The sequence below is a fragment of the Misgurnus anguillicaudatus genome, chromosome 1 (genome assembly GCF_027580225.2).
Source record: "Misgurnus anguillicaudatus chromosome 1, ASM2758022v2, whole genome shotgun sequence".
Classification (NCBI taxonomy): Eukaryota; Metazoa; Chordata; class Actinopteri; order Cypriniformes; family Cobitidae; genus Misgurnus; species Misgurnus anguillicaudatus.
The window spans coordinates 20763533-20835621 of record NC_073337.2 but is presented as its reverse complement, the minus strand read 5'-3'; the positions used below and the strand labels follow the sequence as shown (position 1 = coordinate 20835621).

The window sequence follows — 72089 nt, the reverse complement described above, 5'->3', positions numbered from 1 at the left end:
TTGATGTTCAGATTTGACATGATTTTAAATCTGATACTAAGTAAAGTTTTCTTAAATCAAAGCTTGAAAGAGTTTCAGCCCACGGAAAAGAGGCGTTAATTTAATAGATATCCCAGGAATTAACTATGCGTTAAGGTATGTGTTTGAAAGCGAGAAATGTAATGTATACATCACGAATAAAAGCAGAATCTGTTTCCGTCCGAATGGATTTTAAAACAAACTGCTTCTTTGAAAGCAATGTACTGGAACAACTTTTTAGAAAGGCTTTCTATTAAGGTAACACAGATCACTTAAAACCACTAATGCAGCTAAGTGGCTGGGTCAGAAACAGATAGATGAGGATAGTGGTGGGGTTAGATAAAAGCTGACTCAGATCTTTTTTTTTTTTTGGCAGGGCAACACCTCAAATCCTTTAGTGTGTGCACGCTGGATAAACTTTAAACAGGAACATGAAAGTCTGTCATTTAGCCTGCTTTGATCTTCAGAGAAAAAGACAGGATTTGCATGCATTATAATCAAAGCTAAACATGAAATGCACAGCTATTGTTTTGAATCGCGACATCTTATTGGCATTTATTATATACTTGCTGTGACATCTGCTCGCTGCGGCCGCAATCATTAACAGTGTTGTGGTGTCTCGTTTTACGCGCCTCTCTCTGCGAGTGGGCAAAACAGGAAATGAACTTTGTGAAATGGGTCAGATCGAAGTTCCTGTTTCACCTCACTTAGCTTTGTCTGGTTTGTGTTTGCTGCTGTACGGTCAATGAAATGCTCGAGTGAAGCTTTAATGTTCTGAAAGAGAATGATATTTTATCTGCTGTACCTTTATGTACATATCAGCTTCACAAGCTCCGTTGAAGGCACGTAGTTAGTTTTGCCGTTGAAATTGGGAAGTGGTTTGAGAATTACACACTGACATACCCTGTAATTTGTTGCCCCGTGTTTTTGTGGTTTCGCTTCTTTTTGTCCACTGTTTGAATAGCAAACTTGCCACGTGTCTACATAATATTCTGGTTTTAAATTAGATTTATTATTTTAAAAAATGTATTATTTTGAATCGCCCTCTGTTTATTTATTACAGAGACTATAATGCAGGATTACAATGATCCTCCTAAATGTGTCTTTTATCATTTATTGTTAGTTCCTCTCTATCTCTCTGTCTGTCTGTCTGTCTGATCTATCTAATCTATCTCTTTATCTCTATCTATTTATTTCTCCTTTTATCTCATTGTAAAAAAAGTTGGTTTAAGTTTAAAAAAGTAAGTTACCTTAAAATGTTGAGTTAATTCAACTTAAAATTATTAGTTGACAAGTTTAAAGGAGAACACCACGGTTTTTCAATATTTTACTATGTTCTTACCTCAACTTAGACGAATTAATACATACCTATCTTATTTTAATGTGTGCACTTAATCTTTGTACAGCACGCTGTGAATATGTTAGCATTTAGCCTAGCCCCATTCATTCCTTGGGATCCAGGCGGGGATGGATTTGGAAGCCACCGAACACTTTCATGTTTTCCCTGTTTAAAGACTGTTACATGAGTAGTTACACAAGTAAGTATGGCGGCACAAAAAAAAACGTGATTATATTATAATAACTATATTGTATAGCGAAAGAGCACTTAGGGGCTGGACACACCAAAGCTTTTACGCCCGTGGCCGGCGCATGTTTTCAATTGATTCCAATGGAAACTTGCCGTTTTTCAAATAGAGAGTTGAAAACATTTTCAACCCTGGATGAAAAGCTCCACTCGTCAATGTCAGTTCTCACGCGGCCTTCCAATCACAGTGGAGGAGGGGCGGGACAAGTATCACAGCAACCAACCGTCTCACAGCTGACATATCAGAGCTACCAAAGCGCTTAGCTAAAGAAAGCTGGCACTCAGCTGAAAAACAGCTGGCATTTGGCATTGTCCAGGTGTTTTCAGCCTCGTTTAAAAGTTTTGGTGTGCACAACCCCTTAGTTTGCAGCACTTTAACCTTGGCACGCAGTAACATACTCACTCCTGACTATTCTCCCTCCCTCTCAAACTTCTATCAATATTAATGCACCCAAGGTTGAAGTGCTGCAAACTAAATGCTCTTCCGCCTAACAATATAGTTCTCATTTTTATCCGCTTAAAAAAACGCCACGTTTTATTTTGGGCCACCATACTTACTCGTGTAACTATGTAACAGCCTTTAAATGGGTGATTCTCACGAAAACTTGGTTTTAAAAATGTCAAGCATGAAAATGTAAAAAATTGCTTAAATTTACTTTTTTTCCCACCAGACATTGAAAAACAAAGTCTGGAGTAAATGGGAACATTAATTTAAAAACTTTTACTTATCATTTAACACTTTTTGTAACATAATTAAAAAAATTTGTCCTAAAAAATCTCATTACCGCAACAGTCAGAAAACATCAACACTGACATATTTTCAAAATGACATGACAAACCTGAAAGAACATAATTTGGAGATTCTGCACATGCATTTAAAATCAAAGTATTATGCTTCTATTAATTAAATTAACATTTAATAAGCATCTGTTTCGGTAATGATAATCAAAATGTCGTGTAAGCATTCTGACAAGACAATATTTCAAATTAATTGTAAAAAAATGATCTTACCTGGTAGCCATCTTGAAGTAACTGGTCCATGTGCTTGGTCACTCAAAATCAAACTTTATTAAAATTCTGTATGTGTGCTTAAACAGTTCTCAAAAAGTGTTCCGGAGGATGAGAACATCAGGCATGGACACATAATTTTCTTAATTTTTCTTCATTATTATTATACATCTATATTCAGTAAAAAATTTTCTGTCATCTAAAGTAGTCTAGCAAAACATCCATTTATTTTTTTTCTTATTATTTTTGTGTTAATTTGATTAAATTACAACATAACACATGTTCAAACACAGTCGGACACATTGTGGTAATGAGAATTTCAGCAGAAAATGAGATAAAATTTACAATTATAAATTCTTATGTTGAAATCACACATTGTGCAAGGTAGAACACAGTATTGTGTTAATTCTGATGCTTTTTAATGTTACTATATTACACATTTTAAAGCTAAAATCATTAGTGCCGTGGTGTTTCAATGGTTTCGTGAGAATCACCCAAATAGGGAAAACATGGAAGTGTTTGGTAAGCCTAGAAAATCGCAACTAATTTTCTGTCGGTCTTAATACACGATGTAACTACAGAAAGTTTTAATAGGAAAAATATCCAAACTCTTTGGTTCCTTTTTGCGTGCTAATGGTCTAATCAGATTCAATGGATTATGCTAAAAGTGCTAAAAGTGTTACCGCCAGACCCGGAGATCAGCTAGGGGAGCTGGAAAATTTTCAAAAAGTGGAGTGTCCCTTTAACTAAAAAAAATTAAAGGCAAGTAGGTAACTTAATTTTTTAAGTTAAACCAACTTTTAATTTTTTACAGTATCTCTCTCTCTCTCTCTCTCTCTCTCTCTCTCTCTCTCTCTCTCTCTCTCTTTCTCTCTCTATCTCTTTTCCTCCTTTGACTTGTAAGCTTATACTGAACACCCTGGACATGTGTTTACTGTGGTTAGTGTAAGAACGTGACTGACAGCTCATATAGAAAGCGTGCTATGACCTTGTAACTCCTCCAAAAGACGACTACTTAGTACACATGTCAATCTTCCTTAAAGACGTGCTTGGCTCTGCACGATGACAGCGGCAAAATCTGTAACACGACACTTCAAACAAGTTGCCTAATCCGACAGCTTTGCTCACAAGGGCGCGTTGTTTGTGTGTGTGCGTGTATGATCTCACGAAAGAGTGTAAATACAACATTACGCACATCATCCTCGCTACACACGCACACAACAGACACGTGTACCACCAGAAGTAAACATACCGGCTTGGAGCGAGACCCACCCATGCACACACTTTTGGTCTAACGTGCAGACACAAAGTACGTGAACGGTAAGCTTTGTGTTTTGTAGAAAAGGGGCGTATCGTGAGCTATCGTGTTTGTTTGGGGAAGTGTGTTCGATGCAGTATTGTTGACCTAGATATAGTTTTAGGCGTGAAATCGTGTCTGTTCCTCCCCCAGCTGAGCTCTGCAGGTGCTGATAGTCGAAAAGTCTTTGCCTGGAAGTTTTCCAGCTATGTACCGTGACTAAGAAAGAGCCCTTATGCCAAGTACATAAGATCTTAGCAGGTCCTGGTGTAAAACAGGCTTTGGATGTTTGAACACGGTGCTAACAGCCCTGCAAACAGCTTGCTCGAGTATCTGGACGTACTCTGTGGTTATTCAAGTGTTTCCATGGTTACTTCTTACCCAATCAGATCCACTCTGACCTTCTGAGATGTGGGCTGAAGGTTCCTTTTTGCAGGGCAGGTTTGATTCTTACCCCCTGGGGTTAAAGTTCGGGCTGTGGTGGCTGGCTGGCTTCACTACAGCTTTAACCTCAAACTCCTACTACAGCCATTTTAATTAAAACATTTGTCAACACGACAATAAAAGTTGTTCTCTATTCTTTGTTAGGCAGCTAATGATCCGGCATGAGGACATTATGAGGTCAGTTTAAGTTAAACTATACTTTATTTTGAGTACAGCAAACATTATATCAGTAGTAGTCACAAGAACGATTGAATCACACAGGATAATCTGACTTCACACAGTACATCTGTTGTGTCTGATTAAAACGCAGCTCCTTTTGATCAGTTGTTTACGACGAACTTAAAAGAGACTGCAGAGCAAGTGAAAAAGATTCGTTCTGAAACTGATTCAAAGTAGATCAGAGGAGGAGAAAGCAGTACAGCAGCTCCCAATTTAATAAACACTGTTCGGTCTGAATTGAGGCTTCTCTGACAAATATTGTCTTTGGAATAGATCCAGCTTTTTTCCCTCATGCCAATTGAAAACTCCTCCAGCCCGGAGTATTCCCAAGAGCCCCGAGTGTTGTTATGGAAAGTGGTGGGGGAAAAATGCCCTCACCGTACCCTGACGAGGTGGATACTATAATTAATTTTTCTGCAAAACCAGCATTAAAAGATAGAAAAAAGATGTTTTGTTTGACGGGGATTTAAAACTTCTCGAGCCAAGTTGTAAACAGAAACAGAGCTTGCTGCCTCTGTCATGGAAACTCAACCTGCCTGTCAGCCCTCGGGTGTCACTAAATAGTTATTGGAATAAATGTGCGTGTCATTGCGGCGATAATATCACCTACGGTTTACATTTCTAAAGCATTTTGTCCTTGGATCTGGCCAAGTAATTTTTTCTGATATCAGGAGTGATTTGCAAAATCTGGTTTTGATCAGAAAGGCATGTAATGACTGGGTCGTTCGAGTTAGATCGTGGAAAATTTTTCCTGTAATCCCCTGTTTGTTGTCCTCACTTTGGCCTGTGCCATTTGGTAAGGTTATGCTTTTTATTAAGTCAAAACTAGGATGTGCAGTGCTTGGGTTTCTGTCATGGCATCGTGAAACACAAAACAAACTTTAGTTAAAGGAATAGTTCATCTAAAAACATTGCATTTTTTACTCTATCTTAAAATTCTTAAATCGATATATTTACTTGATAAGCACAATGATCTAATGGTGCTTTTCCATTGCATAGTACCCCACAGTTCGGGTCGGGTCAGCTTACTTTTGGGGGCTTTTCCACTGGGTGCAGTACCAAATACTTTTTTTAGTATCACCTTGGTTGGGGTTCTAAGTGACCCGAGCTGATACAAAAACATGACGCGAAAACACTGTAGATCACTGATTTGTCTGGAGAGAATCGTCTCTATCAGCGTCATCGCTGTAATGTAGAGATTAGCTTTACCTTCGTGCTAGCTTGCGCTGTCTTGAGTAAACATGTTGTCATCTGCTTCGACTCTCCTGAAAAGTCCGCTCCCCTTCTCCCTCTCATAATGGGAGAGGGAGGGTGTTACTGCGCCGAGTCGAAGTACTCCCAAAAGTGCTATTACACCATAAAATATTGTTCCTCTTTTAAATCCGCTTAGAAAAGCGCTACGTTTTATTTTGTCCCACCAAACTTGCTTGTATAACTACTCGTCTTAAATAGGAAAAACGTTGATGTGTTTGGTCACTTCTATCTTTATCTCTAAATGGTACCATTGAATGAATGGGGCTAAGCTAAATGCTATCGAAGCATCGCAGCGCGCTCCAGCGCTTACGTGTCGTGCACGCACACAGATGATAGAGGGATGTATCAACAATTCTTAGTTAAGGTAATAACATATTTTAATATTGAAAATGAGTAGACTATTCCTTTAACTGATGTTTATGTTGTCATGTTGTGTATTGGCCACCAGTTGCAGTACCAGTTTTAGCCACAAGTTTTGTGATTGCAGTACCAGTGTTGGCCACAATCCTACATACTGTTCCTTTAAGCTTATTTTTCTTACCCCATTGGCATTTTTTTCTTGGTTTAGTCATAAACAAACTTAATTTTGATGATTTTATTCAGAAAACAAGACTTAATATCTTAGGTCACTTTGCTTCTCAGGTAAATGATTTGATTTAAAGAGATGGCCCACCCAGATATTAATATTATGTCATTATTTATTCACCCTCATGTTTCTTTCTTCTGTTGAACACAAAAGAAGATATTTTGATAAATGATGGTACAGTCGGCACCAAGTTGACGGTACCTGTTGACTTCCATAGTAGGAAAAACGAATACTATGGAAGACAATCAACTGTTTGCTTACCATCATTTATCAAACATCTTATTTTGTGTTCAACAGAATAAGGAAACTCATACGAGTTTAGTACAACATAAGGGTGAGTAAATGATGATGAGTTTTCATTTTTTGGTGAACTATCCCTTTAACAACTCTTCTGTACTGGACAAAAAACAAGACAAAAATATATAATTATTTTATGACTGAGTTTCTTCTGTATAGGACAAATAAAAAAACTATTCAGACTGTACCTGTTGCTGTTTTTCATAAAATTACAATGAATGGGGAATCAAGCTCCAATAAAGTATCAGCTGTAACCCAGCTGTGAATGAGACAATGGTGGCTAATAATTGGTCTAACACATTTTTGGGTGGAGTTTTCCTTTTAAATTAGTTTTACGAGTACATCAGTCACGACAATGAGATTTTTCTCCATTTAGCTCTTAAGTTTGAGTTGCATAGCATACATTTCCGCATGCTCCATGTTTGTGCACCTGCCTGCAAGACAAAGGACATGCTGAAATAACTGCATCTGTGTCAGTGTGCCTGACTGTACCATCTGGTAGCTGAGGTGAGGTTCTGGTTTATGGGAAGCCTCATGCACCATTTAGGGAGTGTTTGGAGGGGAAGAGGAGGAGGAGAACATGAATCAGTGAAAGGACCATGGCCACCTTGCTTTACTTCGGTCATTACCAGCATATGGCCAGTGGCTGTTTTCTTCACTCTGCATCCACATGGTCTCTGCCATCAATTATGAATGCAGCTATTATGAGTGATTGTGAAGACCAGGCAACCCAGCTGCACTTCACCAACCCTGCCTGAGTTAAATTTATGATCCAACATTTTTTGGCAAGAAATTCCTACGTTTAATTCCACTGGATGTGGAATGTCTTTGGATATGTCATGGATATCTACTGAGTGGGAATGATGAGCATTTTTGGTCCAATAGATCTGCTGATCAACTTGCATCCTTCATCTCAAGCTTATTTTGGCTAACGACTCAAACCACTTTTTAGCCTCTTTAGTTTCTGCTGCGAAATCATGCCGAGAACATCGATTGAACTCAAATTCTTGCTGGTGAATGCTGCCATCTAAATTTTGAGAGAGTGTAGTCGCCCAGGCACCACTAGCAATGTTGGACCCTTTGAAAGAACATGAGGTTGGGCCCTCTACCACACCTATGTTACTACTAATAAAAATTATCTTCGGGCCCCCAATAGTGTTTGGGCCCCTAGAATTATCCTACCTTCCCCACCTTAGTGTTGCCCCTGTAGTCGCCGCTCCCCTTGATTGCTGATAAATGGTGAAATCTGATCTAAGTTCATAAGGTAACATAAGGCACATTTAAATGATCTGTTTACCCCCCAAAATAAATTTTGGGTGCTTAAATATTACAGCAAATTTCACTTTTCTTTTATGTGATACAGCTCCATCCATCTAAGCAAAATGTTTGAAAGGACAACGCCCTAAGTTGCTTGCCCAAGACAATGAGAACCTTTCCTTGTTGAAATCAACCAAATTTCCCATCATCTGCACTGAAGTACAGGCCAATCCAAGAAGAAAAAGAGCTTGATGAACATTTGGTGGATCTATCAAAACACAAACTTGACTCTACATTGGATCACAGACTTACTGCAGGAAGACTGGACTTAATCAGGCCTGCAGTGTGAATGTCAGCTGTTGGATTGTGGAAGTTTAGAGTAATCGATTCTACACCCTTCAAGTTGTCATTATCAGATGGACTGAGTATGAGGTTTTGCTGATACCATGGCAATGAATGGAGATGGGAGGATGAAGTTGGGAGAGAAAGTGGGAGTCTGGCCTGAGGCCTTGCGGTTAACCAATCCATACTGGGCACTCTGTAGCGCTCTCAGGCTGCTGGGCTGGACAATAGGAGATCACGTTACAAGCCTCAGTTGATGCTTATGAAATCTTTAGTAGAGTCTGCTGCAGTGCATACACTAGGCGCATGCTTAGCATTTATTAATGTATAAGCAAATTCTCAAGCTTTTAGGCAAGACTGGTGATGTGGTAAAGTTTGTTAATTGGAGTGTTTACATGTACTTCGCTAAATGTTCCCTTGTAATCCAGTTGAGGTTTACAACCGGTTGAGAAATGGATTTAAGCCTTTACTGCTACCCCATTTCTGGAATTCGAACAGAGATTCAAGGATTTTGCTTTGATTTTCACACCCACAATTTGACCCTGTAGTTCTTATTGTTTAAAAAGACAAAGTCAAGTTTGAAGGCTCTGAATGAGAATTCAAACTGTCTTGACCTTGTATGCATTGGTCTCTTGACTGTAGCCCTGCTCTCCACAACCTGTTTGATGCACTATGATTGGTCTCCAATTTTTGCTGTCCAAAAGCTGTAATGAACTCCTCCGTGTTGAATTTCATTATACACTTGTGACGCTGAACAAAAATGGACCAAGTTGAGGAGAGATATTTAACAACTTAAGGGGGTCAAACATCGGACGAGAAGCGCAGCTCCACGTCCTGTTGCGTCTAGGACAACTCGGAGGTATCGTACACCGGAAGTGCACATTATATAGCGCGAGCTTAGTCAGATAGTGTCTACTTCAAAATGCTAAATATACGTTAGCAGCCAATGTTAATCGCTAACGATTTAGGACAAATATGATGTTATTTAATGTTAAACTATGTGAGTGGCACTCTGTGGGACAGCGGTGTGCGTATACTCAGAGAAACCAACAAATTCTGTTTTTTTAGAACGCCGCGGCGCTGAGCTTACAAAAATCGGTTACAAAAATCTGCTGGTGCACGGACAGTGTACGCTTACTATTTTGATAACAAAATTTGCGACACATACACTGTACACGGACCCTAGCATATGCATACAAACAGAACTATACTGTACTACTAGGTTTAATGGGGTTTAGTGCTTCCAACGCTATCTCATGGCAATTTGTGCGTATTTTCGTAAATTTTTGTATGATTTGCCTTGACCCATGTGACGTTGGCCTTAAGGGCGGGGTTTCGTTATTGTTTTTATGATAATCGTACGAATTGGTGTTTCTTATTATAACTAAGTGAGTCTGGAATTCAAACAGAGATTTGGGAATTTTACTTCGATAATTTAACTTTTTACACGGCCTTCACATAAAGTATGTGCAATTACAAAAATCAGCCGGTAAACGTACAGTGTGCGCTTACTATTTCAACAACAAAATTTGTGTCACATACACTGTACACGGAGCCTAGCGTATGCATACAAACTAAACTATACTTCTAGCTTTAATGGGGTTCTCCAACGCTATCTCATGGCAATTCGTACGTATTTGAGGTTGAGGTGGCTTATTCGTATTAATTAGTACGACTAAATTCGTAAATTTTTGTATGATTTTCCTTGACTTGTGACGTTGGGGTTAGGGGCAGGGTTTCGTTATTGTTTTTTATGATAATCGTACGTTTTTGCACGATTAACTTCATACGAATTGGTGTCTCTTATTATAACTAAGTGAGTCTGGAATTCAAACAGAAATATGGGGATTTTTCTTTGATAATTTAACTTTTTACGTGGCGATTACTATTCTGAACTACTTCTAGCTTTAATGGGGTGTAGGGTCTCCAATTGCTATCTCATGGCAATTCGTACATATTTTATGAGGTGGCTTATTCGTATTAATTAATACAACCACATTCGTACATTTTTGTACGATTTGCCTTGACCCATGTGACGTTGGGGTTAGGGGCGGGGTTTCGTTATTGGTCTTTGTTTTTGCACAATTGCATAATTAACGAATTGTATTATGTAAAGAATTATAAATAAGTGAGTTTGGTTTTGTAAAGAAAACAGTTTAAAGGAACACGCCCACATTTTGGGAATTTAGCTTATTCACCGTATCCCCCAGAGTTAGATAAGTCCATACATACCTCTCTCATCTCCGTGCGTGCTGTAACTCTGTCTGACGCAGCCCCCGCTAGCTTAGCTTAGCACAAAGACCGGAAGTGGGTGGCTATAGCTAGCATACTGCTCCCAATAAGTGACAAAATAACGCGATCATTTTCCTATTTATGTGTTGTGATTTGTATAGTCAAACCGTGTACAAATAACAAGGTGATATGAGACACAGCGATCTTTTAACAGTATACATACTGAGAACTATATTCTCTGAAGACGAAGCACCGCCGCACGGGCGGAGCGATCCGCTCGCAGCACACGAGAAGCCCCTGGTGAGGAGCAGAGAGTTCGGTCAGAATTGTGCAAATCACTCCGCCCACGCGGCAGTGCTTCGTCTTCAGAGAATATAGTTCTCAGTATGTATACTGTTAAAAGATCGCTGTGTCTCATATCACCTTGTTATTTGTACACGGTTTGACTATACAAATCACAACACATAAATAGGAAAATTATCGCGTTATTTTGTCACTTATTGGGAGCAGTATGCTAGCTATAGCCACCCACTTCCAGTCTTTGTGCTAAGCTAAGCTAGCGGGGGCTGCGTCAGACAGAGTTACAGCACGCACGGAGATGAGAGAGGTATGTATGGACTTATCTAACTCTGGGGGATACGGTGAATAAGCTAAATTCCCAAAATGTGGGCGTGTTCCTTTAAGAAAAAATTTCCAAAATCGCATCAGTTGTCCCCCTCATGTCATTGTGAAATACAAAAAGAAATGTTAGACAGAATGGTAGTGACTGACAGCCTCAGTCAACATTCACTTCTGTTGAATGGAAAAAGAGTGTCGATGTTCATTATTTCTCCTTTTGTGTTCTGTGGAAGAATAAAAATAACGAGGGTGAGTACATGACAACAAAATATTCATTTTTGGGTGAACTATACCTTTAAGGCCTCTGAATTTAAAAACACACATGGCTTCCATCAAGACATTAGTAGAGGTTGTGAGATTTATATCTGGAACTTGTGATATTCCTTACCGAAAAACAACTGATTAAAAAAAAGCCCTCGCTGTTGTGGTTTGTCACGCACTTTGAAGTCCACCAGTAATATTCCCGTCCTACCTTGCCAATGCCTGATCACCAGCAATACATCTCTGCTTGGGAAAACATTAAATAACAAAAGCAGTGAACTGTGTGGAATATAGAATCCAATTAGGGGTGTACACGTTTGGACCAGTGCAAAGATTTTCCTTCATTTGTACATTTTAGAAAGACATTCCCAGGCTGCTTCTTGACAGAACGTTGAGAGTTGAAGGATGTATTTATTCACTTTCCCTCTTAACTCTCCTTTTCACCTGTTTGGCAAGCTTGATTCAGTTTCTTGTCATTTTTATGTATTTTGTATTCAGCCATTGCTCCCAGTTAAGCCCATCGAGGGCCTCTGTTTGTTTAGGACTTTGCCATGTATTCAAGGTATCATTTAACATTTGTACATGCAAGTACAACTAATACAGGTTACTGATAAAAAACATTACCAGGCTCAGTTCCAAATAATAGAGTAAACAGGCTACAAAAAGTCACTATGTACATATTTGTGTTTTGTTGTTATCCACCAAACTCAAAAAAAAAAAACAGTCACGTGCCTATTCAGGACATGTTCAAACTTGTTGCTGTGCTTTATTAGTCCTGGCAGGCAGGAGGGGGCAGTGTTGACTCTCTTGCCCTCCAAACAAGCTTGGTCAGGGGAGCTGAGGTTTCTATCTAAAGACATGTGGAGTTTCCCCATCGCTTTGCACGTCTGTCATTGACTAGCCTGCAAAGGCGAGAGAAACATGTTCAGTTCAGGCAGAAGAAAAACATCATCGCCACTTAGCAAGGGCCAATGGTGTGTGCCTTTTATAAACAGAAGGTTGATCTGACACCTGGTGCTCTGTCAGAATGAGCCCTTATACTTGTGTGTATGTGTGTGTGTTTTTGTGCTCATGCAGAGAGATAAAGTGATGGGTTTTGTTCAGCTTAGTTTGAAATGAGGGATGATCCCAGTCAACCTCGCAGCTTGATTGACATGCTAAGAGCCCTACAGTGGAAATGATCATTATTAGTAACATAGGGGTGCTGCTCAAACGGATCAAATGGTTGTTGGTTTGAATACAGGGTAGGGTAATAAAATATTTGGATCTTGGAGTTTGTCTTTGCAAAGCTTACTGTGTTACCAGGACCTTGTCTAGGTTTTATTCTGTAGTCTGTAGACGGTTTCAGCAGTAACAATGTAACTTCCGGTAAACTCAGCACTGAAACAATATAAACAGAGTCCTTTTATGCTGCATTCACACCAGCCGCGGTAGAGGCATCAAGCGAGAGTGATTTCAATGTAAAGTCAATGTAAAGACGCGTTTACGTGGTCTGGAGGTCTCGCAAGTCTAGTTTGCGCGAATGACGCAAATTGAGCGTTGCCGTGGGAAAAGCGCGAGTTGACAAATCTGAACTTTGGCGGGAAAACGCGCTGCGTTGACTAGTGTTGGGCGATATGCCCCATTTTGAGATCGTCCTATCGTCAGCCTGTGAGATCGGCGATTTGTGATATTATCGGGGGGCGGGGCAGTAGTTTACTCATTTTTTATTTGTTAATTTTTTACTCATTATAACAAGTCCCTTGATTGGTGGACACAAAAAGAACAAGAGCAACGCCGTCATGACCGCAACTGATGCCATTAATGCGAGCGCGTCATTAAAACTTAATAACTGTAAAAACATGCATCTGCGCACGCACACACATGTGCGCGCACATACAAACAATTCAATGCATTGGTTTAGTGCTGTTGCAGAAGACTACACGTGTGAAGCAGTGGTGCTCTCATGAGGTGCCTTTTTAAACGCATCGGTCCAGCGGAACGCGATCATATTTTAAACACAATCATATATTAAACACGAGGAACGTGCTACAACTCCTTGAAATGCATATCATGAACAGGATTAATACCTAGTGATCTGACTTCGGACAGAGCGCAGCTTTCTGCACGTAAGCGAGAGTGAGAGAGAGGCGCTAATATGCAGCGGGTCATATTTTAAACAAAAAGTAAAGTTTGCCTCAGCTCGCATGAAACGCATTAAACTGAACAAATACATAAGGATTACTACTTTAGTTTATGACTTCGGACAGACACGAGAGCGCGTGCACGTGAGACAGAGAGAAGCGCAGCTGCTCATGATGCGGCGCGCTGGATTTAGTGGTAGAAGGAGACCAAGACGCGCGCATTAAGTGCAGGTACGTGCAAGAAGGAATTCTCTCTTTACAAGCGCTCCACGTAAAGTGAAGCACACAAACCCTCATGTGAGGAAAAGCATGCATTGTGGGTGTTAATATAAAACTATGATGATAATAATAATAATAATAACCATTCGCCAACTATCGTCTTGACTATCGCCATGAAAGCCTGCCATTGGCGATATGTCTGAAGATCGTCGATACACGATACTATCGTCTATCGGCACAACCCTAGCGTTGACCAATCGCAGTGATGTGATTACAGGAAGTGAGCGGAGTCGCAGATGCCCCTTCCCTTAAACTCGAATTTCTGAATGTCTCGATGACTACAGTTTCACACGCGGCTTTCACGCACGAATGAAGCAAGTACAATTTAAATTATCAAGCATCCAACTACGCGCGGTAGACACGTCTGGTGTGAACCCACAGTTATGCTATGTACACACCAAATGCGGGAAATCACGTTACTCTCTCTAGATTACTCGCCGGATTTAACTTTGTGTCATGCGAAAAGTTGAATATTTGCAACTTGGGCGAAGACGTGTTTGAGGCGAATAGCGCGTGTGTGTTCACGCCGCCCATATCGCGTCAATCGCATCGCCCCACGCGAGGATGCGTCTGATCGCGTCTTTGCATTGACTTTGTATGTAATCTACTTGCGCAAATCGTTGAACTGGCGTTTGGTGTGATCCCACAGTTAGAGTAGCTTATTTCTGATAAAAAGCAAAATAAACAACAAGTAGATTACCTTAGTTCAAATCATAGCTAAAGCGTATCAAAAACTAAGCTGAGCTAACGTTACTGTGTTAAATGTGTACTATATAATGTATACAATATTAATTACAAATCGGCTCCCTTCACATAGCGGTGATCCATGATCAACGTCTCCCCTCGTCTTTAGAAAACCAAAACATTTGTTATTTTCAATGAGGTATTTGTTCCAGTGTTCAGTTTAGCCACTAGTCAGACCATTAAACAAAAAGAGACCAGAAGTAAAGTTACTTCCAGACGCGTAACCACGACAACATACGTGCATCCGATGAAACCGTCTACAGTCCGAAACCCAAGACAGCTGACTTGTTGCCTTGCTGCCTCATGAGCAAAATATAAAGCCTTTGTGATACTGATATCCCATATTTGAATATATATATATAAATACTAATTTCTCACTAGAAATGCTATCAAAAGGTGTAAAAAGTGCAAATATAACCTTTTTACACAAAATTTGTGCTCTAGATGCTTTTTTGGCCACTGTTTTTTTTTAGAACTCGACCAGGCTCGACCAATCACATTTCCTGCGCACACACATCAATGGTGTTGGTCACATCCTAATTGGTGAAATCACGTTCACCCATAGAATTGTGAAGCAAGAGGATGAGGGATTGGATTTGGACCTGCCTTGATGCCTTGGAATGCTACCTCCGAAAGGCAGCATATTACACATTTCGGACGCAGCCTATATAAATATTTTTTAAAGGAGGAATTAAGCCCAGATTGTAGTGAGTTTTTTACCTGTACACGTACGTACGCACATGGTCGACCGCACAGCCTTGCAAACATATTTTGACACGTACTTATACACAGACGTTCAAAGCATGCGCATTGCTACAAAATGCAACGCATCTCCTGGGCTACATACTACATTCTCCTGTAAGCACATGTGCGACCTAGGCGAAAAAAATCATGTGGTGCACATACAATAAAAGCGCACTTCTGAAACAAAAATTGCGTGCAATGTGTACTGTACGCGGACCCTGTGTATCCGTAAATGTCACACACAAATGATCCCACAGTAAAAAAGACTAAAAAAAAAAAAAAAAAGAGGGATGCACTGATATATCAACCAAATAATCGGTATCAGACGATTTTTTTAAAAAGTATTTTTTACACTATCGCCCATCGGTTAACGGTATCGGTGGAGAAATTTAGTATTGGTGCATCTCTATAAAAACATTAAGAGAGCTGGTGGCCCACCCATAATACTGTAAGTACCGTACATGTCCCCAGAGCCCAGTATAGGAAATTTACAGTAAGAAAGTGGCACTGTGGTACCCATGAGGTGTGCCAATACAGTAATGTGGTGTTTTGTGGGAGTTATGGTCCCATAATCCCATTGCTAGTATAACCTGTCAAGCCACAGATGTCCAGCAGCCTTTATGGATTCTTGCCAGACTCTGACACACATCTGATTAAACAGCGAGTTTGTGTGTGTATGGCACTGGTCACTCAGTCACATATCATATGTGCCATGTTTTCATAAAAATTTGGCCCTTAAAATATTTTCACATGTGCCGAGGATGTACAATGACTAATGAAAGGGAATAATATAAATTTACAAGTCTTGCAAGATGTGTTAAAAGTTTGCATCAGACCTGCTCTCCATTTATTGTAAACCGTGGCACTAATGTTTTCCTAACATGGATTTCTTCATCCATCCCAGAATCCTTTTTTACATACAGAATACATACAGAACAGATTTAACAAAAAAAGGTGATTTAACATTCCATGTAAACTTTAAAGAGAAGGAACTGAATAATTATGTCCATTCTCTTGTCGTTTGTCTGTTTATAACAGGAGAGGAAACCAAAATCTTAACCGCCTAATTGTGCGGTTAGTTTATTTTATCTGTGTTACTGTACTGCTATTTCATGTTTCGGATTAGCGTTTCTCTCTCTCTCTCTCTCTCTCTCTCTCTCTCCCTCTCTCTCTCTCTCTCTCTCTCTCTTTTTGTGTTTCATTCTCTGCCTCTCTCTCAGCACACCACTTTTCTTAATGTTTTGCTCTTAGCGAAAAGAGACACTTCTTGGCTTCTGCTATGGTATTTTGATGTTTAAAATGGATAATGAAAAGCACTGGAAGGGGCCTCTCTCTCCATAAATTCTGCATGGGATCTGTATGTTATGTCAGCATCACGTTCTCCATTCTATATTGTTTTTGACCACGCTCCAAAATGCTACAGAGCATGCGGCCCTGGGCTCTTGTGGTGTTCTTGACGAATAAGACAGAAATGGGCCGTGTTGCAGCTCACAGCCGGCGCTGCGCTGGCACAGTCACCTGCTCGACCGCTTTTAGCCATTCCACAGTATTATGCACTAAGGCTTGGGGAAGTGTATGACTGCTGAGTCGAGCTTATTTTATGTGGTGGCAAATTGGTGTAGCCATCAGGACATCTTTATTAACAAATGGAGATGTAAATTAACTTTGCGCCAAGTCATGCAATAAAACGCAGCTGCCCTGACTCTAAACCAATTTCTTAGTTAAATTATCCAAATATAGTGTTAAACTCGGTATAAAGTGATATTAAATGTGTTCACACCACATAAAAATGTATTATTAACTACCAAGCCAAATTTGAAATTGTAAACTGTTGAAACTTTGTAATGTTGTATAGCACTTATAATCATATGATTGCAAAAAAGTTTTATTTAGTAACATTATGTAATGCATTAAAATGAACTAACAATGAATAATACTTTAGAAAATTGCCAAGTAAAATAAAAATAAGTTATCAAAATCTGGGAAAAATAGGCAATATTCTCTGCTTTCAAACGCTGGGGGCGTGTCCCATGTCGGCGCTGAAACGACACCCGCTTACGGGAAAGCTGCCCATCTCTCTCAACTTTCAAATACAGCTACAACCTGAATTAGAGTCCTGCACGGGTCCATTTTTGGAGACCCGCTCCCGCCCATACCCGCAAAGTTCAGCACCAGATCCGACCCGTCACCCGTGATAATATCAAAATTAAATCCGTACCCGCCCAGACCCGTTAATATATTGGCTAAATTGCGCTTTGTTTTGCGCCATTCAAGTAGCCTACCATCGGCACAAATGGAACCTGATAACTAGGCTATACACAAATAGACCTATTAATAAAAAAGACCAAGAAAAAAACAACCTACCTACACAACAACCCCTGCTGTGCTCCAAGTCTCATCACGTCAAGACGTTCAGCTTCTGGCTATCAACAGCAAAACTTTATGCAACTCTTGCAACGCTCGCTCCAACTAGGCTACGAGAAGAATTAACAAAGGTTGCGCACTGTGGCGCAGAGTCCTGAACGGGTCCATTTTTTTTTCGCCCGTACCCGCAAAGTTCAGCACCAGATCCGACCCGTCACCCGTGATAATATCAAAATGAAATCCGCACCCGCCCGGACCCGTTAAAGGAAAAGTATGCAAGAAATTTATATCAATTAATAATGAAATGGCCCTGATATGTCACTAGACATTAAGAAATCATTTTCATTTCAAATACTTGTATTACTGACAACAGTGGTCCGGCCAGGATATTGTCATTTAAAAAGTGGAGTTGCAGCCCTCAACTGATGTTTATGTTGTCATGTTGTGTATTGGCCACTAGTTGTGAGATTACAGTACCAGTTTTAGCCACAAGTTTTGTGATTGCAGTACCAGTTTTGACCACAATCCTACATACTGTTCCTTTAATATTTGGCCCGTTACCCGACCCGTACCCGCATGAATCACACGCGCTAAAATCATTCCAATTAAAGTGCTTTATTTTTATCTCGTACCTCTCTCAACATCACAACAGTGTCATGAATGGGCTAATGAAACAGGCTAAAGTGCGCTTTGTTTTGCGCCATTCAAGTAGCCTACCATCGGCACAAATGGAACCTGATAACTATACACAAATACAAATAGACCTATGAATAAAAAAGACCAAGAAAAAAAAACAACCTACCTACACAACCGCTATTTTCATTTGTGCTACAACCCGCCCGCACGGAGTTAATTATCCGCCCGCGGCCCCGCCCGTGAATTTTAGGAATGTCACAATCCACCCGTTTGAGACACTTTTATGCGGGTATCCGTTGCAGGACTCTGCTGTGGCGGTGTTGACGTGATGGGTCAACTGTCATATGTTGCACGTGTAATGGTAATTTAGGGCGTGCACACCAAAGCTTTTACGCCCACGGCCGGCACATGTTTTTAATTGATTTCAATCAAATAAGCCGGCGTTTTTTCGTTTTTTTTCCGCGTTCTGCGCTGAGCGTCAAGAGTTGAAAGAGATTCAACTTTGTGTGAAATGCTCCGCTCGTCAATGTCAGTTCTCACATGGCCGCCCAATCACAGTGGAGAAGGGGCGGGACAAGCATCACAACAACCAACCGGCTCACAGCTCAAGTATCACAGCTAAAAAGCGCTCGGCTGAAAAAACAGCTGGCATTCGGTGTCCCCCAGGCGTTTTCAGTCGCGTTTAAAAGTTTTGGTGTGCACATCCCTTAGGGGCTGGACACACCAAAACTTTTAAACGCGGCTGAAAACGCCTTGAGGACGCCGAATGCCAGCTGTTTTTCAGCTGAGCGCTTTGGTAGCTGTGATACTTCAGCTGCGAGCCGGTTGGTTGCTGTGGTAATGTCCCGCCCCTCCTCCAGTGTGATTGGGCGGCCGTGTGAGGGCTGGCGTTGGCGAGCGGGGCTTTTCTTCCGGGGTTGAACGTCTTTCAACTCTCGGTGCTCAGCGCAGAGCACGGAAAAACCGACGGGCGCCGATTTTCAGCGCGGAAGAAAACCGCTAGCTGCTGGCTTATTTGAAAAACGCTGAGTTTCCATTGAAATGAATTGAAAACATGCGCCGGCCGCGGGCGTAAAAGCGTAGGTGTGCACGCCCCCTTAGACATACAAATTTTGCACATAGGCTATTTTCATTTGCGCTATTACCTGCCCGCACGGATTAATTATCCGCCCGCGGCCCAACCCTTGAGTTTTAGGAATGTCACAATCCACCCGTTTGAGACACTTTTATGCGGGTATCCGGGGTACTCGACCCGTTGCAGGACTTTGACCTGAATAATAGATGCTGGCAATTGTGTTAGGGGCGGGGCCATGCTTGGTGTCTACAGTGCATCATCAAGCCAATGTTTTAACCCCACCAAAATAATCCTGAACACAGAAATGTGGAAAAACTGTTTAACGGTGTAACTCAGTTTGGTAAGACACAGTTTAATTTGTGTCAGCAACACATTTCTAACATTTATAAACAATTATCTAAAATGACTTTAAACAGACTTTAGATGTTTCTAACATGGCATTTATAATAGTAACACAAGGTTCACAGAGAGGATGCACGCTATATTTTTTTGCTTTTCAAGTCTTAAAGGAAAACACCACCATTTTTCAATATTTTACTATGTTCTTACCTCAACTTAGACGAATTAATACATACCTATCTTTTTTCAGTGCGTGCACTTAATCTTTATACAGCGGGTTGTGAATGTGTTAGCATTTAGCCTAGCCCCATTCATTCCTTAGGATCCAAACAGGATGCATTTAGAAGCCACCAAACACTTCCATGTTTTCCCTATTTAAAGACATGAGTAGTTACACAAGTAAGTATGGTGGCACAAAATAAAACGTGGCGATTTTAAAAGCGGATAAAAATGCCCATACGGTCGTCAACGGTCACTTTCGCTCGTGTCGCCGGAAGTCGCTGAGTTTCCATTGAAATAAATGAGATGGCTGCCTGAATGGGGCATAAGAATCATATACATTTAATTTTAACCATTTCACATACAATGTTTATTAAAGCTCATAGTCAGTTTATTTCCATGGGGCGTTCTGTAAATCAAGTGGGAATGAGTAACAGTAACCAAAGGTGGGGTGAGGCTTAGTAAAGAGCAGTCTGCACCTCTTTTTGATAAGTATGTTCATACTGAAAACCGCAGAGATGTAGTGTAAGTTCACAGATAAATCACAAGCACACAACTTACTGTTTGACCTGTGCCAGGACAGTAGAGCAAAAGAGCAATGGTATCCCACAATTCAGTATGATTGCTGTGATTTTATGGTGCTACAGCGCAGTCCAGCATCTTTCAGACAGAGGTTATGCTGCCTGCTAGTGTGCGTGTCTCCAGTGCCGCACACCCAACCACAAATTCTCCACCCGCAAACGCTGTGCATTTTGCCCTCGAGTCCCCAATGTGACTGATTACCCCACAGCCAGATAAATACTAGTTCTCCAGACCACATGATCATTGTGTATAAGCTTGCATTGTCATTAGCTGCACATCCATGTATGATTTTGTGTGGTGGACTCGGGAATGGTTTGCATGGACGTGTGTTTTGGGCAGATGTTGGTCGAGTGCTGGTTTTCGTGTGGATTGCCCTGAGCCCTAGGGGAATGTGAATCACTCGCACTGAGTCAGCAGCAGCCTGTCTGATGAGGAAAGAAAGCGGCTCAGATTTCCCTCTCTCTTTCTTTCTCTCAATGTATTTGTATGTTTTTCTCACAGTGGCCCAAACTATGGATACTTATACTTAAAAATGTATAAATGTCATTTAACAAAGTAATAAACATTTATTTCATTTTAAAGGCATAGCCCACCCCCAAAAAAGGAAACAGAAGCATCATTGACTTCCATAGTAGGAAAAAAATAGTACTATGGTGCTTAAAAATGGTTTGGTTACAAACATTGCTCAAAATATATTTATTTGTGTTCAGCAGAACAAAGAAATTAATACAGGTTTGTAACAACATGACGGTGAGTAAATAATGACAGAATTTTGATTTTGGGGTGAATTAATCCCTTTAAAGGAAAACACCACCGTTTTTTCAATATTTTACTATGTTCTTACCTCAACTTAGACGAATTAATACATGTCTATCTTTTTTCAATGCGTGCACTTAATCTTTGGACAACACGTCATGAATGTTTTAGCATTTAGCCTAGCCCCATATATTCCTTAGGATCCAAACAGGGAAGAATTTAGAAGCCACCAAACACTTCCATGTTTACCCTATTTAAAGACTGTTACATGAGTAGTTACACGAGTAAGTATGGTGGAAAAAAATAAAACATGGGGATTTTTTCAAGCAGATAAAAAGTGAGAACTATATTGTATGGCGGAAGAGCACTTAGTTTGTCGGCGCGCAGTAACATCATCACTCCTGACTACTCCCCCCTCACTCAAACTTCCGTCAATATTAATGCACCTGAGGTCGAAGTGCTGCAAACTAAGTGCTCTTCCGCCATACAATATAGTTCTCATGTTTTATCCATTTAAAAAAATCAAGTTTTATTTTGTGCCACCATACTTACTCGTGTTACAGTCTTTAAATAGAGAAAACATGGAAGTGTTTGGTGGCTTCTAAATTCATCCCTGTTTGGATCCTAAGGAATAATTGGGGCAAGGCTAAATGCTAACACATTCACAACGCTCTGTACAAAGATTAAGTGCATGCATTAAATAAAAAGAGGTATGTAATAATTTGTCTAAGTTGAGGTAAAAACATAGTAAAATATTGAAAAACGGTGGTGTTTTCGTTTAAAGATGTTAAGCATGAACCTTTTAACATTTTACTAAAATGTTTGTTAGGCTTTAAATGATACATACAATTTTGATGTATGCAGAGATGCGCAATAATTCGCATGTGATTGTCATTGCGCATCTTGTAGGTAAAGCCGGTTCCGTGATTAGAAGTAAATCGGCATCAGCTGCTTTCAGATGATGTAGCATTTACTACACAAAGCCATAGTTCACTGACAATCGGGGCAATTTTGCATTTATTATTGCGGACGTATTGCCTGCGCCGATATGTATGCGATATGGCCTAGCTTGTCAGTGAACTATGGCTTTATGTAGTAAATGCTGCTCCATCTGAATAGCAGGTGATGGTGCTTTACTACTTGTCAAGGAATTGGCTTTACTGACAAAATAAGCATGATATCGCATGAGAATTATCGTGCATCCCTATATGTTGTTCAAATGTATAATAATACATTATTATTGGCGATAATGTTTTAGTATACCTGGGTTAACTGAGGGAACTGACTTAATGCAACTAAAACAAGTTTGTTCTGAGAAAAGGTCATACCTTATTTGTTTGCATGTGCCATCTGGTTTCTAATCCATTAAAATGCATTTAAATATTTGTGGCTATTGTATGCAGCAAATTGCATGTGCGAAATATTGAAATATGCTGTGTCGGTGATGCCAACCATGCCCAATTTAAGGTATCCTTGACCCAACATGGACTGCTTTTGGAAGGATTTAGGATTTGCTTTGTGTAATTTACACAACACGAGTCAAATAAAACATTATATAGTTTGTATTACGCGATTTGTAATATTTGTAATAATAAATTATGTAGGCATTGCATACAACTAAATTGTTGTATCTTTTGTACTATTGAGATCTTACATTAGTGAGTCAAAGGTTGTTTTGTTGTTTTTGTTGGTGTGTCTAACAATGGCAGTAAGACACAGAAATGCTCTACAGATGTGACCTCTCACTCCTCTCTCCTACTATTTCCTCTGTCCTACTATCTCATATACAGTACACACAGTATATTTTCTCTCTCTCGTTGTCATTCTTCCACTACTGGGTATTTCTTTGCTGAAAGATTACAATACATGGAAAAAGGACATACTTCCCTTTACTGTTAGTCATTAATGTCCTTTGAAGTCTCTTTGGTTTGGTTCAAACGAACACGGCACTGTCTCTAGTGTACCAGGATCAAGGCAGTTGGATCGCAGCAGCCTTTGACCGCGTCTTTCAACATAAAAAACAAATGTGGCATAGGGTGAATGAAACAAGAGGAGCTCCTAAGTGCTAACACACGCTCTCGCACGGCTCTGCGATGCTCAGGATGTCTGAAACAAGGGCACATGCCAGAGCTCGGAAGGTCACCGCCATGCCACGTTTGAGATCTGTTTACTACGTTCCTTGCATGTACCACTGCAGTTTCAACTGCACTTACAAGTATGAAGTATTTACTGTAAAGAAACCGTCGGGTTGGTGGAAGTTTGTGTTAATGGAGTGGTTCAACCAGAAATGAACGTTCTGTCATCGTTTGCTTTACTTTCATGTCAGTCCAAACAACATAAAATGTTTCCATGGAACACAAAAAGGGAATGTTTGAAGAATGAACTGGTCAGTTTTTCTTCACATGCAGTTACAATAAAATGGGGACCGAAGCTTTGAAACTTCAAAAGGGATGCACCATAAAAGGACCATAAAATGTGTCCATCTACCTTCTGCCCTGGCACATTCATGAGTAGCATCTGATTCCCAGTGAATCACTTGTGCCAGATATTTTCGATAAGTAATTCTGTTCACAATTAATGGTTTAAATGATTGCAAATTGAAGTGATCTGATTCAGTGATCCAGAGAAGATGGTTGGGGAATAACGAAAGTGTGAATCATGAATTCAGAAGACTTTGAACATAGCACGCTGACTGATTTAAACTTCTTTTATGACACTTTTATACAATTTTTATGGTGCTTTTGTGTCCTTTCCTAAGCTTGAATGCTCTGGGCCTCATTATTTGTAATTACATGTGTTGCACATATAGTAAGATAAATCAGATGGGTTTGAAACAACTTAATGGGGTCCTGTCATATTTTTTTCCCATTTATTTTCCCCCTGAGGTCCGCTAATTATGTTAACCAGGTTTTCTTTTTTTAAAATAGTCCTCATTTAGTTTTTCATGACTTTTCAACCTTTCTTTGACTCTTTTAACTCTTTCACCGCCAGCGTTTTTAAAAAAAGTTGCCAGCCAGCGCCAGCGTTTTTCATGATTTTCACAAAAGTTTAATGCCTTCCAGAAAATGTTCTTCTTCAAATATATAAACATACAATATACCAAATGAAAGAACAGACCCTCTGCTTTCAAACAAAAAAAAAAACGTTTCATCCTACCTTCAGTAGTTCTTTTGAATAGTCAGCTTTTGAATATGGGTAGGTTTCTGCAAAAACACCACATTTTGAGCAAAAAGCAGAGATAATTCCATTTTTGTGGAGGACTTTTCATAGAGATCCCATTCAGAGCGATCTTTAAAACAGACATGGACATGCAGCAGCTTGCCATAGGGCAATACTTCCGGTTTTAAAAAGTTGCACCTAGTGGATAATAGCGGTATTGCGGAAAGACGGAAATACTCGTCATTGGCGGGGAAACGTTTTCTCTTGATTGACGAGATATCTCGTCAATGGCGGGGAAAGAGTTAATTAAAAGGGCCATTTACTTATACCATTAAAGGGATAAAACCTGTGTAAATGTCTTTGTTCTGCTGAACACGAAGGAAGATATTTGTAATAAAGCGGAAAACAGATGCACCATTGATTTCTATAGTAGGAAAAAATACTATTATGGAAGTCAATAGTGCTCAAAAACGGTGCTCAAAATATTTTTCTTTGTGTTCAGTAGCACATAGAAATGCTACAGGTTTGTAACAACATGAGGGTTAATGATCACAGAATTTTCATTTTTGGTTGAACTAACCCTTTAAGATTTACAAGTGCCCTCTTCACAAATGAAAAAAAGGGTGATGCGTCTAACACAGGCTTCAGTTTTGTTTTTTATAGCCCCATCAGACTCTGTAAAGAGCACATTGAGACACATACAGAGGTTTACAGAGGTACAAACAGCTGAGAACAGCATAAAATCTGCAGGACTTTTCATTTTATCCTTATTGGCATGGGTGTCAGAAGAAATAAAAATGTGGGTGGGTCCAAAGTATTTACTGGAGTAGATGCCTTTTAATTAACACTTGCTTTTATAGCCTAAAAACTTTGCTTACCTTGTTGCGAAACTGGAGTACAGTTGGCCAAAGTAGCGAAAACACAAAATGGAGTTTAAGTTATATGAACTCTAAATGAGCTAAGTGGAATAGATTAGTTTAAAGGATAAATCCCAATAATTTACTCACCCCCATGTCTTCTAAAATGTTGTCTTTCTTTTCTGACATCTTTTCTGATGTCTTTCTTTTCTTTGACTTTAGTGGACCCAAACACGTTACAGTTTAAATGCTGTTTAAAACTGCTGTTTCAAAGGGCTTTAATTAATTATTATTATTATTATTATCCCAAACGAGGCATAAGGGTCTTATCTAGTGAAACGATTGTCATTTTGGGCAAGAAAAATAAAATATGCACTTTAAACCACAACTTCTCGTCTTGCACTATCTGTGTGACGCAACCTCACGTAATGCGTCATGATGTCGAAAGGTCAAGCATGACGTATGCGAAACTACCGCCCCAGTGTTTACAAGTGTGGAGAAGGAGGACCGTTCTGACGTTGTATGTGGAATGATACTAATTAATGTCCTTATGTTAGTTTTTTGTTTAAAATGGTCCGCAAATGTGTGTTCCACATATGTAACCCGTGACCTTTTGACGTCATGACGCATTACGTGAGGTCGCGGTGGCGCATCACACAGATTTGTAATTTAAAGTTGTGGTTTAAAAATACATTTTTTAATTTTTTTGACCAAAAATGGCAATCACTTTGCTAGATAAGACCCTTATGCCTCGGTTGAGATCGTTTAGAGCAGTGTTTCCCAACCAGGGGGCCGGGTGCCCACAGGGGGTCCTCAGCAGATTTGCAAGGGGGCTCCAAGATGACTTAAATTTATTAAAAATTGGACAAAACAAGCAAAAATCAAGATGTCTCTAATTGGTTTGGCCATTTTAGTAGCGAATATACATCTGTCTAGTCATACCAAGTTCTAGTTAATTTTATGTGGAAAAAATTGAGTGAATGGGGGGCTTTCAAATATTGTTGTGGGCAACGATATTATCTTACTCAATATTTGGTCTTGTTTTCAGAACAAATATCTAAAAATTCTTATATTAAGATGTATTTTCTTGATGAGCAAAATTACCTATGAAAATAAGTCTAGTTTTTAGACAAAACTATAAAATTTAATTGAATTTGTGCTTAAAACAAGCAAAACAATCTGCCAATGGAATAAGAAAAAAGTGTTTATGAAAAAAGTAAACTTATTTAAAGAAAAATGTTCTTATTCCATTGGCAGATTTTTTGCTTGTTTTAAAAACAAATTTACTGTTGCCCACAACAATATTTAAAAGCCCCCCACTCACTGCAGTGTTTGAGGTAAAAAAGTTTGGGAACAACTGGTTTAGAGACCTTTGAAGCTGCGTTGAAACTGTAATTTTAAACGGCATTTAAACTGTAAACTGTTGGGGTCCAATAAAGTCTATTAAAATGAGAAAAATCTTGAAATGTTTTCTTCTCAACTGAACAAAGGGAGACATCAACATTTTGAATGACATGGAGGTGAGTAAATTATCTAGATTTTATTTAAGAAAGTGGAATAATCCTTTAATTTATAAGTGCATTCCTCAAGTGGAATGGATTTGACTGACGGTGCTCTAACAAGTGAACAGGCATATGTGCTAAATTAGAGAAAAAATGAGTGGGTCCAATTTCATTGGTCTTAAAAATATAATGGTATAATGGTTTCATTATTATTGGTCATTCTTCTAGTTTTTAGGCTAACCAGAATCTATTCTGCATTCTATTTAGCTTACTGTGACTGGAGGACCAAGTTTCTAAACACCAAATTTTGTCATTGTTAAAGTGCAAATTAGGGTGGTTACACATCCACATTGGGTTTTTGAGGTTATTTAAGTTTTTAGCTTTAATGCTCTTTTGGTTTTCAGTTCTGAAAGTTAAAGTATGTTTGCATAATGAATAAAGTGTTTTTATTTCGACAAATCAAGTACATTTTAATTAAATATGTCAAATTTACAAGTTATTAGAACAAAAATGGTCAGACTCATTGAACCATGTCTTTGTCATGGGGCCCTATTTTAACGATCTGAAACGCAAGTGCGAAGCGCAGAGCGCAAGTGACTTTGTGGGCGGATCTTGGGCGCTGTTGCTATTTTCACGGCGGGAGAAATAAGTCTTGCGCCGGGCGCAAATCAATATGGGGTTGGTGTGTAGTAGGTTAATTTTTCATAGGTGTGGTTTGGTCGTAACGTCAAATAACCAATCAGAACGCTATCCAACATTCCCTTTAAACGCAAGGGCGCAAGTGCCATGGCGGGTTGCTATTATTATGACGGATTTGACAGGCGCACGCCAGGAGCGGTTCACAGCCGATGAGACCGACGTTCTTGTAAGAGCAGTCAAAGACAGAGAAGTTGTTTTGTATGAGGATGGGAGAAACCAGCCCGAATCAGCGTCGCGGTTAAACAGGCGTGAGAGGAAATAGCCGCAATTGTCTCATCAGCTGCGCCAAGCACTACAATAGGGACTTTAAGCAACAGCTGGGAATGGAACGGCTACGGCGACCGGAAGTATGCTGTCACACCGCCGTAGCCAAGAACGTTAAAATCACTAAGCAACCGTAAACAGGACCGCGCAACGCGGTATTAATTCATTTATTGAGAAACAAAAAAAATGTCATTTAAAAAAGCAAGAGAAGGGTTGGTTTTGGCATTAAATGACAATCTTTTGTCAGAAGAGAAGTTTTTACTATTGTATGATGTAAATAAGTCTAAAAACCTAGATTTAAGCAATACTTGAAAACATTGAATACTTAAAAATCTTTAAAATTAGCTTAAATTTAAAACATATTAACATATATTATTTAAAAGACTTGTGGTACAATCATAAACTGATGCAATTACAATGTCATATGCCATTAAACATAACATTTATTTACACAATCTCTCACGTTGTAGCGACTACGGCAAATCAGCTGTTCTTCCGTAGTAGACCGTTACAGTAGAACGTCGCAAAATAGCAGTTAAATTCGCGCATGCGCAATACAACGCCAGAATGCCGTTGCCGTTCCACCAGAGGCTGTTGCTTAAAGTCCCTAATGATGTCAGGAGACGGGGGGATCCCAAGCTTGCCAGCATAAATCGGGCACGCCGGGCACACAGGAGGACATCGCTGCGTCCACCCTCACAGCTGAAGGGGTTTGGGGGCTTTGAAATCGGACACAAGAAACGCAAGGTCCAACCCCAAAGTACACTTACAAATCAAGTTCATATACATAAAGGTTTCTTATGAAAACATTTTAATTATTATTTAGATAAAATAAACGTAATACAGCCACACAACAAACTTTTGAAAATATTTTAATCGTTATTTGCATGATAATTGTTTAACGCTGCCACACAAAATAAATAAAAACTATCACCACAATGCTCACCACAATGATTTCCCTTATCTCATGTATTAATATTTTTTATTGTAACAATTTATGATGATTTCCCTTATCTTATATTTTTTATTGTAACAATTTATGATTTGCAAAAATAACTGTTGCATCTGTGTAGATTAGATAAGCAATGCGCGTTGTGCACGCTATACATTATGGTAAGCATGCGCCCTTAAAATAGCATAATGAACCACGAGCAACGGGCCACTGACTTTAGACTAGTTTTTTTTGGTTAGTAGCGCAATTGTTTTTTGAAACTGCAAAATAGCATAAGAGATGGTTTGCGCCGGAGCACGCCTCCTTTTTTGCGCTGAACCGCCCAGGGAGCGCAAGTTCATTCCCTAGTTTGCCGACGTGCGTCTGTGGAGGGAAAAACCCGCTGTGCGCCGGTGCAAAATACGAAATGATACATGCGTCACTGACAAAGTCAATTGCGCTGCGTGCAAGATAGGGCCCATAGTCTCATAAACAGCTTAAGGCCCATTTCTTATTGCCACATAATAGTTACTTTCAGGCAACAGTAGTGTAAATATCAGAAAAGCTGATTTGATTTAAATAAAGGATGATTTATATGTAACAGAGGGGTTGGCTTAGGCTACAGCAAACATTGTGTAACTTTTAGCCCTAAAATTTCAGTGAGTGAGTCACAGGGCTCATAAACAGCAACAGTCACTCTCCTGCACTGCTTGCATTAAGTATTTTTAATTAAACATTTGTTTAAAAAAAGACCAAATTTCCTTGAAATGTGATGATCAGCTGACATTCGGAGTTGTCAATGAAATTGTTTAAAGGAAGGTGATATTATTGTTGATGTGATGTGTCATTTTTTGTATCAGCTTCTTATTGGCTCGGCCCTTTTTTACATACTGTACCTTAAAGGATTAGTCAATTTTCTTTAAAAAAATCCAGAAAATTTACTCGCCACCATGTCATCCAGGGTGTTGGTGTATTTCTTTGTTCAGTCGAGAAGAAATTATGTTTTTTGAGGAAAACATTCAAGGATTTTTCTCATTTTAATGGACTTTAATGGACCCCAACACGTAACAGTTTTATTGCAGTTTAAAATTGCAGTTTCAAAGGACTCTAAACGAACCCAAACGAGGCATAAGGGTCTTATCTAGCGAAACGATTGTCATTTTTAGCAAGAAAAATAAAAAATATGCAACCTCTCGTCTTCCTTCGGCCGTGTGACGCACCAGCGCGACCTCACGTAATACTTCACGTGAAGGTCACACAGGTCACACAGCTGGTTGAAGAAAAGAAGTTGTGGTTTAAAAGTGCACATTTTTTATTTTTCTTGCCAAAAATGACAATCGTTTCACTAGATAAGACCCTTATGCCTCGTTTGGGATCGTTTAGGGTCCTTTAAACTGCAATTTTAAACTGCATTAAAACTGTTAAGTGTTGGGGTCCATTAAAGTCCATTAAAATTAGAAAAATCCTGGAATGTTTTCCTCAAAAAAACATAAACTCTTCTCGACTGAACAAAGAAAGACATTAACATTTTGGATGACATGGTGGTGAGTAAATTATCTGGATTTTTTTAAAGAAAATTGACTATCTTTAAGGTGAGTGAAACCCACTGGACTGTTAACATTAAAGTTTCTCGCACATGCACATTATACTGGCATTCTGGCTGTATCTGTTGCGGCACACCAATGCTGATGCAAACATTTATTTAACTTGATTAAATAAACTCAATTTTTTTTAGACACGTTGTCAAACTGTCTATTTTATGCCTTGCAATACCAAAAATTAGATCCACCATATTTTTTACATAGCTGACACTACAGCTAGAAGATCTTGTATACTTTTTTTGTCAGACTTTTCCTCCCAAAATCACTTGTTTTGCTTCTGATTATTTAATGCAATCACTGTCAGTCAACATCTTTACGCTTCATAGCTTGTGGTCATTTCACCCAGCCATTACATACAGTAGATTTATATTGTGTCTTCAGAGGGTTTTGACACTCTTAGTCAGGCCTGCCTGATCTAATTTTGTTTTAGTTTTGTAGCTTGGCTGTAACCTTTGCCATTTTGATGCAAGATCTGCTGTCTCGATATAATAAACATTCTTCTTGGTTTGTTTCCATTTCGCATTTGTCTTGTTCGTAAGCGCTTGTCCTCTGACACCAAACATTTTTTTGTCTCTGAAGTCCTGAAGAATCTGCAATGGAATTTTTATCGAATGCTTTTGGTGACATCATAGCGCAGTTATCCTGTGACCTCAGGACGACATTTTTAACTCATAGTTTAGTCTTTAAATCCTTTTGAAGTCAAAGATAGACACACAGGGCCAAATTCATAGCATGTCTGATGAGGATCATAGCATTGTGGCGTCTTTGAGGAATGAAAATGAGCACTCGATCTGTGTGATAAAAGGCATATTTTGGATGTAAATTGTTCAAAGCCACATTTATGAAGACAAAAGGCTTGTTCACACAGAATCTAGTCCTTTGTCTTAACAGTTTTTTACATTTACATGCAGATGCTTTCATACATGGCATACAGGTTTCACATTTATTAGTATGTGCATTCACTGGCAATCGAACCTTTGACCTTGGGATTGTTGTCTGTGGCAGTTGCTTGCCATTTTTCTGAATTTTGAATTATACTATTTTTTTGAATGGCTGAATTTTGTCCAAGGACATGGACAGAGAAGGGAGAAAAATAGAGATATGCACAGGCTATTAAACTTGCCTGCAAGTTGATTATATCCTTCCCGTTTCAATATGGCAATAGATTCAAGTCAACATGTCCTATGACCTCATAACCTGTTTGGCCTGAAGGAGTGCATGAGATTTATAAAGAGAAAAGAGAAATTGTACACATACTTTCCTTCTTCCTCTGTCTCTCAATAGAGGTGAGGTGGCTGTGAGATTGGCCCAGAGGTAATCTTGTGGCTTTAATATTCCCATCACATGAAATCAATGTCTCTTGTCTAGTCTTATCCATCGGAATTTTCAGGAATGTCAAGCTTTTTTCACACATACATATTATGGAAAATACACATAAAAGTGTCCTGGATTTGACCGGGGATCGTTTATTCACATATTCCACGCTCTTTGCATGCATTCACACACATAACGTTAAGACACGTGACGTATAGACGGTTTCGCCGCACGTGCATTGTTACGGATACGCATCTGAACCGAAATGAACTTTCGGTCTGAATTTATTTAGCGGTCTGGCTTGATCTCTAAAACAAATAGTTTGTCGAAAATAAAATGTTTTGTTTGCCAAAGATGAGGGGAGACGACAAGCATGGATCACAACTGCATGGAGAGGTTTCAAGAATTCAAGAACCTGAAGCTGCAATGCTATCTCACAAGAATTCTTACATATTTTACGAGTTTCCTAATTCGTATTAATTCATACGACCACATTCGTAAGTTTAGGTACAATTTGCCTTGACCCCTGTGACGTTGGGGTTAAGTGCGAGTTAGGGGTTCGGTTTAGTTGTTGTTTTTTCATGAGAATCGTTCGATTTTACACTATTAACTTCGTATGAATTGATACGAATTAGCCAACTCGTAAAATATGTACGATTTCTCGTGAGATTAGGCTGGAAGCTAACATACATTAATTTGACACATTTAAAGGGACATTCTACTTTTTTGAAAATATGCTCATTTTCCAGCTCCCCTAGAGTTAAACATTTTATTCTTACAGTTTTGAAATCCATTCAGCTGATCTCCGGGTCTGGCGCTACCACTTTTAGCATAGCTTAGCACAATCCATTGAATTTGATTAGACCATTAGCATCGTGCTAAAAATAACCAAAGAGTTTCAATATTTTTCCTATTTAAAACTTGACTTTTCTGTAGTTACATCGTAAGATCGACGGAAAATTAAAAGCTGCGATTTTCTAGTCCGTTATGGAACTATACTCTCAAACTGGCGTCATAATCAGTGACTTTGTTGATGTAAGTGATGTAACACAGTCGCTTTTAATTTTCCGTCGGTCTTAGTACACAAGAACATTCAAGTTTTAAATAGGGAAAATATTGAAACTCTTTGGTTATTTTTTTGCGCGATGCTAAGGGTCTAATAAGATTAAATGGATTGTGCTAAGCTATGCTAAAAGTGGTAGCGCCAGACACTGAGATCAGCCGAATGAATTCCAAAACGGTAAAAATCAAATGTTTAACTCAAGGGGAGATGGAAAATGAGCATATTTTCAAAAAAGTGGAATGTCCCTTTAATGTTAGCTCAGTGCAATAGTTGATACGCGTTAGATATGATATATGAATGTAGGTAATTAACTTATTATCAGAAATAAACCACTATAAAAGGACTGTTATTAGTGAAAAAACATAGAAAATCGTTTTACGAGTTTACATGACCCCACACATGATCAGTTTATTAAGCATAATTGGCATGCCATGTAAACGCACTCATTAGGATAATGTTAAGATTTTTTCTATTGTGACATCAAGCATATCTACAAATTGTCATTTCTGTAATAATAGAAAATCTCAATTTTTAAAGTTAAAATTATATTTAAATTGTAATATATTTAAGGACCTAGTATACTTGAAATATAACAAAAATGAGAATCTAATGCGAACCACCAGTCCTGCAAATATATGCAAAAATTAAATAATGGTCAAAATAAAAATAAAGTGTCACAAAAAAACTTAATTTCTCAATGCAAGTTTTTTTTAGATATTGCAGAGAGTCCTAAATGTAGATGGGAGGAGGAGAAGAAAGTTCACCCACAGGTGTCCTTGAATGTAGAGTATGTCTGGTACTAGTCATACTACACCACTTATTACTCAGTCTGCCCACAGAATATGAGCAAACAAATCTACGTTCATCACAAGACAAGTCTCATCTTTAAACTCACAAATTACAGCAGCCAGACATTCGCACACACTGAAGTTCATTGTAAAAAACATTGCAAAAAAAGCTCAGCAGTCAGTTGAGCAATAGTACTGGGAAAAGGTTTACTGTGTGTGTGTGTGTGTGTGTGTGTGTGTGTGTGTGTGTGTGTGTGTGTTTGTTTTTATCACTTTGTGGGGACCGCAACCTGACAGCACACTCACGTTGTGGGGCCCGAAAAACTTTGTGGGGCCATTTTGCTGGACCCCACAAGGATTATCATTGGAATGAATAGAAAACACTTTGCTGATGTCTAGTGTAGAAATCTGAGTTTGGCCCACAAGTGATGAAAAAAAAAAAATATGTGTTTAAGTGTGCTAAGATTTTGCTCACTACTGCCCCCTTATTTCGCTTAATGGTAGTGCACTCTCACACACTCGCACACTCGCAGCCAATGAACGGCATGCTTGTTTGTCACGTGGGTCAGTAATTGACGTGAAGTCACCTGAAGTGTCGTAATGAAGACGGTTGAGGACATCTTGATGATTACACGAGGTCAGAAGGTCCACGATGGAAATATATCTTCGCTGGAATAATCATTTGGAATATTCATCATAAGGTAATGTACCGAATTACACGTTTGTGATACCTATGCTATGAATAATGAAGAAATCAATAACCTAGATTACGTTAAAAAACTTTGTTACAGAAAGTAGATAGGGCTAACGTTAAATGCTAGCATTAGCAACGTTAGCGCCAGCAGTCAGCCTTCCGTTAAGACCTTACTAACTTAGCTCAGCTAGCGTTATTATCTTAGTAGACACTAATTAACATTTGAACCACCAAAAGTCCCTAGTTTCTGGGCAGCGGAGGTCAGGCACCTCTTTGCAGGACCTCCGCGGGGGTAGGCGAACGCCGGGCATCGGCGGCCGAGAGGGTCGAGGGGGCCTGAAGATTAAACCGCGTCCCGCGGGAGGCTCCGCCACGCGTGTTCCTGGGTAAATTGAGTAAATTTGTACTTTTACTTCGTTACACTGTGCGGCGTTCCTTCGTTACTTTATTTTAATTCATTACGAAATGTGTATTTTATTTTAAAATTGCTGTCTCGTGTTTCTGGGACTAATGACTCGATTGAGTCGGTTCCTTACAATGTATTGAAAATAAATGAATCGTTTGAGTCGTTTTTTTTTGCAAAGTGCGCCAAACGTTTTGAATTGTTTTGCGAATCAGTTCGAATGAATTGTTCAGATCGCCTGAAAAACTGAATCTCGATGCGGATTCATCCACAAACACACATAACATACAGTGTTGAATGACTTGAATATGAATGAATCTACTATATTTATTTACTAAAAGCAGAACTTTACACGTACCCGCCATTATATACGCGCGACAGGCTCATTGTCAGATACACGCGCAACCTCCGGAAATACCTCCAGAGTTAATTTTTATAGAAATGCTTATCTATTATGTGTTTGTGTAAAGTATTATTTAACTTGCACTGTTTGTGTATGCTGCAATTTTACACATACCGTTACATAGTGTGCCCTTCTTAAGTATTGGGAAAATACAGGCAAACATTTTCTGCTATGGAGTCAAGAAATGTATAACATTAAAAGGTGAATGAGACAAAAGTACAGAATGTAGGTATGACAAAATTTTCAAAAATCCCAAAGGTATGATATTTTTAATATTAGAAATCATTGGAAAAAGTTATATATTGATGTCTATCGAAGCTGTGTGACCGAAAATGTTGTATTCACATGTTTTTACTTATAACTTTATCATTTTATCAAATATCTGCCTAAAATTTTATTTCAAATTAAATCATTAACATTTACTGTTTTAGTCAAAATGGGCATCAGACCCATGGTAACCATGATAACCAATAAAATGTGACATTCTGTTATTTTGATATTTATCTGACCATTTTCTGGTCTCCACAGAAAACAGAGAAATATGTCTTTACTGTACGAATATTTTTTCCAAGAGTAAGTAGTAACTTGCTACTTGTTTTTTTTTTCATTGCATACTTTTTACTTTTACTCAAGTACATTTTTTAAAGTAACACGTTTAGGACTAAAACATATTTTTTTATATACAGCAAACATATCCTCACTATCTGCTAGCTGCCTGTCCCCTTAACACACTGTAAAAAATGCGGTCTCTGTAGACAGCCCAGGCTCCAAGACAAGATGGATTTAGGAGTGGGGGTTGGGCACCCTTATGACTTTACATGAAGCACGGAAGGGAGGGGGAGGGGTGAGCTATCCTCAGTTTGGTTTGATATTACTTTTGATAATTATTTATCCATCTAGAAAAAAATAGCCAACTCAATTTTATGTCACAAGCCAAAAAAAAAAACAAACATGCACACATCCTTGTTTTTGATAATTTGCGAGGCACCATGACTGGGACATCACTTGTGGGATCCACCCTTTCTAAAAGAGGTATGCGCCTTAAAAAAATCACGCAAGATCAGAAAACATTCATAAACGCATATCTCACTTGATAAGCTCAAATTTAAGAACTGTTGCATTACATGAAATTGGTAGCTTCTTTTAAATTAAGCACCAATTAAATTCAACGTGAAGTGAAATCGCATACAACATGGCACTTGACATAATCTGCAAGTCAGTGAAATGGTTGTGCCAGTATGTTTGACAAAATTTTCTAAAGTAGAAAATCATCATACCCTGTCAAAATCGATACCTTTTGTCATAATGTACACCCTGAAAATTGAAATAAATTAAACCTACATTTTGCCAGCTGTATTTACACATTAAAATCTACGCATCAAAATAAAATGGCATTTACAAAAATTCAGAACAATTATTTCAATTTGATTAGTGAAAATACCTGGTTTGGAACCAATATGAAATTGCTTGGGTACAACCAGTCACTTTCCAGATAATACACCATTCTAAATGTTTTTTTTATACTTGTTACAGACAAGTGGACAAGCATTAATGTCAATCCCTGATGATTCAGATTATTGCAGAGGTCTTTAAACAGTGGTACAAAAAAAATATATTTTTAGAAAAACAGTTGGGTGATTTGAGGATGATCATTTTGTGAGTCATATCAGATTAAATGGTCCAACTGCGCAAAAATCATATTTGACAAGTTTTTTTTGTCAACAGGTTTTAAAGTAATTGCCCTGGCAATGCAGATACACAAGGTAAGTACAGTTTAAGTAGTAGCCATATTGAGTAGTTGAATGACAAAATACAGTATACTGTAGAGGTCGACCGATATGCTTTTTCTCTGGCCGATGCCGATGCCGATTTTTTAGAAATTGGGGCAGCCGATGGCCGATATGTTTGGCCGATTTTCTATATGTACATAATAATCAAAATGTTCTCATCATTATTAGCAGATATTTTAAATGCAAAAATGTCACTATTTAAGTCAAAGTATTTAAAAATATATGACTGGTCTTTCTGAAGAGTTTTACAAGCTCCTCTGCACCATGCATTTATCAGACACAGATATTACCTGACACTCTGCTGTCATCATCTATGATCAGTTTTTTACCATGGCTTTTATTGCTTTGTAGGATAAAATCCTTATTTGGTAGACCTGATAAAATATTTATTCATCATAAAGTTATCATAGTAAATGGTTTTTAGTTGAGACTGTTATTTAGGGCAAATCTTTCTAAACACATTTACATTCTCATTTCTGAGACGCTATAAGTGACTGATTGTGCTGACAGTGACGTCTTGTGAGTTTAGTGTTGGGACAGATCTGTTGTTTCAACCGTTCATTCAAACGAATCCGTTCAAAGGAGTCAGTTCGCGAATCGGACGCGCTGTGTTCTAATCCAGGCTGAGCAGCGCAAAACTGTAAACAAAGTCTTACTGTAACAACACGAAAAACATTTCCTTTGTGGATATGATTTGGTCTTCCGACCTTTCGCCATCGAGTCAGTTTTGTTTTGAGTAATAAAAGCAGGGAGACAGAAAGCGTGCACGCGCGGCTCTTCTCTCTCTGTCATGCAAACAAAACTCATCATCACTCATTAATCACATGAAATGAGCCTAATCTTTGCACGGACAGTGCACCGCGAGACATAAGCCTGTCGCGCTGTTGTACTGGCTGCTTAATTCGCGCGATCCGCCATCATTTAGTAAAGCTGTTTGTAAACAAGGCATGGCTGCACACACACGAGACGGGAGCGAGCTGCCTGCAGCAAGAGGCAGCGTCACGAGTTCTACAACAGCGCTTAGGTGCCCGCAGATGCGCCTGCCTATTAATCGGCCTAGTTTTGCAGCAAAATCGGCCAAAGCCGATTTTTTAAAATATGCCAAAAATCGGCCAATTAATCGGCCGGCCGATAAATCGGTCGACCTCTAGTATACTGTCTTATTGAATTCTTTTGAGTAACTTTGCTGAAAAAGTATTTTTATTGTTGTGAAATGGGCAACTCGCTGTGAGAATAAATCTCAAACTTGTATGCATACACAATGGAGTTGCATAAAGTTCCTGGAATATCTAATTTGGAGTTATTGTCGGTCATGTTCCTAATATAATAAAATGTTCATAAATTTTGTTTTGTGGTGTATCACATGAAATTGTGTTAACAATTAGTTGTAGCCTAAATAGTGCAATTAAATTATTTGGCACAGGAAGAAGTCACTAGGAAGAGGAAGCGGCTAAAACCAGAAGCTGTAGCACTGCAACATGTCCGTAGTGCCACAGACAGCACATGTTTTTTGGAGGCACGACACATAAATCAAATAAAAGGCAAGTTTAACATGAAATGTTTTACAAATTTGATTTACCACAATTCTGGATTATTTATGTATATTTTTGTACAGTGAATTTTGATAGCCTTTACTGTCAATAAAAAGTGGTTACATGGTGCACTTGCATTCTTGCCACATCAGATGTTATATCTTTATGCATTTTATGTTGATAGGTCGTGGTGTGTTTGCACTGTCCCCATTTCAAAAAGGGGATTTTGTTGTGGAGTACAGAGGAGAAATGATAGACTCTGCTGAAGCTCAAGCTAGAAGGAAGAAGTATCATCCATCACAGGCAGTTTTTATGTTTGACTTCTACTGGCATGACAAACAATGGTGGTAAGAATCTAGTCAGCATTCAAACAGTTTACTTTTTGAATAGCATACATGTATCCTTCAATAACAAGTTCACTTTTTCAAAACTCTGGGGAAAAAGTGAACTCGTTATCAACCATATTATGTCCCAATCTGAAAAAAAAATATATAAACAGTGTTAAAGGGGATATCCAACAAAAATTCTATGTCTATGTTCCTAAGTCACTAAGTCATAATTTGACTGTCACTCACTCTGTCACTTATCAAGCAGCTCTCTTACCAAGGGAGATGAGGGCTGAGCTATTAGGATTGCTACATCAGCTGGAGACATGGACTGTGTTCTGTCCAATTGGCTAAGATAGAACTTTTGTGAAATAATGAGTAAATGTGTGAAAATCAAATGTTCCTTCTCTGAGATAACACAACCTTGGTGGTTCAATGGCTTTTGTTTAGTTCAGTTTATTTGTTTAACAGGGACAATGCACATTAATGAACATGATTGTAAATGTACCAGAATTAGCCAAAATAGCTGTTTTTCATCTGTAGCCCTCTGACAGAATATTAGACACACTGTTTATATTTATTTTATGTGATAAATGTTAGTCGCGTGGCTTATAGCTAACTTTCTGACTTGTATGCTAAAGATGGAAAAAAGCCAGCTTGCGGGCTTCATGCACGTATGCACAGTTGTCGCGTGCACGACAGCTCTACCCGGGAAAACATTATAGTGCAAAATATTTTTTTCCTCTAATATAGACTAGGGCTGTCGCGGTAACCGCAATCCTGTATTACCGTGCTGCTGAGAAGCTTAACCGCATGGAGGACAAATAAAGGGCAACAACCGCGCTTTTCACATTAAATTCATATATAGCTATGCCCTTCTTGTTTTTCACATCATACATGTATAAGAAAGGCCAAATAGACTGAAAGAGTTAAGAGAGTAACTTGTTTTTTGTAAATTTCAATTCAAAATGTAATACTATACTATTCATGTTTTGTTAAATCATACAGTGAATGTGTGAAGAAAGTGAAACTATGACAGAATAACTGCGTCGCCTGCATCTAGATGCAGTTTTAAAGATTAAAATTACTTTAATTTAACTGATCAACATAAATACAAAGCGCCATAATATAACTGATTGCTTACCAGCATTAAAACCACTTTATAACAACCTTTATAGTTTTTTTTCTTTGTGTATCTACAGCGTCCGCTCCGTGGACAAGGAAACTGCAGCCAATAACGCTGGTTGCTTTATTATTAACTGACTGAACACTTGACTCTTACCTGGATATTTAGATTTTAAAGTTTTTCATCAACAGTATCTGCGTGAAACATTATAAACATTGATTATCATCTGCCGACTCAATTGCTTCCGCGCGTTCTCTATTTTACAGAGAGTCCGCTTAATTAACGGCTTTTCGCTCGGTCCACGTGAGCTAAACATTGTTATTCTGTAATTTGTTCTCACATAGGCTATATTTCTACATTTTTCTACCAAGAAACACTCGGGATATAATGTAAGTTGTTATAAATAGCATTTAAGCTTGATCGAAATGATGACAAATCAGTCTGACCAAAAATGATCTATCCAGATGAATTTAGCCAAATTATTCATTAGCCAAAATATTAGTTTTCATACTTAATAGATACAGATTAATTTATCTACTAATATACTATGGAAAATGCCGTAAATATTCATTGCCTTCTGTATTGCATTCGTTTTGTACTTTAATTTATTTTTAAGACACTGGTGTGTTCTGTATTTACCGATGCTCTGTAAAATTGCACTTAAAAAACTTCTTGTTAAGAAATTGTTCTTTAATTTATTAATTTTTTTCCAAAAAATATATTTATATAATAGTATAGCTTGTTAACCTTTTTCACATAAGGGAAAAGACATGTAGCCTACCTGCTTCTACATCAGTGCACCTCGTTATTCTGTTACTCTGGAGACCTTTTCAAATTCAACACGTAATAAAAATGTTAAATCTCCCTCTCGCTGGTGTATGTGTTCCCGGACCTTTGAACTTACAAAATAAGCACTGCTATCCATGCCACAAATCCAGGATTTGATTCAACCACACACAAAAAATGTGACCTTGATCTCAAGCTTATGTTGAGCAATAGAAAGGCCTTTATATTCTTTCAGGTCCTGTAAATGATTTGTATTTATCATTTTGCCTTCTTTTAGCATTGATGCTGCTGTGGAAAATGGATCATTGGGGAGACTGGTCAATGATGACCATGTTAATCCTAACTGCCGGATAAAAAAAATTGTTGCAGACGGAAAGCCACATCTAGTCCTGTTTGCTTTACAAAACATAGAGAGAGGAGACGAGATCACATATGATTATGGTGGAAGTGATTGGCCTTGGAGGGTAAGTTACATTATATTACAAAGTGTGGGTTAAAAAAAGTTACTTACAATTTTGTTGTCATCTTTTCCATCGTAATGTTACAAGAGGTACTAACTTTCCTAGCAGAATTGGACAACTATTGGTTGCTTGAGCAATGATTGAAGAATTGACTGTAATCCATGTTTTAGGTTAATGAAAACAACCAGGAACTGGTGGAAAGTTCCAACACAAGGACGCAAGACGGTAATGAGGTTTCCCCTTCGATTCTGAAGGTGAGTCTTCGTGTTTGGTGAACATGCTAATATACTTTTACCATTCAAGTGGGAAGCAGCAATCATATTCCAAGTTTATGTAACTTATTTTGTCCACTGTTCTACCCTTGTGGGGTCCAAATATCAATATCTTCTAAATTTCTGATTTCCTATTCATTTTGTCATTGTAACAAGAAACATTGCTTTTAATTGGAGTTTCTTTTGGTAATGACAAATAGATTTCATCCATCACTATGTCATTTGTAAGTATATAGAAGTACATGTTTATACACGCATAGACTGGTCTACCCTTGTGGGGTCCAAATATCAATATTGCTGATAAAAGACGTCTTTCAGTTCAAAATCAACAATGTATATCATGTAGTGTTAATGCCTTGATGATTGAGCAAAAGAGCTTGCAAATGAATTGGTGTTATGATGAATCATATGTGTTATAATGCGTACAAACATGTTGTTGTTGTTCATGGGTTTACTGCTTTAGGGTTTAAATTCACAATTATTAAATGTAATTCATGTTACAGGTTGATGGTGCACATTCTACCAATGTGGGCTTTGAACAAAACAACCAGGAACTGGTGGAAAGTTCCAATACAAGGATACAAGACGGCAATGAGGTTTCCCCTTCGATTCTGAAGGTGAGTCGTCTTGTTTGGTGAACATGCTAATATACTTTTACCATTCAAGTGGGAAGCAGCAATCATATTCCAAGTTTATGTAACTTATTATGTCTACTGGTCTACCCTTGTGGGGTCCAAATATCAATATCTTCTAAATTTCTGATTTCCTATTCATTTTGTCATTGTAACAAGAAACATTGCTTTTAATTGGAGTTTCTTTTGGTAATGACAAATAGATTTCATCCATCACTTGGTCATTTGTAAGTCTATAGAAGTACATGTTTATACACGCATAGACTGGTCTACCCTTGTGGGGTCCAAATATCAATATGACTGATAAAAGTCTTATAAATTTCTGATTTCCTATTCATTTTGTCATTGTAACAAGAAACATTGCTTTTAATTGGAGTTTCTTTTGGTAATGACAAATAGATTTCATCCATCACTTGGTCATTTGTAAGTCTATAGAAGTACATGTTTATACACGCATAGACTGGTCTACCCTTGTGGGGTCCAAATATCAATATGACTGATAAAAGTCTTATAAATTTCTGATTTCCTATTCATTTTGTCATTGTAACAAGAAACATTGCTTTTAATTGGAGTTTCTTTTGGTAATGACACATAGATTTCATCCATCACTTGGTCATTTGTAAGTCTATAGAAGTACATGTTTATACACGCATACCCTGGTCTACCCTTGTGGGGTCCAAATATCAATATTGCTGATAAAAGACTTCTTTCAGTTCAAAATCAACAATGTATATCATGTAGTGTTAATGCCTTGATGATTGAACAAAAGAGCTTGCAAATGAATTGGTGTTATGATGAATCATATGTGTTATAATGCGTACAAACATGTTGTTGTTGTTCATGGGTTAACTGCTTTAGGGTTTAAATTCACAATTATTAAATGTAATTCATGTTACAGGTTGATGGTGCACATTCTACCAATGTGGGCTTTGAACAAAACAACCAGGAACTGGTGGAAAGTTCCAATACAAGGATACAAGACGGCAATGAGGTTTCCCCTTCGATTCTGAAGGTGAGTCGTCTTGTTTGGTGAACATGCTAATATACTTTTACCCATCAAGTGGGAAGCAGCAATCATATTCCAAGTTTATGTAACTTATTATGTCTACTGGTCTACCCTTGTGGGGTCCAAATATCAATATCTTCTAAATTTCTGATTTCCTATTCATTTTGTCATTGTAACAAGAAACATTGCTTTTAATTGGAGTTTCTTTTGGTAATGACAAATAGATTTCATCCATCACTTGGTCATTTGTAAGTCTATAGAAGTACATGTTTATACACGCATAGACTGGTCTACCCTTGTGGGGTCCAAATATCAATATGACTGATAAAAGTCTTATAAATTTCTGATTTCCTATTCATTTTGTCATTGTAACAAGAAACATTGCTTTTAATTGGAGTTTCTTTTGGTAATGACAAATAGATTTCATCCATCACTTGGTCATTTGTAAGTCTATAGAAGTACATGTTTATACACGCATAGACTGGTCTACCCTTGTGGGGTCCAAATATCAATATGACTGATAAAAGTCTTCTAAATTTCTGATTTCCTATTCATTTTGTCATTGTAACAAGAAACATTGCTTTTAATTGGAGTTTCTTTTGGTAATGACACATAGATTTCATCCATCACTTGGTCATTTGTAAGTCTATAGAAGTACATGTTTATACACGCATACCCTGGTCTACCCTTGTGGGGTCCAAATATCAATATTGCTGATAAAAGACTTCTTTCAGTTCAAAATCAACAATGTATATCATGTAGTGTTAATGCCTTGATGATTGAACAAAAGAGCTTGCAAATGAATTGGTGTTATGATGAATCATATGTGTTATAATGCGTACAAACATGTTGTTGTTGTTCATGGGTTTACTGCTTTAGGGTTTAAATTCACAATTATTAAATGTAATTCATGTTACAGGTTGATGGTGCACATTCTACCAATGTGGGCTTTGAACAAAACAACCAGGAACTGGTGGAAAGTTCCAATACAAGGATACAAGACGGCAATGAGGTTTCCCCTTCGATTCTGAAGGTGAGTCGTCTTGTTTGGTGAACATGCTAATATACTTTTACCATTCAAGTGGGAAGCAGCAATCATATTCCAAGTTTATGTAACTTATTATGTCTACTGGTCTACCCTTGTGGGGTCCAAATATCAATATCTTCTAAATTTCTGATTTCCTATTCATTTTGTCATTGTAACAAGAAACATTGCTTTTAATTGGAGTTTCTTTTGGTAATGACAAATAGATTTCATCCATCACTTGGTCATTTGTAAGTCTATAGAAGTACATGTTTATACACGCATAGACTGGTCTACCCTTGTGGGGTCCAAATATCAATATGACTGATAAAAGTCTTATACATTTCTGATTTCCTATTCATTTTGTCATTGTAACAAGAAACATTGCTTTTAATTGGAGTTTCTTTTGGTAATGACAAATAGATTTCATCCATCACTTGGTCATTTGTAAGTCTATAGAAGTACATGTTTATACACGCATAGACTGGTCTACCCTTGTGGGGTCCAAATATCAATATGACTGATAAAAGTCTTCTAAATTTCTGATTTCCTATTCATTTTGTCATTGTAACAAGAAACATTGCTTTTAATTGGAGTTTCTTTCGGTAATGACAAATAGATTTCATCCATCACTTGGTCATTTGTAAGTCTATAGAAGTACATGTTTATACACGCATACCCTGGTCTACCCTTGTGGGGTCCAAATATCAATATGACTGATAAAAGTCTTATAAATTTCTGATTTCCTATTCATTTTGTCATTGTAACAAGAAACATTGCTTTTAATTGGAGTTTCTTTTGGTAATGACAAATAGATTTCATCCATCACTTGGTCATTTGTAAGTCTATAGAAGTACATGTTTATACACGCATACCCTGGTCTACCCTTGTGGGGTCCAAATATCAATATCTTCTAAATTTCTGATTTCCTATTCATTTTGTCATTGTAACAAGAAACATTGCTTTTAATTGGAGTTTCTTTTGGTAATGACAAATAGATTTCATCCATCACTTGGTCATTTGTAAGTCTATAGAAGTACATGTTTATACACGCATAGACTGGTCTACCCTTGTGGGGTCCAAATATCAATATGACTGATAAAAGTCTTATAAATTTCTGATTTCCTATTCATTTTGTCATTGTAACAAGAAACATTGCTTTTAATTGGAGTTTCTTTTGGTAATGACAAATAGATTTCATCCATCACTTGGTCATTTGTAAGTCTATAGAAGTACATGTTTATACACGCATAGACTGGTCTACCCTTGTGGGGTCCAAATATCAATATGACTGATAAAAGTCTTATAAATTTCTGATTTCCTATTCATTTTGTCATTGTAACAAGAAACATTGCTTTTAATTGGAGTTTCTTTTGGTAATGACAAATAGATTTCATCCATCACTTGGTCATTTGTAAGTCTATAGAAGTACATGTTTATACACGCATAGACTGGTCTACCCTTGTGGGGTCCAAATATCAATATGACTGATAAAAGTCTTATAAATTTCTGATTTCCTATTCATTTTGTCATTGTAACAAGAAACATTGCTTTTAATTGGAGTTTCTTTTGGTAATGACACATAGATTTCATCCATCACTTGGTCATTTGTAAGTCTATAGAAGTACATGTTTATACACGCATAGACTGGTCTACCCTTGTGGGGTCCAAATATCAATATGACTGATAAAAGTCTTATAAATTTCTGATTTCCTATTCATTTTGTCATTGTAACAAGAAACATTGCTTTTAATTGGAGTTTCTTTTGGTAATGACAAATAGATTTCATCCATCACTTGGTCATTTGTAAGTCTATAGAAGTACATGTTTATACACGCATACCCTGGTCTACCCTTGTGGGGTCCAAATATCAATATTGCTGATAAAAGACTTCTTTCAGTTCAAAATCAACAATGTATATCATGTAGTGTTAATGCCTTGATGATTGAACAAAAGAGCTTGCAAATGAATTGGTGTTATGATGAATCATATGTGTTATAATGCGTACAAACATGTTGTTGTTGTTCATGGGTTAACTGCTTTAGGGTTTAAATTCACAATTATTAAATGTAATTCATGTTACAGGTTGATGGTGCACATTCTACCAATGTGGGCTTTGAACAAAACAACCAGGAACTGGTGGAAAGTTCCAATACAAGGATACAAGACGGCAATGAGGTTTCCCCTTCGATTCTGAAGGTGAGTCGTCTTGTTTGGTGAACATGCTAATATACTTTTACCCATCAAGTGGGAAGCAGCAATCATATTCCAAGTTTATGTAACTTATTATGTCTACTGGTCTACCCTTGTGGGGTCCAAATATCAATATCTTCTAAATTTCTGATTTCCTATTCATTTTGTCATTGTAACAAGAAACATTGCTTTTAATTGGAGTTTCTTTTGGTAATGACAAATAGATTTCATCCATCACTTGGTCATTTGTAAGTCTATAGAAGTACATGTTTATACACGCATAGACTGGTCTACCCTTGTGGGGTCCAAATATCAATATGACTGATAAAAGTCTTATAAATTTCTGATTTCCTATTCATTTTGTCATTGTAACAAGAAACATTGCTTTTAATTGGAGTTTCTTTTGGTAATGACAAATAGATTTCATCCATCACTTGGTCATTTGTAAGTCTATAGAAGTACATGTTTATACACGCATAGACTGGTCTACCCTTGTGGGGTCCAAATATCAATATGACTGATAAAAGTCTTCTAAATTTCTGATTTCCTATTCATTTTGTCATTGTAACAAGAAACATTGCTTTTAATTGGAGTTTCTTTTGGTAATGACACATAGATTTCATCCATCACTTGGTCATTTGTAAGTCTATAGAAGTACATGTTTATACACGCATACCCTGGTCTACCCTTGTGGGGTCCAAATATCAATATTGCTGATAAAAGACTTCTTTCAGTTCAAAATCAACAATGTATATCATGTAGTGTTAATGCCTTGATGATTGAACAAAAGAGCTTGCAAATGAATTGGTGTTATGATGAATCATATGTGTTATAATGCGTACAAACATGTTGTTGTTGTTCATGGGTTTACTGCTTTAGGGTTTAAATTCACAATTATTAAATGTAATTCATGTTACAGGTTGATGGTGCACATTCTACCAATGTGGGCTTTGAACAAAACAACCAGGAACTGGTGGAAAGTTCCAATACAAGGATACAAGACGGCAATGAGGTTTCCCCTTCGATTCTGAAGGTGAGTCGTCTTGTTTGGTGAACATGCTAATATACTTTTACCATTCAAGTGGGAAGCAGCAATCATATTCCAAGTTTATGTAACTTATTATGTCTACTGGTCTACCCTTGTGGGGTCCAAATATCAATATCTTCTAAATTTCTGATTTCCTATTCATTTTGTCATTGTAACAAGAAACATTGCTTTTAATTGGAGTTTCTTTTGGTAATGACAAATAGATTTCATCCATCACTTGGTCATTTGTAAGTCTATAGAAGTACATGTTTATACACGCATAGACTGGTCTACCCTTGTGGGGTCCAAATATCAATATGACTGATAAAAGTCTTATACATTTCTGATTTCCTATTCATTTTGTCATTGTAACAAGAAACATTGCTTTTAATTGGAGTTTCTTTTGGTAATGACAAATAGATTTCATCCATCACTTGGTCATTTGTAAGTCTATAGAAGTACATGTTTATACACGCATAGACTGGTCTACCCTTGTGGGGTCCAAATATCAATATGACTGATAAAAGTCTTCTAAATTTCTGATTTCCTATTCATTTTGTCATTGTAACAAGAAACATTGCTTTTAATTGGAGTTTCTTTCGGTAATGACAAATAGATTTCATCCATCACTTGGTCATTTGTAAGTCTATAGAAGTACATGTTTATACACGCATACCCTGGTCTACCCTTGTGGGGTCCAAATATCAATATCTTCTAAATTTCTGATTTCCTATTCATTTTGTCATTGTAACAAGAAACATTGCTTTTAATTGGAGTTTCTTTTGGTAATAACAAATAGATTTCATCCATCACTTGGTCATTTGTAAGTCTATAGAAGTACATGTTTATACACGCATAGACTGGTCTACCCTTGTGGGGTCCAAATATCAATATTGCTGATAAAAGACTTCCTGCAGTTCAAAATCAACAATGTATATCATGTAGTGTTAATGCCTTGATGATTGAACAAAAGAGCTTGCAAATGAATTGGTGTTATGATGAATCATATGTGTTATAATGCGTACAAACATGTTGTTGTTGTTCATGGGTTTACTGCTTTAGGGTTTAAATTCACAATTATTAAATGTAATTCATGTTACAGGTTGATGGTGCACATTCTACCAATGTGGGCTTTGAACAAAACAACCAGGAACTGGTGGAAAGTTCCAATACAAGGATACAAGACGGCAATGAGGTTTCCCCTTCGATTCTGAAGGTGAGTATAGAAGTACATGTTTATACACGCATAGACTGGTCTACCCTTGTGGGGTCCAAATATCAATATTGCTGATAAAAGACTTCCTTCAGTTCAAAATCAACAATGTATATCATGTAGTGTTAATGCCTTGATGACTGAACAAAAGAGCTTGCAAATGAATTGGTGTTATGATGAATCATATGTGTTATAATGCGTACAAACATGTTGTTGTTGTTCATGGGTTTACTGCTTTAGGGTTTAAATTCACAATTATTAAATGTAATTCATGTTACAGGTTGATGGTGCACATTCTACCAATGTGGGCTTTGAACAAAACAACCAGGAACTGGTGGAAAGTTCCAATACAAGGATACAAGACGGCAATGAGGTTTCCCCTTCGATTCTGAAGGTGAGTGTCAGGGCTCTACACAAACCTTTTCCACTGGTGTTACTTGAGCTACTAACTTTTTTTAATTACTGGCTCAAAACACGATGATTTGGTATCACAAATGTTTTCACTGCGTGCCTATGACCTAACTTCAAATTCCATGAATGTCATTGCTGGTTGTTACTGACAGCATAGGGGATTTTCTATTAAAGGGGTGGTTCAATGGTATTTTAAGCATTCTGACTTATTACCAGAGTTGTTTCCTCATGCTAAACGTAGGCAAAGTGTCAAAAAAGCAGTTGGCATGTTATAGAGTATTTCTGTGCCGAATTCGCCAGGGTTCACACAAGTTTCGGAAAGTTTTTTTTTTTTCGATTACAGTTCCAACTGATGTTTCAGGGGTTTTCTATACGTATCACTTCTTTATATGGGCACTTCCTCTGGAAAACCCTGCCCACCCGTCAATCAGCGGGAGACGCTAGAACTTTCAAACATCATATCACGCGAGAGAGCACCAAAGATAAAGTGTGTTTTTGGATGTAAGGAGAAGAAAGTCAGCCTTATGAAAACAATGGATATAGTTTATTATCCGGGGTAGCAGCGGAGTTTTGCGTGTGTGTTTGGTGAGCTGAATTTTCCCCACCTGGGTCATGAGTTGCACGCGGTAAGACTTCTGTCTTATGTTGGAAATAGGTGCGTGCATATTATATAAATGACACGAACATGTAGTGAATCATAAGTTATAAGTGTTGCATGACTCGTACTCGCTCTTCCCGCGGTATAACTCCTCCATTTTTTCGTACGTTATCGGAAAGATTCGGTAAAGCTAATCTTTCTTTCATAAATCTGATTAAACTAAAGACTCTCCGGTGATGTAAAGGTTGTAATACTACTCTATAGGTACTCCAGATTGACATCAGAAATGCAGAAACGTGAGCTTTAAGACGTCATGGTGATTATATTGTTTTTGTGGGTTTTTTTTTTCCAGCTATGATTATGTCTGTTTTTCAGTCATAATCACATTTTTATTTGAGCATTAGAATAATCATCAATGTGTAGATTTAATACCATTTTACAAGTTCTCTTTTTCGTAAAACATTTGTTATTGCAATTCTATATTCATACAGGTTACAAAGAAACCAATGAATTCCTTAGTTCAGTACACAGACTCTGAAGTCAGCTCTGGACCAGATTTTTCTTCTCCACAACCTGATACGGTTTCAGATTTACCATGTAGCAGTATACAGGTTGGTTCTTTCTGATTTGCATTAACTGTTTCATTTATCTATTGTTTTCATTACAAAACTGCACTTTCAGTAGATGCCATCCTGTTTATAATTTGTTTCTCCTTTATAGCAACTCAGTAGCAAAAGTACTGTGGAAGGAGAACATGAGCTTAGAAGGCCAAAGCTTAGAAAGATTAAAGGCATTCCGGTAAGACAAGCAGCATTTTTACAGATAGTTGTTGTATTTATAGGCACCTATTGCATGTTTGGTCCCTATTTAGAATTTTTCTCCATTAGTCAAGTCCAATGTTTTTATGTGGTGACACTGTGTGAACATGCCAGTTACAACCCCTGCCTCTTTGACAGCTTTGGTGTATCATGTACATTTTAAACATGTACATGCTCTATAGTCAGCTGCAAATATATGGTTTGACCCTAAACAATTCTAACAAAAGGTTTCTCTGTGGTTTACAGTAGTATCAGATGTATTTAAAAACATACTAAAAGTTTACCAAAGTTTGACTCCAAGAAAGGCTCAATTTTCAAAATGGCCCCCGTCAGGTTCTTATAATGACCATTACTCCATTGTATTCCCCCCTAAACCAGGAATACTGGTGCCCGATACATGTTTTGACCATGTAATATTCTAATTAGCATATTTGCATGATAGATGAGTGATTACAAGTACAATGATATATTAAAGAAATTGGTTACAAGCATATTTATGCAAAAAACAATTACAAGAAATTGCATATTTCTCCTTTCCCATATAGTGTTGGTGGTTTCTGTAGTTGATAACCATTCTTTTGATTCCATTAAAAAATAAATTCATTAGAACTGTGTGGTACTGTAAAATTAGTCAAAAGAGGGCTGCTATGTGAAGGCTCAGTACCGTTAACTGCTTTTATTTATTTATTTTTAAAATTTTAGAATTTTTTTGCTTTTTTTAATACTTTTCTTATTTATACATATTTTTTATTTTCTTCAGTTGTTTCCTCTTATTCTAGTTTATTTTGTATACTTTTTTGCGCTGTGACCTTCACTAGATTTACCATTAGTCTGCACATTCTTTCTCCCATAGAGGTTGATTATAGTGATTCTCACAATTTCCAACTTGACATGGTCCACAAGTAGTCCATATGCCCTTCAACTGCACCGTTGTGTTCGGCAGGCAGTTGTGCAATTACAGTGGATCATCTGCAGGAGGCTTTTTGGGGCAGCAGCCGTTCCATTGCAAAGACCCCACAGGTTGGGTCGTGCAAGCTCACTTTACTTTGGCTTGGTTAGTACCACTTCAGAGTGGTTTGGTTGTGCTGGCTGGAAGTACATTGCAGTAGTCCAGTCTGGACAGGACAAGAGCCTGGGACTAGAACTTGTGTAGCATGCTCAGACAGAAAAGGTCTATTTTTACGTTGTAGAGAATGAATCTATCAGAGCGGGCGGTGCTGGCAACATGCTCTGTTAAACTAAGCTGACCATCACTGACCAAACCCAGGTTTCTGGCTGTCCTGAAAGGCGTAATGGTCAAAGAACCAAGTTGAATGAAAAGATTGTGATGAATCTTCGGGCCAGATGATATGACAAGCAGTTTTGTCTTTGCGAGGTTCAGCTGGATATGATAATCCTTTATCCAGAGTGGCATAGCAGAGGTAGGAAAAGCCATGTTTCTTGAATGATAGAACCCAGGAATGTCATGTCAATGTCATAGAAAAGAGCAGTGGTCCAAGCACTGAGCAACATGATCTCACAAAGTTCCGTGGGATAGTCACGGAATTTTGTGCTCATTTTTCCGTGGCCCTGCTACGGACTGTCTTTTTCCGTGGCATTCTCATGGATTGGTTACTCAACTGCTTTTTCCTATTTTCAAACCATTTTCACTTCGGTTTAGGGTTAGATTTGGTGTTTGCGTTAGTATGTCACTTTAACTATTGGTTTATACTATTTTTTTTCTGATTTATTCTTTTATATTTTCTAAACTTTAAACAATTGTCGCCTGGAGTTGGGGTTAGAGTTGGGTTTTGGTAGGGATGTCATTTCATGTAAATCCAACCCTAAACTGAATCGAAAATGGGAAGAAAATAGGGCAAAACAGTTGAGTAACCAATCCGTAGCAGGGCCACAGAAAAATGCGGAGATCCGTGAGAATGCCACGGAAAAATGAGCACAAAATTCCGTGATTATGCCACGGAAATTCGTGAGATCAGGTTGGCCTTGAGGTACCCCGGTACTGAGACAATGGGGTTCAGAGACATCACCTCTCCAGGATACTCTAAATAACCTGCCTGAGAGGTAAGACCTGAACCATAGTAGTGCCGTGCCAGAGACAACCATAGTCTTGATGGTCAACAGGAGGTTGTGGGGATTGACAATGTTCAATAGTGGCAGATAGATCCAGTAAGGTCAGTACAGATTATTTGCCCTTGTCTGCCTTAAAGCTTCCATGACTGAGCACAGTTTCAGTGTAGTGACCGCTCTTGAAACCAGACTGGTTGCTGTCTAGGAGGTTATTTTGTGTGAAGGAGGAGGAGAGCTGGTCTAAAACCACATGCTCAAGAGTCTTGGCAATAAAGGCAAGGAGAGATAGCGGTCTGTACTTTTCTAACATTGCAGGATTAATTTTGGGTTTCTACAGCAGTGGTGTTATCCGGGCCTCTTTAAAAGCTGTGGGGAATGTACCAGTGGAAAAAGATAAATTGGTCATGTGGGTGAGAGCAGGGATAATTAATGGAGGAATGGCCTGAAGGAGATGGGTGGGTATAGGATCTATCGGCTCCTACGGTAAAATTAATCTTGCATTTAGCGATGATGCTGGTAATGATGATTCTCTGTTATCTACAGTGCTTTCACATCATGTTTAGCATCAGCTCAGCTTGCTTGGAACCTCAACTGAGGTTGTACTAAAAAAGTATTGTTTACTACATGCTGTACCCAGTAAAAGCCCCCAAAAGTGAGCTGAAAAGCTTCATCCTGGTTGTCCACCAGTTTCCATTCCTAAATCTGGGTGGGGGTGTGTGGTTTAAGTAGTCAAGGATGTATTTTGTTTGAACAAAATGGAATACACTTTGCTGCAATATTAAATGTCAGTATTCTCTTCCACCATCTTCTTAATTGCTAACAATTGTGAATTTAGTTTTGTTAGGTTTAGTATAATGCCACTTCTATACTCAAAAACATCTATAGAGGATGCATTACAGATGTAATACCATATCCAAATTGAAATGAATAACCATTTTAGAGGGCTCACACAAAGACCTCTGTTCAGGCTAATTCAGAGTTGTTTATGATCAAAGTTACACAACTCCAATTTAATTTTTTTTGGGGGGGCAATACATTTTACATTGAATGTCAATTCTGTGTTTTAGCAAGAAAAGGGTATGTGTCTAAAGACACGTATTGAGTAGGATCTACATGGCATAGGCTACATCGTTTACATCTCTGGTTCACCCCAAACAAAGATAAAACCTTACACTAAACTTACAAAATCATGTATTCCATAAGTATATAATCATGTCAGTGAAATTAAGACAAGTCCAATGGATTCAAAGACCCGTAAATCATGGGGTTAGACACGCATATTACTTGGCTAGCTCAAATAATGGAGTTAGGATTTTTTAATGGCTTTCTGTCTGTCTTGGATGCCATCTTGAAAATTACACCTTTCTAGTGGTCAAACTTTGATAAACTTTTAGTATGTTATTAGGGACACCTAATACTACAAAAAACAGCTGAGAAACCTTTTGTTAGAATTTTTTTAGGGTTAGGTGTTTTTTTCATATATGCAGCCGCCTACTAGCTCAGGGGTTCTCAAACTCATTCCTGGAGGGCTGGTGTTCTGCAGAGTTTAGCTCCAACCCTAATCAAACACACCTGAAGCAGTTAATTAAGGTCTTACTAAGCATAGAAACTAAGCATAGAAAGCATAAAGGCCCTGTAGGAAAGAGTTTAAGAACCCCTGATCTAGCTTTATATTTTTATTTGTAAATGATTCATGATTTCACCAAACAGTTTTATTTATCAGCCTCTGGCACATTGTAGTGTTTTGTAAGAAAATAGCACAATTATTCCTCAGAATCTGTGAAATGTTAAAATTTCATTCATTGTTTTTTAAGATGGAGGAGACTCTTCATTGGTCTGAAGAGCTTTTTGACAGTCCAGATGAAGAAAATATTCAAGCAGTTGTGCCACGATTGAAGCGGACAAGAAGAAGTTTTGACTCAAGTACAGATGAGGATGAAGATAACGTGGTACATAAAACTGTGCCAAGACATATGAAGTCAAGAAGCATTTTGGTAAGCACCCATAGTTCAAGGCGTGATGTGTAAGAATGTATGTTCCTTGACAAGTAGTGTTGTTTCTGAAAATCTACTCTGTTACTATGAAAATGTTTTATAATATGCATTACCCATGATCAGTACGACATATTGCATTAAGGAGTAGGTTAAGTATTTTTGCCAGTAAATCCTTAAATGGCAAGTAAAATACTCGGTGCTTGAAACAAGGGGCTCTATCCTGCAACCGGCGCAGTGCAACACAAAGCTCAACGCAAGTTGTGTTTAATAGTATAAGACCAATGCAGCTGCCAATTTTCCATCAAGCGCTCATGTCGTTAAAATAGCAAATCGCCCTGCCCACATTTTTGAGCTCATGGGCGTGCTGGTCTTATTGGGAGGTGTGTCCAGGATAATTCTTGGTGTATTGCGATCTTAATACATCTGAAAGTGACCGTGCCAATGACCCACAAAAACCTGGTCTAAAGTCAATAGCGTGCATTCTAGTATTATTTTAACAGCACACTAGAGGTCGACCGATATGCTTTTTCTCGGGCCGATGCCGATTTTTTAGAAATCAGGGCAGCCGATGGCCGATATGTTTGGCCGATTTTCTATATGTACATAATAATCAAAATGTTCTCATCATTATTAGCAGATATTTTAAATGCAAAAATGTCACTATTTAAGTCAAAGTATTTAAAAATATATGACTGGTCTTTCTGAAGAGTTTTACAAGCTCCTCTGCACCATGCATTTATCAGACACAGATATTACCTGACACTCTGCTGTCATCATCTTTGATCAGTTTTTTACCATGGCTTTTATTGCTTTGTAGGATAAAATCTTTATTTGGTAGACCTGATAAAATATTTATTCATCATAAAGTTAACATAGTAAATGTCTATGGTTTTTAGTTGAGACTGTTATTTAGGGCAAATCTTTCTAAACACATTTACATTCTCATTTCTAAGACGCTATAAGTGACTGATTGTGCTGACAGTGACGTCTTGTGAGTTTAGTGTTGGGACAGATCTGTTGTTTCAACCGTTCATTCAAACGAATCCGTTCAAAGGAGTCAGTTCGCGAATCGGACGCGCTGTGTTCTAATGCAGGCTGAGCAGCGCAAAACTGTAAACAAAGTCTTACTGTAACAACACGAAAAACATTTCCTTTGTGGATATGATTTGGTCTTCCGACCTTTCGCCATCGAGTCAGTTTTGTTTTGAGTAATAAAAGCAGGGAGACAGAAAGCGTGCACGCGCGGCTCTTCTCTCTCTGTCACGCAAACAAAATGCATCATCACTCATTAATCACATGAAATGAGCCTAATCTTTGCACGGACAGTGCACCGCGAGACATAAGCCCGTCGCGCTGTTGTACTGGCTGCTTAATTCGCGCGATCCGCCATCATTTAGTAAAGCTGTTTGTGAACAAGGCATGGCTGCAGACACACGAGACGGGAGCGATCTGCTTGCAGCAAGAGGCAGCGTCACGAGTTCTACAACAGCGCTTAGGTGCCCGCAGATGCGCCTGCCTAATAATCGGCCTAATTTTGCAGCAAAATCGGCCAAAGCCGATTTTTTAAAATATGCCAAAAATCGGCCAATTAATCGGCCGGCCGATAAATCGGTCGACCTCTACAGCACACCATAAAATGTGCCTTTAGGAGAGAACAACTGTAGACCATCGAGCTGCTTCATCTGTAGCCTGGTAAGAAAGCTCAGTGTGTATGTAAAAGTGCATTTATGTGGATATTTAATCCTACCCATTCCTGCCAAGATGCGCACAAATGACATGCAGTGTGATTATCGTGCAATAGATACACCAAATTCAGCTTTTGAGTAATGCTAAATAATTATTCTTCTAAATATCAAAAAACAAATATTACAAATTGTCATGCAATTTTTAATGTGTCTTTAATCCCACTTCCCTGTTTTCTCTTCTTTGCCGTCTTCCGTGTGTCAATAGCGCAAAATGAGGGCGTGGGGGAAGCGTAGACTTGAATTTATATGGGCATGTTTTTCTAATTACGATCATTTTCAGCCGCGGCATTTATGAAGGGCAGGTATTGCTTACACTTGAATTTCAAAGGTGCGCTCAACTTCATAAATCAGGCGGTGAGAGGAGTGTAAGCATAATCTTACGCCAACAAATACGCCCATTTCTACGCAAGAATGATAAATGAGGGCCATTGGGTCATCCAAATCTTTCCTCACTGCTTAGCAAATTCACCATCATAATAGCAATGTGCCATGGTACAAATGCGCCCTGCTCTTAAAGGGAATGGGAGATGACACTCTGATTGGGTTATTGCATGTTACGGCCAAACCACACCTAATTATTATTTATGCAACTGAGTACAACCCTTTTAGACTATGCACAGACACTTTTTTCTGCCATAAAACTAGCAAAAGTGGATTTGGGCACGCCCAAATGTGTACTGTGCAAAGCTGTGCACTTGGATCGTTAAAATAGGGCTCAAGGTCTGTCTATTACAATTACATGTGCATTCTCGTCTCAAATGTCTATTTTTTAAGTCTACATTTCTTAATAATTTTGTACATAAAATGCTTCTAGAGTAAAACTTGTTCGCTTTTGATATATCCGTCTTGAAAGTAATAATAATCACGTGGGTCATAAAATGCATAAAAAAACATTAAAAATTGCATGACAATTTGTAATATTTGTATTATTTTTATTATTAATGACGCTTATTGATATTTAGAAGAATAATTATTTAGCATTACTCAAAAGCTGAATTTGGTGTATCTATTGCACGATAATCACACTGCATGTCATTTGTGCGCATCTTGGCAGGAATGGGTAGGATTAAATATCCACATAAATGCACTTTTACATACACACTGAGCTTTCTTACCAGGCTACAGATGAAGCAGCTCGATGGTCTACAGTTGTTCTCTCCTAAAGGCACATTTTATGACCCACGTGATTTTTATTACTTTCAAGACGGATATATCAAAAGCGAACAAGTTTTACTCTAGAAGCATTTTATGTACAAAATTATTAAGAAATGTAGACTTAAAAAATAGACATTTGAGACGAGAATGCACATGATAATCTAAGGTATTCTTACATAATTATATTTGCATCCTGTGACTTTGTTGTGAACAACAACAGGCTTTAGCCATGAAAATAGAAAAACTATTGTAACCAATAATATTTAGATTTTATACATTATCACTGTAGTCATCTGTGTAGCTATAATTAAATTACTCCTATTGGAAAAACCTAGTTGTGTGTTGTGTAGCTTATTTGTTGTTATATTTGTATAGGTTAATCAGAAGATTTCTGTTCGAACTGAAAAACTAAGTGAATCAAGCCTGGACAGTGGAGAAGAATATGTTCCATCCACAAGCGGGGATAGTACAGATAGTAGCATGAGCCAAGAACTATCATTAAAAAGTCAAGCTGATGCTACAGTAGGTCGTTCACTTCCATGCAAGCGCAAATTCAAGACACCTCTTGCTAAATTCCAGGACAATGACAGAATTGCTGCTATTACACACATCCAACATAATGTTCCTGACAGCAACACATCAAGTAAAGCAACAGTTGGAGATGTATCAGTACTTGTTCCTGCTGTCGTCAGAAAGAGTAATGGATCTCGAATGTACAACAAGCGACAGTACTGCTTATATTGTAGTTCAGCGGTCCAAAAAATGTCTAGGCACTTGGAGCGTGCTCACCTAAACGAGACTGAGGTTTCAAGAGCATTGAGTTTTCCAAAGGGATCCCGTCAAAGGAAATTGCAGCTTGAATTTTTGAGAAACAAAGGAAACTTTGCACATAATGCCGAAGTTATAAAAACAGGGTCTGGAATTCTTGTTCCCTTCAAACAACCAAAAGAAAAGTGTGAGGGTCAAGACTTCATTCACTGTGTGTACTGTCAAGGGTTGTTTCTGAAAAGAGTGCTTTGGAGACACGTGCAGAGCTGTAAATTCAAACCTAGTAGTGTTAAATCTAAACCTGGAAAAACTAGAGTCCAATCCCTCTGTGCGTTTGCTGAACCGGCACCCTCTGCGGTTAGTGAAAGTGTTTGGAAGCTGGTGAGCAACATGACACAAGATGATATCTCTTTTGAAGTAAAAAATGATCAGTGCATCATGGAGTTTGGAAAACATCTATATAACAGGCTTGGAGCTGATGTCAGCAAGCATGAATACATTCGTCAAAAGTTGAGGGAGCTTGGTCGGCTGCGTTTACATGGTAAAGAGGTTACACCACTGCAAACTATCAAAGATTATGTCACACCAGAAAACTTCATGTTAGCAGTTACTGCAGTAAAACACACAGCGGGTTTCAACGAGGAAACTAGCAAATACAAAACCGCAACACTTGCTCTAAAGCTTGGACATGGACTGAAAAATGTGTCCATGCTCCTTGAAACCGATGCAATGATGAAAGGTGATCATGATGGTGCAAAAGCGGCTCGTTGCTTTCGTCAGGTTTATGATGCCAGGTGGAATGAGCTTATATCAGCCAAAGCCTTACAGGGTCTCACAGAGTCCAAGTGGAATTCCCCACAGCTGTTACCTTTTACAGAAGATGTAAGAACTCTGCATTGCTACCTGGATGACAAGCAGCGCCAGTTCTACAGTGACTTGACATCAGAATGCTCATCTTGCAATTGGGCTAACTTGACCAAAGTAACTCTTGCACAAGTTATTTTATTCAATAGGCGTAGAGAAGGAGAAGTGTCCAAAATGCTTGTTTCAACATTCATCCTAAGAGACAAATCAGATCCTCATGAAGATGTCAATGTAGCTCTCTCTGAGCTAGAGAAAAGTCTCTGCAAGCATTTTGTGAGACTTGAAATAAGAGGTAAGAGAGGACGGAAGGTGCCTGTGCTCTTAACTCCTGCGATGGTAGATTCCCTTAATTTGCTTGTGGAGAAGAGAAAAGAATGTGGAGTGGCTGATAACAACTCATACATTTTTGCACGGCCATATGCAATGTCCCACTACAGAGGGTCAGATTGCATTCGTGACTTTGTGAAAGCTTGTGGAGCCAAGAACCCCCTCTCACTCACCTCTACAAAGCTCAGAAAGCATGTTGCTACACTCTCAAAAGTACTCAATCTCAATGACACGGAGCTTGATCAACTAGCAGATTTCCTTGGACATGATATCAGAGTCCATCGCCAGTTCTATCGCTTACCTGAGGGCACTCTCCAGCTTGCAAAGATCAGTAAGATTCTCATGGCCCTTGAGCAGGGGCGTTTATCGGAGTTTAAAGGAAAGACCCTAGATGATATCAACATCTCCCCAAATGGTACCAATGCCTTTTTATTAGACAACTATAAGAAAATGCAGATATTGTTTTTGTAGTACACTCCGAATTGCGCTGTGATGGTTTTGTAACCTGCCTTTTTATTTCAGAGACAATCCTGTGTGACAAAGAAATCCAAGAGACCAGGCTGGAGGAGACCAGGCTGGAGGAGAACATGCCAGGTATTCATTTCAATACTTGCTGTACTTGTAGATGCATCAGTTTTTCCTGTCTTAGGTATTTGCTTCCAGAAAGATATGATCTGATTTTCAGTATGGTTTTGAGTGTGTATTAGTACATGTTAACGATATTCACAAAGTACATACCTCAAAGTAAACGATGGTGCAAGTTATTGTCTCCAACGTTCTAGGACTACAAAAACAATCCGATTGTAGGCAACAGTTTACTTCCTGGGACTTATGATGCAATAGAGACAGACATTATCATAATTCCTCCTGCTTTGACTCAAAGCCTGTAAGTTAGCTCCTGTTAGCATTGCATTGTGACCGAATCTTTCAAACATGGCAGTTTCCGGCGGACTTCAGAGGTATTCAGGCCAATCACAACATACAGATTAGCCAACCTGATCTCACGAATTTCTGTGGCATAGTCACAGAATTTTTTGCTAATTTTTCCGTGGCATTCTCACGGATCTCCGCATATTTCCTTCCATGGCATTCTCACGGATTGGTTACTCAACTGTTTTGTCCTATTTTCTTACCATTGTCGCTTCGGTTTAGGGTTAGATTTACATAAAATTACATCCCTACTAGGGGTGGCACGGTTCATGAAAAAAATCCGAACTGTTCGGAGCGCGTGTGTGTCGTACGGTTCATGGCATGCGGCAATGTATGTAGCCTCGTGCCCTGTATGTGACCTCAGATAGCGTGTTCCCCTTTTGCAAATAGCGCGAAAGAAGAGGTGACTGGTGTGGAGAGTGAGTGCTGCCGGTCATGTTACGTGTAGAAATGGCAAGAGGGAGAGAAAAAGAAGTCTGCCCGCAGTTGGAGGATGCGCCAGCGTCGTATAAGTTTGGTGTGTGGAAACATTTTTTATTTCATGTTACCTATGATGACAGCGGAAATAAAATAATAGATACAGCCACACGCGACAGCCTTCTCTCCGACCATTTATCTAATCTGAGGTAATGAACACTCTTTTACGTCTTTTCGTATTCAGCGCTATTTTTAGCCTTTCGTTGATAAAACGAAAGCGGCTGATTTCCGCGTAGTTTCATTTTGCTAGCGTGTGAAAGTTGCGCGATCTTATTTCATAAACTGCCCCTTAAAGTAACAGTTAATAAAGACAGAAATGGTCAAAAGTGGACAAAAGAGACGGATTTAAATATTACAGGTGTAAACGTTGTGTTTCTCTCTCGTTCACATATTCTCTCTGCAGTATTTAAGCAGTTTCTCAGTGAGAAATCTTAGAGCTACACTGAAGTTGGCATTTTGATAAATGCAAGTTATCTTTGTGTGCTAAAAATGCACACAAAGTTCATGTAGATGGCAATACACACTATTTTTTGCCAAATAAATGAAAAGCATGTTGAAATCATCAATGTCTTCCCTCTCGCTGTGTCAACAGCTCGCCTGGCTTTCCTCAGGGATGTTCCCAATAATGTGCTTAAAGTCAAATTCAGTTTGTGCATGATTACATGATGTAACTTTTTTAATACTGTATCCTAAATTATGGATAATTAATACATTAATAAGATAATACATTTCTGGAGTGTTAAAAAAATAACAACAAGAACCGTAACAACCATAGAACCGTGATACGAACCGAACCGAGGGTTTTGTGAACCGTGCCACCCCTAATCCCTACCCAAACCCAACTCTAACCCCAACTCCAGGCGACAATTGATTAAAGTTTAGAAAATATAAAAGAATACATCAGAAATTTTTTTATAAACCAATACTTACAGTGACAAACTAACGCAAACACCAAATCTAACCCTAAACCGAAGCGACAATGGTTTGACAATAGGAAAAAGCAGTTGAGTAACCAATCTGTGAGAATGCCAGGGAAGTCCGTGGCTCTTTAACACAATTTGTAATGTTCTCTTTCTTTACGAAGCCAAATCCAAAAAAGCTAATTTGTTTTTGTAAACAGAAATTAATCTAACCTCTCAACCAACTGACTAGTCAAAATTAAAATTGAAAATGAAGAGTTTGGTTCCAAAACGCAATAAATCCATTTTGACAAATTTCAGTAAAAATGTGTTTTCTATACCAAGAAAGTGACAAGATGAAAACCACTATTTTCTGTTACAAACTTTCACATAGCATCTTTAGGTTATGGATTTCATAAAAACGAATTATTTTTTCCACAAAATGCAATAAATCCATGACAGGTTTTTTTCAAAATGCTATACATCTATTCAATCAATGTATAAATGTGCATTCATCTTTGCCATTTTATATTAATTTAGTTGAACAGTTGTACACATTGATTAAAAAATTTACTTTAATGGCATTAATCAAAACACTTACTTTGTCATATTAATAACACTGTCATTGCTGCGGTTATACTTGACGTCATCATCTAACATTTTTTACAGCGATCATTCCGTTTTATTTTTTCCCCAAATTCTGTTTTGTCCGTTTTAATTTTTGCAAATTCCGTTTTGTCTGTTTTAATATTTAGCAATTATTTTTTGACCCTTTCCTGTTATTTTAGTCATAAAAAGAGTGTGCCTTTAATGTTAATGATTAAAATGAACACAAATACAATAGGAATGACCTTAAATTTATTGAGGTAAAAATTTTTTACATCCCCTGTTTGAAACGCGCACACAGACATAAACATTTTACTCAATTCAATGCATTGTTTAGTGTTGCACAAGGCTACGCGTGTCAAAGCAGTGGTGCCTTAAGAAGTGCCTTAAACACATTGGTCCAGCGCAACGCGATCCATATTTTAAACACAGTTGCTTGAAATGCATATAACTTTACAAACATACACAGGATTATTACTTACTGATCTGACTTCAGACAGCATGAACGCGCAGCTCTCTACACGTGAGGATTTGTGTTCGGACTTCAGACAGATATGATAGCACGTGCACGTGAGAGATGTGCAGAGAGAGAGACATGCATGAGAGCGTGCATGTATCTTCGCGCTCCCAGTCAATGGAATGTTGACAAAGCTTACAAAAAAAACAGTTCTCCGGTCACATAAGTCACGTGAGAACTAGTGTTGGGCGATATGCCCTATTTTCAGATCGTCCTATCGTCAGCCTGTGAGATCGGCGATACACGATATTATCGGGGGCGGGGCAGTAGTTTACTCATTTTTTTATTTGTTAATTTTTTACTCATTATAAAAAGTCACTTGATGGGTGGACAAAAAAAGCAACACCGTCATGACCGCAACCTTCTTAAAACTGATGCCATTAATGCCAGCGCATCATTAAAACCCTATCATGAATTATTAACTGTAAAAACATGCATCTGCGCATGCACACACACGTGCGCGCACATACAAACAATTCAATGCATTTGTTTAGTGCTGTTGCAGAAAACTACACGTGTCAAGCAGTGGTGCTCTCGTGAGGTGCCTTTTTAAACGCATCGGTCCAGCGAAACACGATCATATTTTAAACAGAATCATATTTTAAACACGAGGGACCTGTTGCTACAACTCATTGAAATGCATATAATAAACAGGATTAATACCTAGTGATCTGACTTCGGACAGAGCGCAGCTCTCTGCACGTACGCGAGAGTGAGAGAGAGGCGCTAATATGCAGCGGGTCATATTTTAAACAAAAAGTAAAGTTTGCCTCAGCTCGCATGAAACGCATTAAACTGAACAAATGCATAAGGATTACTACTTTAGTTTATGTTTAGACTTCGGACAGACGCGAGAGCGCGTGCACGTGAGACAGAGAGAAGCGCAGCTGCTCATGACGCGGCGCGCTGGATTAGTGGTATAAGGAGACCAAGACGCGTGCATTAAGTGCAGGTACGTGCAAGAAGTAATTCTCTCTTTACAAGCTCTCTGCGTAAAGTGAAGCCCACAAACCCTCATGTGAGGAAAAGCATGCATCGTGGGTGTTAATATAAAACTATGATGATGATAATAATAATAACCATTCGCCAACTATCGTCATGACTATCGCCATGAAAGCCTGCCATTGGCGATATGTCTGAAGATCGTCGATACACGATACTATCGTCTATTGGCACAACCCTAGTGAGAACTGCTTGCAACTGAGGGCTTAGCGTAGAGTCGTGGAGAGCCGCTTCGCCATCGTTTCAGTGTTTTGGAGGGGGTCTGAAATGACGGGAGGGGATGTGTCGCCCAGATTTGCTTACCCCGGTCTGCATTTTCCACAGACATACGTTGTTCTCCCACACAAAGAAAGAATTTTATTCAAAATATGCAAAATTCATCGAAATTCCGCGTTAACGCTACATTCCGTGTTAATTAGCCAATTCCGCGATTCCGTCCGCGATTCCGTGATCGCGGAAATTATAGGGCCCTAGTCAATGTGTTATCATGACAGAAACTTAATGCTGTTGGCCCGGGCAAACAAGCACCCTTCTCCTGAGTGTGCCTCTCACGTAAATTATTAGATGTTGATGGCTTACGTTTCTTTCCCGTCACAGAAAGCCATCACAGGTTTATCAATCACATCAAAGTATTTTGTTTTGTTTGTTAGAGTAGATGAGGACATTGTTTGTTTACGTTGTGTGGAATGATGCGCTGTAATTTGTGGAGTGGATTTATTGCATTCAGTAAAGTAGGAGTGGTGTTTATTGTGTTTTGGGAAAAAGGGATAAAAGATGACAGAATAGACCTTTTACGCACTTCCGCATGTTTCGACTGGAATACGTCAACAAAGTGTATTACAACTTCCTGTTATCGTAACGGCAGATACGAAAAATAGCAGAGTCAAAGAGTCACATTTCTGTGGTGTTCAAGGCTGTTCGTCTTCCAACCAGAAACAGCCCTACCTTTATAATAGTATATAATAGTAATAGTAAGTGAAGAAAGTGCCGCAGCAAGAAGTGTGAAGAGTGCAAGAACGGGAAACTTTTGCCAACCGGCATTCTGTCTGTATTAAAACCTCCAGTTTGTGAGGCTCCTGTCTCTCTCATTGATCTGAAGCATCTACCTCTCACTACTACCTGTCCCTGTAGTATATTTGATACTTTAACTGCATGTAACAAGAAAACATTGCGTGTTATCTCTCATATAGAAATACACAACTTTACAGCAGACTGCAAGTAACGTTTACCTAGTACAGCAGCTACACCAAATTACTGGTTATGTTAATGTCATGCCATTTCACCTAAACATAACTTACACACGACATATTCACTGCAATGTGTTAAATCTTATATTACAAATTCACAACAACTAGATTTACAATTAATGTAAACGGAGTTATAGCCGGTTGTGAAGCTATAGCTTACCTTGATAAATGTGGATAAACTCCGCGTGGAAGAATTTATATCCCTTATCCAGTTTGTTCCCTTTAGTGGACGAATGTATACCCACACTCTTCACCACATCGGCGCTGGTGAACTTTGGTAGACAAGTTAGGAAAGTTGGAAACACTCTAGCTGCCATTTCTCCACCAACAACGAAGCTTATTTTTTTATTAGATTTTTTGGTCAACAAAAAATTCCATTTGCATCATTTTGCACATGAAAACATAAAAACTTATAAGTACATACATACAGTTTTGCATATACACATACAAAATCATTCAAAAGAAAAAAAAAACTTCCCTTCCATTACACTTTTATTGACCAAAAGGTGTAGGCTGAAGCAAAAGCTTAAACCCCTACTACTATCCCTGCTTATACCGGAATTGCGTTTACACTTTGACGTATTTCCGTTTTTTGCGTAAATGGTCTATAACACGGCGGATATTGGATTTTGCATTAAATTAAGAATTTACTTTTAAATACTGACCTGATATAATACTGATTTTGGCAGTAATTTTTTTTTCCAAAAATGGCGTTTATCGCGTTTTGAAACCAAACTCTTCAAATATTGTTCCCAACTCCAACAATGCAGTAATAACAAAGAATACAATGTAAGGATGTGCAAAAGAATATGGGCACAATCTCTATCAATTACCATATTGTAAGAAGGTGGCCAAAGAATTAAGCATAATATATAAATATATATAAAGTATGTACATGTAAACAGTAGCTTGTAGCGACAATATACTACTTGTGGAGTCAGTAGTGTCATCATTATCTAAAGTGACGCAGTAAAAGAATGTACAGTGCCTATAAAAAAAATCATCATACCCCTTTGAAATAGTTGTTTTGGTCTTACAGCCTTAAATCAAAACCCATTAAACATGTTTTTAGTGAGTTACTCCATTAGGTAAAAGTGAAAACCTGCATACTCTAGGCCACCATGGAAGGGTTTGGACACCCCTGACTTAATTAATTGATTAAATATCCGGTTTTGTTAAGTAAATTTAAGAATTATTCTAAGTTTTTCTTAAATGTTGTTTTTGCTTTGATGTCATGGGTTATATGTACATAGACATGGCAAATCATTTTATATATATATTAATTTCCAGGGTGTAATGTGACAAAAGATGAGGATTTCCACAGAGTATGATGATTTTCTATAGGCACTGTATACTTATGAAGACTATACTAATCACAATAGGCTCATGTGCAGTATTTGTTCTTTTTTTAATTAAACAGATTCTGTGGTGAGCACACGATTGTCCAATGTGACATCTCAAAATGAAAATCAGCATCCAAGGAACAAGGATTGTGTTGAGGACACAACTGAGTCACCATGTGCTTCAGGCAGTCGGATGCGAAATTACACAAAGAAAAACTCTCAAGCTATGCAATTATCATCTCCAAAAAAGGGTGAGTGACTTGTGTGAATGATCTGATTAACTGAAACACAGTGCTACTGTTCTCCAACAGTATTTGTAGTGCAGAGGTGTCAAGTAACGAAGAACAAATACTTCGTTACCTTACTTAAGTAAAGTATAGATACCCAAAATATCTACTTTAGTAATTATTTTTCAGACGACTTTTTACTTCTACTCCTTACATTTTCACGCAATTATCTGTAATTTCTACTCCTTACATTTTAAAAATTGCCTCGTTACTTCTATTAATTTTGGCTTGTTTTATTTTTTTTACATTCCGGTTCGTCATCGTTAAAAAAACCTATCTTGATAAATTGCATCATCCAGATGAATGCGATTGTGGTTGGATGAGAAGTATAAACATACACCATTCCGAAACCCTATTGGTTTGTACGCAATCCCCGCCGTACGCAATCCCCGCCCCCCCAGCTGACTGCAGATGATCAAAAGTTTGTTCGATAGCGCTGCACAGAGAAACATAAAAGAACCGCGAGAGCGATTAGAAAGCATGCGGAGCAGTTTGCTCTCGCGATGCTTTGATATCATCCACCATAAGTTTGTACAGTAACAGAACGTGGCATTCTGTCTTCAAATGGAAAAGTACGAAATAAAACTCGCGCATCACTTTCAGGTCAGTTCACATTGACAAGCCTGTGTAAATATATAGCTGGCTGCTGACACCAACCCATCTGTGTGATTTTAAATAGCATAACAATGTACCAATTTATATCATGTAACTTCAGTTGTTCAACTTAAATGACATTGTGCTGCGTTGCGTTTTGAAGCATGGCAAAGATATCTATGCCAAAGACATCTGTTGTTTTGTATTATACCAAGGGTCTGTTGAATGCTGCATTCTGATTGGCTGAGAAATGTTCTATGGGTGTTGATTATTTTTCTGTAAACCGCACACCTAACTTGTCAAATGTCTTAAAAATAGGCACCAGAGCAATGTTTGTGGTAACCGTGGTATAAGCGGAATAATTGACTCCGGTCCTTTGAATTATTTGAAAATAATGCACACCTGCGGTGTAACGGCACTCGTGCCGCATTGCCACCTTGGTGTGCATTATTTTCTTATAATTCAATGGCCCGTCGTCAATTATTCCTTACATAACTGCCCTAAATTTTATTTGCATTAACAAAACCTACTTAGCTAAATGCTTGAGTGTTAAATCAATGAAACACATAACCATACATACCAACTTTTGCTTTTGTTAATAGACATCAGCTGTTTCCTTAAACCTGACTTAATTTACTTACAAGAAAGACATAATTCTCCAAAATTGCTTGGATTTATACTGACATGTAAGATCAGTTTTGTCACATTAGATTTAGCTAAACTCCATTAGCTAACACAAGTACAGATGCAGAAATATAGGCTATAATATAATTGCATATTTGTATAATTGTAGTTTGTGTTGCTGTCAAAATACAATTATAAATGATAACAATAGCATATTTCTATTCTCACACATACTATAGTTGTGTGTGATTTTGTTGTTTTTTAACTAAAGAGGTCACCACTGTAAAAGTTTGGCCAGCAGCGGCCCTGCTCTGAAGTTTGACTTTTTACACCATTACAATATTTATAGGCAACTAGTCATTATATCTTTCTCTCTATGGAACACATTTTAATGCTCAGTAGTACACACTAGGGCTGTGTATCGCCAACAGTTTCCCGATTCGATACGTATCCCGATACAAGGGCCCCGATACGATGCGCATCACGATACAAGACTATTACATTTTTGTTCAGAATTAAGTAACATTATTTCTATTATTGTTTAATGTACATTGAATAAGCAGTGTTGTAACAGTTGTCTTTTTGCCATTCATTTATTAGCTTTTGGTGTAACTCTTAGAAATTCTTAAAATCTCAGAGTTAATACTTAACTTATGTTTTTTTTTAAACAGTTTTAGACTGGCTGTATTTGATGTTTGCTAACATTGAGACAGACACGTAAAGTGAAAGTATACCCCGCTACCTTTAACTCTACGTACTCCGCGGGACACATGCGTCCTTTCCATATAGATCACGCATCAGCAGCGATTGGTCACCTTACTTTAAAAAGTGCATCCGAATCGATACGGAAGATGCTGTATCGATGCGCGCATCGTCAGGCGTCCATGACGATGTATCGTCGTATCGATATTTTCAACACAGCACTAGTACACACATGGTTCTTTTAATGCAGTGGTTATCAAACCTTTTTTTTCGGCCTCCCTTGTGCACGGTGGATTCCTTCGCGGCCCCCCAAAGAAAATGTATGACATAAACATTATAAAACTTAAAATTTGAATTAAACAAAACATATTAAATTAATCAATGTATTGCTTTTGTTTAGTTACCTTATTTTTCTGAGGTTTAATTACACAGAATTTATAATAAAGTAATGTTTTTCATAAAATATTATAAAATTGGGGCCCCTGGCACCATCTCGCGGTGCCCAGTTTGAGAACCACTGCTTTAATGTATTTGTTTGCATTGTACTAAAATGCGTTCATTTTTAATGGGCATATACCGTATGTGGTTGAAACAGATAGCCTAGTGCAGGGGTAGGCAACGTTGGCCCTGGAGTGCTGATGTCCTGCAGTATTTAGCTCCAGGTTTAATCAAGCAGACCTGAACAAACTAATCAAGGTCTAAAAAGTCACCTGAAACTACAGGTAGCCATGGTTTTATAAGGGTTGGAGCTAAAATCTGTAGAACATCGGCACTCCAGGACGGACGTTGCCTACCCCTGGCCCTAGTGCATCCCACATTTTTTAACATTAACATTTTAACAACACTATAGTTATTATGGCCTTTAGAAATGTTTTTTTTTTTTTAGATGAGATAGGGTAGTGCACAAAAGGCCCCTGTGGCGTGGCCTAGGCTTTTTCCGTAATGAAATTGTTTTTCCTTACATTACTTTTACTTTTATACTTCAAGTAGGTTTGAAACCAGTACTTTTTCACTTTTACTTGAGTAAAAAGCTTGAGTTGATACTTCAACTTCTACAAAAGTCTTTTTAAAACCTAGTATCTATACTTCTACTTGAGTAATGAATATGAATACTTTTGACACCACTGTTGTAGTGAAGAACTCAGTTTAATTTAAAGGAAGTGTTTTTAGCAAGTGATTTGTTTTGTTTATGGGTTTATAAGTTTGGTTATAGGGTTGTGAGAATACTATTAAAACTTTACTAAACTTGAAAGCAGGACAAATTTTTAATTTCATTCTCATTTAGGTCGCAAACCAGTCAAGAAGAAGAATTGGCAGAAGGTGGAGGTTGATGCAGTTGAAAAACACATGATGCACTTCATTGAATCCTGTCGTGTTCCAGGAAAGGCTGCCTGCGATTTGTGCCTCAAATCTGAGCCGGAAGCCCTAAAACAGAGGGACTGGCTGGCTATTAAATTTTACATCAAAAACCGGATATCTGCTCTGAAAAGAAACATATGCTCCTGAGCTGCAAGTATCATTTGTAAATGGCTAAATGTTATATGGTCAGATTTTAGGGAATTTTAAATGTTTTTCCAAATTGAATGTTTTCAACATCTGGGCAAAATGTGGTTTTAAAATCAGCCTTTTTAGTTCTAAAGGTAAACTAATTCTTCAGTTCCAGCTTGTTCTTTTGCCGTCTACAGTTATAGACAAGTGTTTTTTCTGTCCATTTATGTCGTTATGAGCGACAGTGTTACATCGTTACATATGATTAAATAAAACGAAAGGTTACAGCAACGGTTTTTTGTCTAATGTATTATCTCATGAAAAACTGGTTTAATGTTTAATTGTCTTAAAGCAACACCAAAGATTTTTTTACCTTAAAATAATGTTTACAAAAAGTTTGTCATTCATCCACTCGAAACAGGGTGAACGGCACTTTCACATTCGCTTTGCAGCCCTCTATCGGCCAAAACCGCCCTAAAGAAGTTTCCAACCATCGGGATCGCAGTCCTGTAGTTCGAGTGAAAACTACAAAAACTTGCTTTACGGGCAGACCTACAATCCAATAAGAGCCAGCTTTGCTGCAGTATTTACGACAGTGGTAATGGACAATTATGCTTCTAACCTGTAGGGGGAGCAAATAGCAAAAACTCTTTTTGCTTTAACATGGAAATGTTATAGACGGTTTAAGCAGTAACAACAAAAACAAGCGGCTCTCGCGGTCCGCACGTAACTTCCGGTAAACTCCGCTAATAATAAATAACCACAAAGTACTTTAAACGTAGTTTATTTATATAACAAGAAAAAAAACAACACATGGATTACCTAGGAAACCAAAACATATTGTTATTTTCGACGAGGCATTTGTTCAAGAGATAAGTTTAGCAACTAGTCAGACCATTAAAAAAACGAAAGCGGAACGTTTTCAAGACGTTTATCACGTGCGTCCGATGAAACCTTCTATACATTAACTACACATACTTGCTTGTGATTTCACAGTCATCGGGTCCTGGAAAGTACTAAAAATAAGATAAGTGGTGCTGTTAAATTTTTAAATGTTTTAATGTGTTCTGATCTTGCCTGATTTGAAACAAAGCATAAAACATCAAAGAGAAATGTCCCACAAAATAGGGTGTATAAACCTGTAAATATACATTAATATGTATGTATGAGAGGCAAATATCCAAAAGCATCTTAATATCAACTCAAATGCTGTTTACTTTGTTCAAGTGATACTGTGAAGTAAAGGATATAGATTTTTATTCAACTGAAAGACAATGTGCAAAGGGCCCCACAACTACTGAATAGTAAATGCATGGCCTCACGAAGTATGTAAAACCTGAAGTGTGTGTAGGTGGACCCACAAGGAAGGAAAACCAGTTTGGGATCCCACATGTGACGGCCCAGTCAGGTCTTGTGCAAAAGTTCTTAAATTTGAGATTATCATGTGAGATATGTGTTGATGAATGTGTTCTGAGCTTGCATGATTTTTTTAAGAAGCGTACCTCTTCTAGAAAGGGTGGATCCCACAAGTGATGTCCCAGTCATGGGGCCTCGCAAAGTAACAAAAACAAGGATGTGTGTGTGTGTGTGTGTGTGTGTGTGTGTGTGTGTGTGTGTGTGTGTGTGTGCGTCTTTTGGAGAGGAATGCACAAATACTGTAAAGTGCTCTGCGTTTCTTTCACAACATCTGTGTGTGTCTGAATGTGTGTGAGACAGACAAAAAGAGACATAGTGTTAATTTATGAGCATGTGCATGTGTACATTACAGAGCGTGCGCTTTGGTTTTCTGTGACCTCATCAGCACACCCCCTCTGTGCCCGTGCAGGTCCTTTTCTGGCCGAATGTACGAGTTAACAAGGTCGAGAAATCGCACGGTTCGACAGCATATTTGATTAGGAGCCAGTTCTATCTCCCTCCCACTCCCCGCTCGGGTTTGCTGGACTTGGCAAGCGGAGCAAGCCGCGAGGGTTACACATTAACCCCTGCGGGAACCGTGACTTAATCACAGGACAAATTCTGCACCAAAGCAGCCCCATAGAGTGTCTCGCTCGCAGCCACGATGTCTGACTCGTACCCTGCGTCCCCAACAATGCGTCTTTATGGACAATCATAAATAAAGCCCGTTGGTTTAGGCCCGTGTGGGTTTTTTTCACAGTTTAAATCAACTGCTCCAGGGCAAATGCATGGAAGGATTTTTGGCAGACTGAAGGCTTCATGCTTCAGCGAGTTTTATTCCAGTTCAAACCTGAATGAAAAGGTTATGAGTGCGAAAGCAGGTTTG

At 38.2% G+C, this 72089-nt stretch overlaps 2 protein-coding genes across 2 annotated transcripts; both read left to right on the top strand.

Annotated features, from left to right (window-relative positions):
- The first annotated feature begins 33740 nt into the window (after positions 1 to 33740).
- LOC141365214 (uncharacterized) lies at positions 33741 to 43942 on the top strand. The gene is made up of 9 exons (XM_073869191.1): positions 33741 to 34158; positions 36683 to 36720; positions 38171 to 38288; positions 38464 to 38626; positions 40795 to 40981; positions 41149 to 41232; positions 41754 to 41867; positions 42781 to 42894; positions 43808 to 43942. The coding sequence occupies exons 2-9, from the start codon at positions 36706 to 36708 to the stop codon at positions 43940 to 43942; spliced, it is 930 nt and encodes a 309-aa protein (XP_073725292.1). The 5' UTR covers positions 33741 to 34158; positions 36683 to 36705.
- Positions 43943 to 45973: 2031 nt separating this feature from the next.
- Positions 45974 to 71435, top strand: LOC141363972 (uncharacterized). The gene is made up of 11 exons (XM_073867895.1): positions 45974 to 46111; positions 47025 to 47138; positions 48235 to 48348; positions 48626 to 48739; positions 49846 to 49965; positions 50075 to 50152; positions 54054 to 54233; positions 57509 to 59507; positions 59615 to 59686; positions 66191 to 66364; positions 69606 to 71435. Exons 1-11 carry the CDS (start codon positions 45989 to 45991, stop codon positions 69824 to 69826), a joined length of 3309 nt encoding a protein of 1102 aa, XP_073723996.1. The 5' UTR covers positions 45974 to 45988; the 3' UTR covers positions 69827 to 71435.
- Positions 71436 to 72089: the final 654 nt, after the last annotated feature.

Excerpts from the sequence above, each read along its gene's own strand:
- LOC141365214 (XM_073869191.1), top strand. Across the intron at positions 38,289-38,463 it reads ACACATAAATCAAATAAAAG|GTCGTGGTGTGTTTGCACTG; the intron begins GCAAGTTTAACA and ends TTATGTTGATAG. Across the intron at positions 38,627-40,794 it reads TGGCATGACAAACAATGGTG|CATTGATGCTGCTGTGGAAA; the intron begins GTAAGAATCTAG and ends GCCTTCTTTTAG.
- LOC141363972 (XM_073867895.1), top strand. The coding sequence starts at position 45,989 with ATGTTACAGGTTGATGGTGCACATTCTACCAATGTGGGCTTTGAACAA. Across the intron at positions 47,139-48,234 it reads TTTCCCCTTCGATTCTGAAG|GTTGATGGTGCACATTCTAC; the intron begins GTGAGTCGTCTT and ends TTCATGTTACAG. Across the intron at positions 66,365-69,605 it reads ATTATCATCTCCAAAAAAGG|GTCGCAAACCAGTCAAGAAG; the intron begins GTGAGTGACTTG and ends ATTCTCATTTAG.